Raw genomic sequence first — 72089 nt, 5'->3', positions numbered from 1 at the left:
CCTGGCAGAAATAGAGTCAGGAAAGCCGGGAAGGATGGATTCCCGGGCTCAGTGGGTGGGAAAGCCAGCTGACACTGGGGACCAGACCTGCTCAGAGCCTCCCGGGGCTCCCGGAACAGGCCAGAGGAAGAGATTTCGTCTATTTTTGAGCGCAATTTTCATCCGGTGGCTCCACGCTGAAATCGTAGCCCTCAGGGACACCGGGGGCGGCCGGCGGAAGTGAGACAAAAATCATCCATGTTTCCGAAACCCTCGAGCCCCAACCGCCTCTTGAAGCCTGCGTGTTTTCGCCGTAGTCGTCGCAAACAGACTAGGCCCTCCAGGTGAAAAACTAAAATGTCTTCAAGCCTGAGGTGAGAGGAGCGAGACGTCCGGGGGGATTTCGATCGGTTGAGAGGCGCCGGTCGCGGCTAGCCAGACGAGAGCAAAGATTTCCAGCCCGGCCGGCGGATCCAGCCTTGGGGATGCCCAGACTTCGGGAAGAGTTAAAACCTTTCTCGTGTTCGCTTCTGACAAGAGGCGTCTGGGAGATACAACGCTCTGTCGTGACATGCCCTTCGCTCCCCCTGGAAATGCTTGGATGCCTTAGACTCAGTTCCGAGCATTAGCTCGAACCCAATGGTGCAGACGCTAATTACTCATCTCCCGGCACCCCATCTGTCTCGTTTGCCCGTGTGGAAACGGGATTCGGGCTCTTCCGAGGGATGGTGGAAACCGAGGCGGAGAGCGGAGGGGTGAGGGGGCTTAGCGCTGGGGGTGGGAGAGGGCAGAGGGGACAGAAGTCTCCCCAACCGAAGGCTCGGCCCGGCCCTCACGCCATGACACGGTCAGGGAGAGACCGGGAATGAACACGTTGACGAGAGAACGCTGTACTGCCCGTCTCCCGGCCATCCGTTGGACGGGCGAAGCCGGGAAGCCAGGGAACGATTAAGGGATAATGAACAGAGAGGGAGGGAGGCAGGAAAAGAGGAAGGGCGGGAGAGGAATCCGCAACAATCACAAAGAAAACACCCGCTGCCCGGCGCACGTGTCGAGTGGTGGGCCCAAAATGATGACGATAAAAACAATAAAAATGGTATTTGTAAAGTGCTTACTGTGAGCCCCCCGTGGGACAACCTGATCACCTTGTAACCTCCACAGCGCTTAGAACAGTGCTTTGCACATAGTAAGCGCTTAATAAATGCCATCATTATTATTATTATTATTATTATTATTATTGTTATTATTATTATTATTATTACTAAGCAGCACGGCGTAGTTTATGGAGCACGGGCCTGGGAGTAAGAAGGTCATGGGTTCTTCTAGACTGTGAGCCCACTGTTGGGTAGGGACCGTCTCTATATGTTGCCAACTTGTACTTCCCAAGCGCTTAGTACAGTGCTCTGCACACAGTAAGCGCTCAATAAATACGATTGAATGAATGAATGAATGAAGGAATAATCCTGGCTTGGCCACTTGTCTGCTGTGCGACCTTGGGCAATCAATCAATCAATCAATCAATCAATCGTATTTATTGAGTGCTTACTGTGTGCAGAGCAACATACTAAGCGCTTGGGAAGTCCAAGTTGGCAACATATAGAGACAGTCCCTACCCAACAGTGGGCTTACAGTCTAAAAGGGCAAGTCACTTCAATTCACTTCACTTCACTTCTGGGCTTCAGTTACCTCATCTGCAAAATGGGGATTCATTCATTCAGTCATTCAATCGTACTTATCGAGTGTTTACTGTGTGCAGAGCAGTGTACTAAGCGCTTGGGAAGTACAAGTTGGCAACATATAGAGATGGTCCCTACCCAACAACGGGCTCACAGTCTAGAAGGGGGAGACAGACAACAAAACAAAACATGGAGACAGGTGTCAAAATCATCAGAATAAACAGAATTATAGATGAGAGCACTAAGGCCCAGAGAGTGAAGAGACTTGCCCAAGGTCACACACAGCAGACAAGTGGGAGTGGAACTCCGGTCCTTCGGACCTCCAAGCCTGAGCCTTAGCCACTATCCAAGCGGAGGGGGCCTTCTTCCCCAGATCAATCAATCAATCAATCAATCAATCAATCAATCGTATTTATTGAGCGCTTACTGTGTGCAGAGCACTGTACTAAGCGCTTGGGAAGTACAAGCTGGCAACATATAGAAAAAGATCAGGTCGGAGATGGTCTGTTCCCTATCTACTGCGAGCCCGTTGTTGGGTAGGGACCGTCTCTATTTGTTACCAAATTGTAATAATAATAATAATCATAATTTTGGTATTTCTTAAGTGCTTACTATGTGCAAAGCACTGTTCTAAGCACTGGGGAGGACACAAGGTGATCAGGTTGTCCCATGTGGGGCTCACAATTTTGCAGATGAGGTAACTGAGGCACAGAGCAGTGAAGTAGAAGTGGAAGCAGAAGTGGAGTAGAAGCAGCGTGGCTCAGTGGAAAGAGCCCGGGCTTTGGAGTCACAGGTCACGGGTTCAAATCCCTGCTCTGCCACTTGTCAGCTGTGTGACTTTAGGCAAGTCACTTCACTTCTCTGGCCCCCAGTTTCCTCATCTGTAAAATGGGGATGAAGACTGTGAGCCCCCCGTGGGACAGCCTTATCACCTTGTACCCTCCCCAGCTTTTAGAACAGTGCTTTGCACATAGTAAGCGCTTAATAAATGCCATCACTATTATTATTATTATTATTAAGTGACGTACCCAAAGTCACACAGCAGACAAGCGGCGGAGCCGGGATTTGAACCCATGACCTCTGATTCCTAAACCCGTGCTCTTTCCACTGAGCCACGCTGCTTCTCAATTGTACTTTCCAGTGCTCTGCACACAGTAAGCGCTCAATAAATATGATCGAATGAATGAATGAGCCTCTGGTTTAAGGGAGGGAAGAGGTAAAAGAATGCCCGCTGCAGCCATGTGCGGGTTAACTTGGGTGTGAAAAATGGAAAACCTGAGTGGTTTTACCAGCGTGGCCTAATGAATAGAGCCCGAGCCTGAGAATCATTCATTCATTCATTCAATCACACTTATTGAGCGCTTACTGTGTGCAGAGCACTGTGCTAAGCGCTTGGGAAGTCCAAGTTGGCAACATATAGAGACAGTCCCTACCCAAAAGTGGGCTCACAGTCTAGAAGATTAAGACTGTGAGCCCCCCGTGGGAAAACATGATCAAGTTGTAACCTCCCCAGCGCTCAGAACAGTGCTTTGCACATAGTAAGCACTTAATAAATGCCATCATTATTATTATTAACTTCCCTGTGCCTCAGTTACATCATCTGTAAAATGGGGAGTAAGACTGTGAGCCCCACGTGAGACAACCTCATTACCTTGTACCTTGTAAGCACATAGTAATTGCTTAATAATAATAATAATGATAATAATAATAATAATAATAATGAGGGTATTTATTACAGAGTACAGAGCACTGTACTAAGCGCTTGGGAAGTACAGGTTGTCAACATGTAGAGACGGTTCCTACCCAACAGCAAGCTCACAGTCTAGAAATGACAGCTAAGGACGCAAATACTGTGAGGCTGAGGGCCGGGGGCTAGAAAAGGTGATGATGATGATGATGATGGTATTTGTTAAGCACTTACTATGTGCAAAGCACTGTTCTAAGCGCTGGGGGGATACAAGGTGATCAGGTTGTCCCACGTGGGGCTCGCAGTCTTAATCCCCATTTTACAGATGAGGGAACTGAGGCCCAGAGAAGTGAAGTGACTTGCCCAAGGTCACACAGCTGACAAGCGGCGGAGCCTGGATTCGAACCCATGACCTCTGACTCCCAAGCCCGGGCTCTTTCCACTGAGCCGCGCTGCTTCTCTCCATGAATATCAAAGTGCAAGAGCGATGGGAGAAGGGGAAATGAGGAAAAAGAGAAGGCCTTGGATCCACACCAGTGGTTAAAACAGTGCTTGACACATAGTAAGCACTTAACAAGTACCATTATTATTAATAAAAATAATAATAATGGCATTTATTAAGCGCTTACTATGTGCAAAGCACTGTTCTAAGCGCTGAGGAGGTTCATTGTTCCACATAAAAATAATAATGGCATTTATTGAGCACTTACTCTGTGCAAAGCACTGTTCTAAGCACTGGGGAGGTTACAAGGTGATCAGGTCAGAAGTACCCGGCCCTAGAGAAGCGGCGGGACTTAGTGGAAAGAGCCCAGGCTTGGGAGTTAGAGGTTGTGGGTTCTAATTCTGACTCCGCCACTTGTTTAGCTGTGTGACTTTGGGCAAGTCACTTCACTCGCAGCGTGGCTCAGCGGAAAGAGCCCGGGCTCCGGAGTCGGAGGTCAGGGGTTCGAATCCCGGCTCCGCCACTTGTCAGCTGTGTGACTGTAGGCAAGTCACTTAACTTCTCTGTGCCTCAGTTACCTCATCTGGAAAATGGGGATTAATCAATCAATCAATCGTATTTATTGAGCGCTGACTGTGTGCAGATCACTGTACTAAGCGCTTGGGAAGTACAAGTTGGCAACATATAGAGACAGTCCCTACCCAACAGTGGGCTTACAGTCTAGAAGATTAAGACTGTGAGCCCCCCGTGGGACAACATGATCACGTTGTAACCTCCCCAGCGCTTAGAACAGTGCTTTGCACATAGTAAGCGCTTAAGAAATGCCATTATTATTATTATTATTATTAACTTCCCTGTGCCTCAGTTATATGATCTGTAAAATGGGGAGACTGTGAGCCCCACATGGGACAACCTCATTACCTTGTACCTTGTAAGCACATAGTAAGCGCTTAATAATAATAATAATAATAATGAGGGTATTTCTTAAGTGCTTACTATGTGACAAGCACTGTTCTAAGCGCTGGGGGGATACAAGGTAATCAGGTTGTCCCATATGGGGCTCACAGTCTTAATCCCCATTTTGCAGATGAGGGGACTGAGGCACAGAGGAGTGAAGTGACTTGCCCAAAGTTACTCAGCTGACAGGTGGAGGAGTCAGGATTAGAACCCATGACCTCTGACTCCCAAACCGATGCTCTTTCCATTGAGCCACGCTGATTCTCTACAAATACCATCATTATTATTATTGTTGTTATTACCTGGATTCTAATCCCGGCTCAGCCGCTTGTCTGCTGGGTGACCTTGGGCAAGTCAGTTCACTTCTGTGGCCCTCAGTTCCCTCATCTGTAAAACAGGGATTGAAACTGTGAGTCCCATGATAAAAAATAATTGCGGTATTTGTCAAGCGCTTACTATGGGTCAAGCACTGTGCTAAGCGCTGGATAAGATACGGGATGATCCTGTTGTCCCATATAGGGCTCACAATCTAAGTAGGAAGGAGAACAGGTATTGGATACCCATTTTCCAGATGAGATAAGTGCGGCCCAGGGAAGCGAAGTGACATGCTCAAGGTCAAACAGCAGACACGTGACGGAGGCGGGATTAGAACCCATGTCCTCTGACCCCCAGGCCTGTGTTCTTTCCACTAGGCCATGTGGCTTCCCAACCATTCATTCATTCATTCATTCAATTATATTTATTGAGCGCTTACCGTGTGCAGAGCACTGTACTAAGCGCTTGGGAAGTACAAGTTGGTAACATATAGAGATGGTCCCTACCCAATAGCGGGCTCACAGTCTAGAAGGGGGAGACAGACAACAAAACACATATTAACAAAATAAAGTAAATAGCATAGTAAATTCCCCTTCCCTCCCAGACTCCAGCCTGCCCTGGGAATCATCATCATCATCAATCGTATTTATTGAGCGCTTACTGTGTGCAGAGCACTGTACTAAGCGCTTGGGAAGTACAAATTGGCAACATAATGTGTCTATTTGTTGTTGCATTGTAATAATAATGGCATTTGTTAACTACTTACTGTGTGCCAGGCACTGTATTAAACCCTAGGGTGGAAGAGAAGCAGCGAGGCTCAGTGGAAGGAGCCCAGGCTTTGGAGTCAGAGGTCAGGGGTTCAAATCCCGGTCCCGCCAACTGTCGGCTGTGTGACTTTGGGCAAGTCGCTTAACTTCTCTGGGCCTCAGTTGCCTCATCTGTAAAATGGGGTTAAAACTGTGAGCCCCACGTGGGACAACCTGATCACCTTGTAACCTCCCCAGCGCTTAGAACAGTGCTTTGCACATAGTAAGCGCTTAACAAATACTATTATGATTATTATCATTAGAAGGGGGAGACAGACAACAAAACAACACATATTAACAAAATAAAGTAAATAGCATAGTAAACTCCCCTTCCCTCCCAGACTCCAGCCTGCCCTGGGAATGTGTCTGTTTGTTGTTGTATTGTAATAATAATGACATTTGTTAAGTACTTACTGTGTGCCAGGCACTGTATTAAACCCTGGGGTGGAGGAGAAGCAGTGTGGGTCAGTGGAAGGAGCCCGGGTTTTGGAGTCAGAGGTCAGGGGTTCAAATCCCGGCTCCGCCAACTGTCGACTGTGTGACTTTGGGCAAGTCGCTCAACTTCTCTGGGCCTCAGTTCCCTCATCTGGAAAATGGGGATGAAGACCGTGAGCCCCATGTGGGACAACCTGATCAACTTGTAACCTCCCCAGAGCTTAGAACAGTGCTTTGCACATAGTAAGCACTTAATAAAAACTTGTACTTCCCAAGCGCTTAGTACAGTGCTTTGCACACAGTAAGCACTCAATAAATACGATTGATGATGATGATGATGAATAAATGCCATTATTATTATTATTATTATATAAGCAAATCACAGACCCTGTCCCACATGGGGCTCACAGTCTCGATCCCCGTTTTACAGATGAGGTCACTGAGGCACAGAGAATAATAATGTTGGTATTTGTTAAGCACTTACTATGTGCCAAGCACAGTTCTAAGCGCTGGGGTAGTCACATAATAATAATAATAATAATAATAATAATAATAATAATAATAATAATAATAATAATAATAATAATAATAATCCAGGCTCACTAAATAAAAGGAAGGGAGAACAGGTATTTTAATCCGCATTTCACAAGTGAGGAAACTTTATTTTACCCTCTTTCTCCCCTGCTACATTGTAATTTCCTTGTGGAGCGGGATCGTGTCTTATCAACTCTGTTTTATTAAACTCTCCCATGTGCTTAGCGCAGTGCTCTGCTCACAGGAAGTGCTCCATAGCAACCACTGATTGATTGATTGATTGAAATTTAGAACTGGAATTCTAAATTAGAATTAGAATTAAGTTAGAATTAGAAATTTAGAATTCTTTTAGACTGTGAGCCCACTGTTGGGTAGGGACTGTCTCTTTATGTTGCCAACTTGGACTTCCCAAGCGCTTAGTACAGTGCTCTGCACACAGTAAGTGCTCAATAAATACGATTGATGATTGATTGATTGATTGATTGATTGAAATGAAGTGACTTTCCCAAGGTCACACGGCAGCCCTCCTGATTAATTAGAGTGGTTTGAGGGGTGGATCAGAAAGACGGGAACTTGAGCTCTCGGGCGACGTGGATGGGTAAAATGGTAGTTGTCGGATACAGAGTGGACAGCTTGGAGGGAGAAGGGAAAAACGGTAGGGGAATGATCGGGAATGATATTACTTACTTCTCTACATCCTTCATTTCACTGCATAATGCATGCCTCTCTGAGAGAATGCAATTGAAGATTCGAAAGGGAACGTCTTCCCTCCTGAGTTATTCATATATTCATAAAACAGCCCCAGCAATTTGTAAATTTGTTGTTCTCATGCCTTGGAACATACGGACGAATCACGTTCTGGGTTTAATAAATGTAATTTCCTTTAACGATTCATCCTCTAAAATCACCTTTATTTCCCAAGGATTATGCAAAGTTGTTGTGTCACAAGTGGAACGAATGCATTTGGAGATTCGATTTTGACCTGCCGTCAAAAAGCACCAGGTCTTTTTTAATTTTTTTTCTCTTATGGTGTTGGTTAAACTCGTATTATGGTCCAGGCACTGTATTACAGTCCTTGACACACAGTGAGCGCTTTACAAGTACCATAATTATCATTATTATTAGCTCTTAGTACGGTGCTCTGCACACAGTAAGCGCTCAATAAATACGATTGATTGATTATTACATACAAGGAAATCAAGTTGGACACAGTCCCTGTCCCACGTGGGGCTCACAGTCTTAATCCCCATTTTACAGACGAGAGAACTGAGGCACAGGGAAGAGAAGTGACTTGCCCAAGGTCACCCAGCAGATAAGCGGCAGAGCCGGGATTAGAACCCAAGTCCTCTGACTCCCGGTCCTGGGTTCTTCTCACTAGGCCGTGCTGCTTCCCAAATGACAGATTATCTGTGAGCCCGCTGTTGGGTAGGGACCGTCTCTATATGTTGCCAACTTGTACTTCCCAAGCGCTTAGTACAGTGCTCTGCACACAGTAAGCGCTCAATAAATACGATTGAATGAAATGAATGAATGAACATCGGTCTCCCCTTGTAGATTGTAAACCCGTTGCGGGCGGGGAACCTGTCTGCTAATTCTGTTGTTTTGTAGTCTCCAAAGTGCTTAGTACAGTTCTCTGCACACAGTAAGTGCTCAATAAATATGATTGAATGAATGAATGAATGGATGTAGTAAGTGCTCAATAAATACCATTGATTGATTGATTATACTACATCCACCAACTTTATTCTCATTTCCCTCCTTTCACCCTGCTGAGATTACACTCCCCTAGGTCTTCAATGACATCCGGAGAATAATAATGATGACATTTATTAAGCACTTACTATAACAATAATAATAATGGCATTTATTAAGCACTTACTATGTGCAAAGCACTGTTCTAAGCACTGGGGAGGTTACAAGGTATCAGGTTGTCCCACGGGGGGCTCACAGTCTTAATTCCCATTTTACAGATGAGGTAACAGGCACAGAGAAGTTAAGTGACTTTCCCAAAGTCACACAGCTGACAATTGGTGGAGCCGGGATTTGAATGCATGACCTCCGACTCCAAAACCCATGCTCTTTACACTGAGCCACTCTGCTATGTGCCAAGCACTGTTCTAAGTGCTGGATAATAATTTATTTTACTTGTACATATTTATTCTATTTATTTTATTTCGTTAATATGTTTTGTTTTGTTGTCTGTCTCCCCCTTCTAGACTGTGAGTCAGCTGTTGGGTAGGGACCGTCTCTCTATGTTGCCAACTTGTACTTCCCGAGCGCTTAGTACAGTGCTCTGGACACAGTAAGCGCTCAATAAGCAGCATGGCTCAGCGGAAAGAGCACGGGCTTTGGAGTCAGAGGTCGTGGGTTCAAATTGTCAGCTGTGTGACTTTGGGCAAGTCACAACTTCTCTGGGCCTCAGTTCCCTCATCTGTAAAATGGGGAGGAAGACTGTGCACCCCCTGTAGGACAACCTGATCACCTGGTAACCTCCCCAGCGCTTAGAACAGTGCTTTGCACATAGTAAGCGCTTAATAAATGCCGTCATTATTATTAATAAATACCATTGAATGAATGAAAAATAATAATTTTGGTATTTGCTAAGCACTTACTATGTGCCAAGCACGGTTCTAAGCACTGGGGGAGAGACAAGATAATCAGGCTGTCCCACATGGGGCTCACAGTCTTAATCCCCATTTTCCAGATGAGGTAACCGAGGCTCAGAGAAGTTAAGTGACTTGCCCAAAGTCACACAGCTGGCAGAGGCGGGATTAGAACCCACGACCTCCGACTCCCAAGCCAGGGTTCTTTCCACTGAGCCACACCGCTTCTCTGAGCAGAGTAACCTAGAAGAAAGAGAGCCAGGCTGGGAGGAAGGACACCTGGGTTCGAATTAGCTCACTGTAGACAGGGAATGTGTCTATTTATCAATCAATTGTATTTATTGAGCGCTTACTGTGTGCAGAGCACTGTACTAAGCGCTTGGGAAGTCCAAGTTGGCAACATATAGAGACGGTCCCTACCCACCAGTGGGCTCACAGTCTAGAAACACAGTCTGTTTATTGTTCTATTGTCCTCTCCCAAGCGCTTAGTACAGTGCTCTGCAAACAATAAGTGCCCAATAAATACGATCAAATGAATAATTCCGACTCCACCTCTTTGCTGCTGTGTGACCTTGGGCAAGTCGCTTCACTTCTAAGGGACTCAGTTTCCTCATCTGTGAAAGGGGAATTAAATACCTTTTCTCCCTCCTACTGAAACTGTGAACTTCATATAGAGCAGGGACTGTGGCCCAGTTGACTAATTACCTGATTAATCTACCCCAGAGCTTAGTACACTACTTGTTACATAGTAACCGCTTACCAAATGCCAAAATAATTATTATTTGGCCAGACTAATGGACTCCAAAGAGAGGTATTCTGAAGCATGCTATATTTTTAATGTCCCTAGTTGAAAATAAGAGACTATGCAATCTAAATAAATTAGATTATTTATTTGTACATTTGTTAATATAGTTCCCACCGTGGGGGTGATGGAGACAATGCTAAAATTAAATCTCGTCCAAGAGACCTTCTCCTACTAAGCCCTCATTCCCCCACTCTCTCTCCCTTCTATGTCATCAAGCGCTTAGTACAGTGCTCTGCACACAGTAAGCGCTCAATAAATACGATTGATTGATCTTTGCACCTGTATATATGTATATATGTTTGTACATATTTATTACTCTATTTATTTATTTATTTATTTTACTTGTACATATCTATTCTATTTATTTTATTTTGTTAGTATGTTTGGTTTTGTTCTCTGTCTCCCCCTTTTAGACTGTGAGCCCACTGTTGGGTAGGGACTGTCTCTATATGTTGCCAATTTGTACTTCCCAAGTGCTTAGTGCAGTGCTCTGCACATAGTAAGCGCTCAATAAATACGATGGATTGATTGATTGATTGGATTTGAACCCTTTATTCATCCCACCCTCAGTCCCACAGCATTTTCCCCATCCCCCCCGCCTTCCCTCCTTCCCCTCCCCACAGCACCTGTATATATGTTTGCACGTATTTATTACTCTATTTATTTATTTATTTTACTTGTACATATCTATTCTATTTATTTCATTTTGTTAATATGTTTTGTTTTGTTCTCTGTCTCCCCCTTCTAGATGTGAGCCCACTGTTGGGTAGGGACCATCTCTATATGTTGCCAACTTGGACTTCCCAAGCGCTTAGTACAGTGCTCTGCACACAGTAAGCGCTCAATAAATACGATCGAATGAATGAATGAAACTCCACCCTTACCTCTCCATCATCACAGATGACAAGTAATAATAACTGTGGCATTTGTTAAGCTCTTACTACATGCTAAGTGCTGTGCTAAGTACTGGGGAGAAGCAGCGTGGCTCAGTGGAAAGATTCTGGGCTTTGGAGTCAGAGGTCATGGATTCGAATCCCGGCTCCACCAATTGTCAGCTGTGTGACTTTGGGCAAGTCACTTCCTTCTCTGGGCCTCAGTTCCCTCATCTGTCAAATGGGGATGAGGACTGTGAGCCCCCCATGGGACAACCTGATCACCTTGAAACCTCCCCAGTGCTTAGAACATGCTTTGCACATAGTAAGTGCTTAATAAATGCCATCATTATTATTACTGGGGCCAACACAATTCATTCATTCAGTCAGTCAGTCGTATTTATTGAGCGCTTACTGTGTGCAGAGCACTGTACTAAGCGCTTGGGATGTACAAGTCGGCAGCTTTTAGAGACAGTCCCTATCCAACAACGGGCTCACAGTCTAGAAGGGGGAGACGGACAACAAAACAAAACATGTGGACAGGTGTCAAAATCGTCAGAATACATAGAATTATAGCTATAGGCACGTCATTAACAAAATAAATAGAATAATAAATATGTACAAGTAAAATAAACAGAGTAATAAATCTCTACAAATATATACAAGTGCTGTGGGGAGGGGAAGGAGGTAGGGATCTATTCTATTTATTTTATTTTGTTAATATGTTTTGTTTTGTTGTCTGTCTCCCCCTTCTAGACTGTGAGCCCACTGTTGGGTAGGGACCGTTTCTAGATGTTGCCAACTTGGACTTCCCAAGCGCTTAGTACAGTGCTCTGCACACAGTAAGCGTTCAATAAATGCGATTGATTGATTGATTGAAAAAGGGGGCTCAGTCTGGGAAGGCCTCCTGTGGCTTTGGGCAAGTCACTTCTCTGGGCCTCAGTTGCCCCTTTGGTAAAAAGGGGACTCGGACTGTGAGCCTTATGTGGGACAGGGACCGTGTCCCACCTGATTTGCTGCGTCTACCAACTCTGTCGCTTTGAACTCCCCCCCAAGCGCTTAGTACAGTGCTCTGCACACAGCAAGCGCTCAAAAAATATGACCGATGGATGACGTGGGTAATAATAATAGTAATGATGGTATTTGTTAAGCACTAGTCTAAGCGCTGGGGGAGAGCAATAAATACGATTGATGATGATACAAGGTAATCAGGTTGTCCCATGTGGAGCTCACAGTCTCACTCCCCATTTGACAGATGAGGTAACTGAGGCACAGAGAAGTGAAATGACTTGCCCAAAGTGGCGGAACCCACGACCTCTGCCTCCCAAGCCCCTGCTCTTTCCACTAATAATAATAATAATAGCATTTATTAAGCGCTTACTATGTGCAAAGCACTGTTCTAAGCGCTGGGGAGGTTCCAAGGTGATCAGGTTGTCCCACAGGGGGCTCACAGTCTTAATCCCCATTTTCCAGATGAGGTAACTGAGGCACAGAGAAGTTAAGTGACTCGTCCAAAGTGACACAGCTGACAACTGGTGGAGCCGGGATTTGAACCCATGACCTCTGACTCCAAAGCCCGGGCTTTTTCCACTCAGCCACGCCGCTTCTCAGGAGGGTCACGCCCTCCTCCTAGAACCCCAATTTATTGAGCGCCTAAAGGACTACAGTGCACTAGAGACCCATTGAAGTTCACCAAACGGAAGATTTAGCAGGGAAAACGCCGCACAAACATTTACTTCGGTTAGAATGGCAACTCAATTACCACTGGCGTCTCCTCAGCCACGCTAAACCGTCCTTCACTCGGATAAGTAATTTGAAATTAAATATTAAAGATTAATACATATATTGCAGGTAATGGATGACACGTGTAATTTAATTAAAAATAGATGGCGGATTTTACAGATGGGGGCTCTGCGTAAGGCAGTGTAATGGACTTGTTAGGCTAAATCGGTACGATCCTAAAACGGCAGGATCTCCTGGCAAGCTTAGCCCTGGTTCAGACTCATTAAAATTTTAAAATTAGCCATTTTAATTGTCAAGCGTTTGACAGACCGTTATAAAAACTTGACGCTTAAGTTTCAATTTTACAATCTGAATTTTTAATGAACACTTCCAGGGGCCGCTTCGTCCTCCGCCGTCCCGGGTAAGCAGCGTGGCTCGGTGGAAAGAGCCCGGGCTTTGGAGTCAGAGGTCATGGGTTCAAATCCCGGCTCTGCCAATTGTCACCTGTGTGACTCTGGGCAAGTCGCTTCACTTCTCTGGGCCTCAGTTACCTCATCTGGAAAATGGGGATTAAAGCTGTGAGCCCCCCGTGGGGCAACCCGATCACCTTGTAACCTCCCCAGCGCTTGGAACAGTGATTTGCACATAGTAAGTGCTTAATAAATACCATTATTATTATTACTACAAAATGAAAACGTCATTTCAAACTGAACCTGAAGAAACAAAGCTTGGGCCTTGGTGCTGAGGGAAAGGACCTCTTAGGCCCGGACAACCCCATCGAGGCAGCAACGGGATGGACGGGCGGAGGACAGAAGGACGTGGCCTTAGCTCTCCCTCCGTGTCACCGCTGCCCATCAGTCAATCAATCAATCAATCAATCAATCAATCAATCGTATTTATTGAGCACTTACTATGTGCAGAGCACTGTACTAAGCGCTTGGGAAGTACAAATTGGCATCACATAGAGACAGTCCCTACCCAACAGTGGGCTCACAGTCTAAAAGGGGGAGACAGAGAACAGAACCAAACATACCAACAAAATAAAATAAATAGGATAGAAATGTACAAGTAAAATAAATAAATAAATAAATAAATAAATAAATAAATAAATAGAGTAATAAATATGTACAACCATATATACATATATATATAGTCATCACTCAATCCTATTTATTGAACGCTCACTGTGTGCAGAGCACTGTACCAACCCCTTAGGAGGGCACAATATAGCCATAACAGACACATCCCCTGTCCACAACGGCCTTGTCACCGTGGGAGCGGATCCTGCCCTGTTTTTCTTTCAGTTTTTAAAAGTATTAGTTAAGCGCTTACTATGAAGCAAGCTAAATGGGTTGGACACATTTCCTGCCTCACACAATAATAATAATAATTGTGACATTTGTTAAGCGCTTACTATATGCCAGTGCTGAGGTGGATACGGGGAAATCGGGTTGGACACAGTTTCTGTCTCACATGGGTTGGTCACATTTCCAGGCCTCACACAATAATAATAATAATTGTGACATTTATTAAGCGTTTACTATATGCCAGTGCTGAGGTGGATACGGGGAAATCGGGTTGGACACAGTTTCTGTCACACATGGGTTGGACACATTTCCTGCCTCACACAATGATAATAATAATTGTGACATTTGTTAAGCGCTTACTATATGCCAGTGCTGAGCCCACTGTTGGGTAGGGACTGTCTCTATATGTTGCCAATTTGTACTTCCCAAGCGCTTAGTACAGTGCTCTGCACATAGTAAGCGCTCAATAAATACGATTGATGATGATGATGATACAGGGAAATCGGGTTGGACACAGTTTCTGTCTCACATGGGGATCAGGGTCTTCATCCCCATTTTCCAGATGAGGGAACTGAGGCCCAGAGAAGTGAAGTGACTTGCCCAAGGTCACACTGCAGACAAGTAGCGGAGCCAGGATTAGAACCCAGGTCCTTTTGACTCACGGGCCTATGATCGATCCACTAAGCCCTGTTGCTTCTTTAACTACAAAATGGGAATTGAGACTGTGAACCCCAGCGTGGCTCAGTGGAAAGAGCCCGGGCTTGGGAGTCAGAGGTCACGGGTTCTAATCCCGGCTCCGCCACGTATCTGCTGTGTGACCTTGGGCTAGTCACTTCCCTTCTCTGAGCCTCATTTCCCTCATCTGGAAAATGGGGATGAAGACTGTGAGCCCCCCATGGGACAACCCTGATCACCTTGTAACCTCCCCAGCGCTTCGAACCGTGCTTTGCACATAGTAAGCGCTTAATAAATGCCATCATTATTATTATTATTATTATTTAGAAGAGTGGTTGACACCTAATAAGCGCTTAGCAAATACCATTAAAAAATGAATTCATGAATATACAGCTCTGATGAGCCTCACTCCCAATCTAGAGGCCGCGTTCAGTAATCTGTGCAGTGTGGCTCAGTGGGAAAGAGCACGGGCTTTGGAGTCAGAGGTCATGAGTTCAAATTCCGGCTCCGCCAATTAGCTGTTTGACTTTGGGCAAGTCACTTAACTTCTCTGGGCCTCAGTTACCTCATCTGTAAAATGGGGATGAAGACTGTGAGCCCCCCTGTGGGACAACCTGATCATCTTGTAACCTCTCCAGCGCTTAGAACAGTGCTTTGCACATAGTAAGCGCTTAATAAATGCCATTATTATTATTATTATTATCTTCCGTCATTTAATGTCTGGAACATCACCCAGGCTGGGCCGCCCTTACCTGTCGGCAGAATCGAGATGGAAATGAAACCTTCGCTGCCCTTCCCAATCCTCAAGTAGAAAACAGATTATTTCTCCTTCCCATCTCCAACCCTCCTGGAAATGGGAGATTGGGGCGAAAATGTGGATTGGATTGCTTTGAGGCAATGAGATGCACGGGAAAATATAAGCCGCAAACTGCGGCACGCAATGAAGTAGGTGCCAAGGGGGGAGAAAAATTCCACCTACGGATAGTCAGAGAGCGAGAACATATTGAATTTCTAAGTAACAAGTTTCTGAAAAAGAAATTGAGCTCACGGGGATACAAACAGTCAGTCAATCACTGGTTTCTATTTAGTGCTTGGTCATTCATTCTTTCAATCCTATTTATTGAGCGCTCAATGTGCGCAGAACACCTTACTAAGCGCTTGGAACGTACAATTTGGCAACAGATAGAGACGGTCCCTACACAGCAATGGGCTCACAGTCTAGAAGAAGAGACACACGGCAAGACAAAACAAGAAGACAGGTGTCAATAGCATCAAGAAGCAGTGTGGCTCAGTAGAAAAGAGCCCGGGCTTTGGAATCAGAGGTCATGGGTTCAAATCCCCATTCTGCCAATTGTCAGCTGTGTGACTTTGGGCAAGTCACTTAACTTCTCTGGACCTCAGTTACCTCTTCTGTAAAATGGGGATTAAGACTGTGAGCCCCCCGTGGGACAACCTGATCACCTTGTAACCTCCCCAGCACTTAGAACAGTGCTTTGCACATAGTAATAGCTTAATAAATGCCATCATTATTATCAAAATAGAATTTTAGATATGCAATCATTAATAAAATAAATAGAATAATAAATATGTACAACTATACACAAATGTGGTGGGGAGGGGGATAGAGCAGAGGGAGGGAGTCGGGGTGATTGGGAGGGGAGGAGGAGCAGAGGAAAAGGGGGTTCTGTATAGATGCAGAGTATTGTTAGATGCAGAGGGCTGTACTAAGCGCCTGTGAGAGCACAATCAAGTTGTTAGTTTATATTCCGAGGCTGGGTGGGAGGAACAATAATAATAATAATAATAATGGCATTTATTAAGCGCTTACTATGTGCGAAGCACTGTCCTAAGCACTGGGGAGGTTGCAAGGTGATCAGGTTGTGAGCCCCACGGGGGGCTCACGGTCTTAATCCCCGTTTTACAGATGAGGGAACTGAGGCCCAGAGAAGCGAAGTGGCTTGCCCAAAGTCACACAGCTGACAATTGGCGGAGCTGGGATTTGAACCCATGACCTCTGACTCCAAAGCCCGAGCTCTTTCCACAGAGCCACACTGCTTCTCTAACAAATCCTTGTTAGAGAACCTTCTGTAAAATGGGGATTAAGACTGTGACCACCGCCCCCCACCCCCCAATAGGACAACCTGATAACCTTGTATCACCCCCAGTGCTTAGAACAGTGCTTGGCACATAGTAAGCGCTTAATAAAAATGCCTTTATTATTATTATTATTATTCTCTTTCCACTGAGCCACACTGCACATGATCCCTGCCGACAAAGAGCTTGTTGTGTCTAGTGGGGGAGACAGATACTCAAATGAATTACACATAGGGGAAATTAATTATAATAATCAATCAATCGTATTTATTGAGCACTTACTGTGTGCAGAGCACTGCACTAAGCTTTTGATAATAATAATGTTATTATTAATTAATTCTTAATTAATTCTTAATTATAATTAATTAATTATAATTATATAGCACAATGTTATATTAATTATATTATATATTATATATAATTATATTAATTACTTAATTATATAACATAATTATATAATATATGATTGTGTAATATTATATAATTGATTAATTATAATTATTAATTGATATTAATGTTGATGTTATTATTGTTGCACATTAGTAATGATAATGACAGTAATAATAATAATGGGACTTGTAAAGCACTTACTATGTGCCAACGCACCACATTACAGTGTCTGGAACATATTTCGAGCTTAACAAGCACAATAAGAAAAATAATTAAAAATACCTGGTGCTTTTCAACGGCAGATCAAAATCAAATCTCGAAATGTAGCCATTCCGCTTGGGACACAACTTGGCTTAATCCTTGGGAAACAAAGGTGATTTTATTTCAAGTCAGGGCGATGCAGAAGGGAGTGGGAGAAGAGGAAAGAGGGGGTGGGTGAGGGAAGGCCTCTTGGAAGAGGTGTGCTTTGAAGGCGGGGGTGCTCTGCACACATTAAGCGCTCAATAAATACAACTGATGATGATGATGATGATGATTGATTGTCTGTGGGATTTGAGAAGGGAAGGCATTCCAGGCCTGAGGCAGGATGTGAGCCAAGGATAAGTGGGGAGACAGGTGAGATTGAGACCCAGGGAGAAGGTTAGTGGCCTCAGAGGAGCGGAGTGTGTGGGCTGGGATGAAGAAGGAAAGAAGGGAGGTGAGGAAGGAGGAGGCTATGGGATGGATGGCTTTAAAAAATCAATGGTGAGAAGTTTTTGTTAGCATTTGACTGATAGCAGTAGTGGTAGTAGCAGTAGTAATAATAATAATGGTATTTATTAAGTGCTTACTTTGTGCAGAGCACTGTTCCAAGCACTCGGGAGGCCACAAGGTGATCAGGTTGTCCCACGGAGGGCTCACAGTCTTGCTCCCCATTTTACAGACGAGGTGACTGAGGCACAGAGAAGTGAGGTATGTTCTCTGTCTCCCCCTTCTAGACTGTGAGCCCACTGTTGGGTAGGGACCGTCTCTATATTTGCCAAATTGTACTTCCCAAGCGCTTAGTACAGCGCTCTGCACACAGTAAGCGCTCAATAAATACAATTGAATGAATGAATGAAGTGACTTGCCCAAAGTCACACAGCTGACAATTGGCAGAGCCGGGATTTGAACCCATGACCTCTGACTCCAAAGCCCGGCCTCTTTCCACTGAGCCACGATGCTTCTCAGTAGGAGTAGGAAATAGTGGTGATGGTATTTATTGAGTATCTAGTGGGTGCCATGCGCTGTATTAAGCTCTCTTGCATTTCAAGAGAAACACAAGACGTTCCCTGCCTGCAAGGAGATTGCCTTTTAACAGGAAGCATCATCATCATCATCAATCGTATTTATTGAGCGCTTACTGTGTGCAGAGCACCGTACTAAGCGCTTGGGAAGTACAAGTTGGCAACACATAGAGATGTCCCATGATGTCACCTGATGTCACAGAAGCGATGACACCTGTTTCCGCACCCTGAGCAGCAGCCCTGTGCCTCGATTTCCCATCTGTAAAATGGGGATTCAATAGTCCTTTTCCTTCCGAATTAGTCTGGGAGCTCCTGGTAGGATTGGAACTGTCTTATCCGTATCTTACATCTTATCCACCCCATTGCTTCTAGACTGTGAGCCCGTTGTTGGGTAGGGATCGTCTCTATCTGTTGCTGAATTGGACTTTCCAAGCGCTTAGTACAGTGATCTGCAGACGGTAAGCGCCCCCGTGGGGCAACCTGATCACCTTGTAAGCTCCCCAGTGCGTAGAACAGTGCTTTGTACATAGTAAGCGCTTAATAAATGCCATCATCTTTATTATCATTAATGAAAACGAATGAATGAACAAATATCACAATTATTATTATTACTATTACAGTGCTCTGCTCACTGTAAGTGCTCAACCTATACCTATGGGACACCATTCTAGGTTCTGACTTGTAGTTACTTATATATACTTATATACTTATATATATATATATATATATATATATATATAAAATGCATATATAATGTATATATATAATAATGTATATATAAGTATATATATACTTATACTTATATAAGTATATATACTTATATAAGTATATATATACTTATATAAGTATAAGTATATATACTTATATAAGTATATATATACTTACATAAGTATATATACTTATACTTATATAAGTATATATATACTTATATAAGTATATATACTTATACTTATATAAGTATATATATACTTATATAAGTATATATACTTATACTTATAAGAATGTATATATATGAGTATATATAATGTATTTATAATAATGTATATATATATATATAAGTATATATACATATATATATATATATAATGTACTCATCCTGGCTCTGCCAATTGCTTGCTGTGTGACCTTGGGTAAGTCACTTAAATTCTCTCTGCCTCACTTCTCCAGTTCTCCCTCCAGCTTAGACTGTGAGCCCCATGCAAGATAGGGACTGTGTCCAGCCTAATTAACTTGTACCTCTGCCGCGTATCAGCTGTGTGAGTTTGGGCAAGTCATTTCACTTCTCTGGGCCTCAGTGACCTCATCTGGAAAATGGGGATTAAGACTGTGAGTCCCACGTGGGACAACCTGATTACCTTGTATCTACCCCAGTGCTCAGAACAGTGCTTGGCACATAGTAAGTGCTTAACAAATACCAACATTATCATTATTCTTATTCTTATTATTATTATTATTACTACTACTACTATTATTATTATTATTTTATCTACCCCAGTGCTTAGAACAGTGCTTGGCACATAGTAAGCAGTTAACAAATGCCAGCATTATTATTATTATTATCATTATTATTATTATTATTATTATTATTTTATCTACCCCAGTGCTTAGAACAATGCTCGGCACCTAGTAAGTGCTCAACAAATACCACAATTATTATTATTATTACTACCCCAGTGCTTAGAACAGCATAATTCAGAGAACACATAAGAAGTGCTTAACAAATACCACTAAAATAAAATACCATTGACCAATTGATTGATTGATAGTAAATACCACCCGAACTGTAATGCTTTTAAATGGTTTATAATCCTGCCTTTAATAATAATGATGATGGCATTTATTAAGCGCTGACAAGATGCAAAGCACTGTCCTAAGCTCTGGGGAGGTTAAAAGGTGATCAGGTTGTCCGACGGGGGGCTCACAGTCTTAATCCCCATTTTACAGATGAGGTAACTGAGGCCCTGAGAAGTGAAGTGACTTGCCCACGGTCACACAGCTGACAATTGGTGGAGCTGAGATTTGAACCCATGACCTCTGACTCCAAAGCCCGGGCTCTTTCCATTGAACCACGCTGTTTCTCCTTTGGTTTGAAAATATCAAAACTGATGTCAAAAATGACTGAGGGTGGTAGGGAGACTGAGGGTCTGCTATCAGCCGGTTGCATAAGCAAAATTCTCAAAAATCAGGGATCGTCTTTTGCCAGGGAAGAGGTAAAGCTGGCGGTATTTCCCTCCGGAGTTTTAATCCATGGCACTCTTGTCTTGTGCAGTCGAGTCGTGTCTGACCCATAAAGACGCTATGGACCCATCTTGTCAGCTGTGTGACTTTGGGCAAGTCACTTAACCTCTCTGAGCCTCAGTTACCTCATCATCTGTAAAAATAATAATAATAATAATGGCATTTGTTAAGCACTTACTATGTGCAGAGCACTGTTCTAAGTGCTGGGGGGGTTACAAGGTGATCAGGTTGTCCCACCTGAGGCTCACAGTCTTCATCCCCATTTTACAGATGAGGTAACTGAGGCTCAGAGAAGTTAAGTGACTTGCCCAAGGTCACACAGCAGACATGTGGTGGAGTCGGGGGATTCGAACCCATGACCTCTGACTCCAAAGTCCGGGCTCTTTCCACTGAGCCACGCTGCTCCTCCTGTAAAATGGGGATGAAGACTGTGGGCCCCCCGGGGGACAACCTGATCACCTTGTAACCTCCGCAGAGCTTAGAACAGTGCTTTGCACATAGCCAACTTGTACTTCCCAAGCGCTTAGTACAGTGCTCTGCACACAGTAAGCGCTCAATAAATGCGAATGATTGATTGATTGATAGTAAGTGCTTAATAAATGTCATTATTTTATTATTATTATTATTATTATCTCTCCCAGAAGGCCCCACCGCCCTCTGCCATCGTTCTGGGAGTGGATCCACAGAGTTTTCTTGGGAAAAATCTGGAAGTGGTTGACCATCGCCGCCTTCCACACAGCAAACCTGAGTCCGCCCTCGGCCCGTGCCGCTGCTGCCCAGCACGGGGGAGTTTTGCCTTAGTAGCCAATTCCTGCCACTCGCTAGCCACTGGCCAAGCTAGGCATGGAATGGCCAGGCCTCTGCTTCACTCTCCCCCCGTAGTCGTGACTGGTATAGAGGACTGTGAGCCCACTGTTGGGTAGGGACTGTCTCTATGTGTTGCCAATTTGTACTTCCCAAGCGCTTAGTACAGTGCTCTGCACATAGTAAGCGCTCAATAAATACGATTGATTGATTGATTGATTGACTGGAAACTCTAGGTGCCATCCTGAGAGGGGTTCTGTGGCGGTAGTAGTAATACTTATTAAAGTAATAATACTCATTAGAGAAGCAGCGTGGTTCAGTGGAAAGAGCCCGGGCTTTGGAGTCAGAGGTCATGAGTTCAAATCTCAGCTCCGCCAATTGTCAGCCCGGTGACTCTGGGCAAGCCACTTCACTTCTCTGTGCCTCGGTTACCTCATCTGTAAAATGGGGATTAAGACTGTGAGCCCCCCGTGGGACAACCTGATCACCTTGTAACCTCCCAAGCGCTTAGAACAGTGCTTGGCACATAGTAAGCGCTTAACAAAAACCATTATTATTATTATAAAAAGTAGTAGTGATAAAATGGATAAAAAGGACTGTGAGCCCCATGTGGGACAACCTGATCCCCTTGTAACCTCCCCATTGCTTAGAACAGTGCTTTGCACATAGTAAGTGCTCAACAAATGCCATTATTATTATTATTATTACTATTATTATTATATTATTATTATTATTATTATTATTATTAAACACCTACTATCGGCAGAACACTATATTGAGCACGGGAACAGTTAGACACTATCCTTGGGCCTCAAGAAGCTCCCTGTCTAAATACAGGGAAGGGGACTGGTGACACACGTTTGAGTTAGGATAAAACACGAATCAATCAATTATATTTAATTAGAATTTATAATGAGCAGATCGCTGTTCTAAGCACTTGGGAGAGTACAATCCAAGAGAATTTGCCAATCCCCGCCTATAATGAGCTTCCAGTCTAGAGATGAGCTCAAGAACACAAATACAATGTAAAATATTGATTGTGATATTTGTTAAGCCCCGTGGAACAACCTGATCACCTTGTAACCTCCCCAGCGCTTAGAACAGTGCTTTGCACATAGTAAGCGCTTAATAAATGCCATTATTATTGTTATTATTATTATTATTAAGTGCTTACTACACACATTCATTCATTCAACTGCATTTACTGAGCACTTACTGTGTGCTCAATAAATCCTGCGTGCTCAGTAAATAAATAAGTACTGCGTGCTTCTAGACTGTGAGCCCACTGTTGGGAAGGGACCGTCTCTATATGTTGCCAACTTGTACTTCCCAAGCGCTTAGTACAGGGCTCTGCACACAGTAAGCGCTCAATAAATACGATTGAATGAATGAATGAATGAATGAATGTGCAGAGCACAGACTAAGTGCTTGGAAAGTCCAATTCAGCCATAGAGACAATCCCTGACCACAACGGGCTCAAAGAGGGGGACAGACAGCAAAACAAACAGGCATTCATAAAAATAGAATTATAGATATGATAAACAGAATTGGAGATATGATAAATAGAATGCACATCAAGTACTGTCCTAATGCTGGGGTAATAATAATAATAATAATAACAATGATGGCATTTGTTAAGCGCTTACTATGTGCAAAGCACTGTTCTAAGAGCTGGGGGGATACAAGGTGATCAGGTTGTCCCACGTGGGGCTCACAAACTTCATCCCCATTTTACGGATGAGGTAACTGAGGCTCAGAGAAGTGAAGTGACTTGCCCAAGGTCACACAGCAGACATGTGGCGGAGCTGGGATTCGAACCCATGACCTCTGACTCCAAAGCCCGGGCTCTTTCCACTGAGCCATGCTGCTTCTCGAGAACATAATCAGTCTGGACACAGTCCCTGTCCCAAATGGGGCTCACAATCTTCATCCCCATTTTACAGATGAGGTAACTGAGGCTCAGAGAAGTGAAGTGACTTGCCCAAGGTCACACCGCAGACATGTGGCGGAGCTGGGATTCGAACCCATGACCTCTGACTCCAAAGCCCGAGCTCTTTCCACTGAGCCACGCTGCTTCTCGAGAACATAATCAGTCTGGACACAGTCCCTGTCCCAAATGGGCCAAGTAAGAGAGAGAACTGAGAGCAAATCCCCATTTTACAGATGAGGTAACTGAAGGACAGTGACATTCCATGACTTTCCCAAGGTCACTCAGCAGGGAAGTGAGGAAAGGGGAATTTGAACCCAGATCCTTTGACTCCCGGGTCTGTGCTCTTTCCACTAGGCCACACTGCTTTTCCTTCTGGCCGACGAGCAAAGAAACCAAAGCGGTTAAGAACTAATTTGTCATAAGATTTTACTCCCCACACAGTCCCCTCCATCAACCTCACTGAATTCCAAATACGCTTGGGAAATCGAGAAGGCTTCCCAACCTCCTCCCCTGAAGGAGATGTTAAATAGCTTTAGAAAGACAGTCGACTCTTGATTTTTCACAGTAATGGGAAACAGAGACAGCATGGATAAATGAAATTCTCAGATAATCCAAACCCTCATTTTTAGTTGTTAGTTTCCAGATCCTTCCCACTAAATCAGGCTAACAAAGGCCGGATTAACTGATCCGAGTTTCATTTCCTTTTTCTGCTCCCTGTTCTTGGGAAATTTCCAGTGAAGGGTGGAAAAAGAAAAAGGTGGATGGCAGGAGGGGGAGGGAAGGAGGGAAGGTGGGCCGGGTCTGGCGGAGGGTCCGGAATGAAGTCGAGAAAGGGAATGACCAGCGCTTAGAATAATAATAATAATAATGGCACTTATTAAGCGCTTACTATGTGCAAAGCACTGTTCTAAGCGCTGGGGGGATACAAGGTGATGAGGTTGTCCCACGTGGGGCTCACAGTCTTCATCCCCATTTTACAGATGAGGGAACTGAGGCCCAGAGAAGTGACGTGACTTGCCCAAAGTCACACAGCTGACAAGCGGCGGAGCCGGGATTCAAACCCATGACCTCCGACTCCAAAGCCCGGGCTCTTTCCCACTGAGCCACGCTGCTTCTCAGAAGAGTGCCCAGTGTTTAGAACAGTGCTTCGCACATAGTAAGAGCTTAACAAACGCCATCATTATTAATGACCACCTTCTGGAGGCCAGAGTCTGGAAAAAAGACGCAGCCCTAGAAAATAGCTTGAAAAGAAGAGCCAGAGAATGATCCAAGGATTATCCACTCAACCTCCGGCTTTCAAAAAGAGGTAGCACACAGATGAATAATGATAATAATGATGATAGTATTTGTTAAGCACTTACTATGTGCTGAGCACTTTTCTAAGCACTGGTAAATATGTACAAATATACACAAGTGCTGTGGGACGGGGAAGGGGGTAGAGCAGAGGGAGGGAGGAAGAGCGAAGGGAAGGGGAGGAAGAGTGCTGTTCTAAGCGCTGGGGTAGATACAAGGTAATCAGGTTGTCCCACGTGGGGCTCCCAGACTTAATTCCCATTTTCAGCTGAGGTAACTGAGGCACAGAGAAGTTAAGTGGCTTGCCCAAGGTCACACAGCAGACAATAATAAGAATAATGATGGCATTTATGAAGTGCTTACTATGTGCAAAGCACTGTTCTAAGCGCTGGGGAGGTTACAAGGTGATCAGGTTATCCCATGGGGGGCTCATAGTCTTAATCCCCATTTTCCAGATGAGGTAACTGAGGCCCAGAGAAGTGAAGTGACTTGCCCAAAGTCACACAGCTGACAATTGGAGTCAGGATTTGAACCCTTGACCTCTGACTCCAAAGCCCGGGCTCTTTCCACTGAGCCATGCGGCGGAGCTGGGAGTAGAACCCATGGACGGTCTGACTCAATCAATCAATCAATCAATCAATCAATCAATCAATCAATCATATTTATTGAGCGCTTACTGTGTGCAGAGCACTGTACTAAGCGCTTGGGAAGTACAAGTTGGCAACATATAGAGACAGTCCCTACCCAACAGTGGGCTCACAGTCTAGAAGGGGGAGACAGAGAACAAAACCAAACATACTAAGAAAATAAAATTAACAGAATAGATATGTACAAGTAAAATAAATAAATAAATAGAGTAATAAATATGTACAAACATATATACATGTATATACAGGTATGTATATACTTGCCTGACTTCCAGGCAAGTGCTCTAACCATTATGGACAATAGCCATCCATAATGTTGCCAATAATAATAATAATAACGGCATTTATCAAGTGCTTACTATGTGCGAAGCACTGTTCTAAGCACTGGGGAGGTTACAAGGTGATCAGGTTGTCCCATGGGGGGCTCACAGTCAATCGCCATTTTCCAGATGAGGTAACTGAGACACAGAGAAGTGAAGTGACTTGCCCAAAGTCACACAGCTGACAATTGGAGGAGCTGGGATTTGAACCCATGACCACTGACTCCAAAGCCTGTGCTCTTTCCACTGAGCCATGCTGCTTCCATTTACGGATGTTTCTGGGGTCCAGAAAGGCTTCAGAGAGAACAGGGTATAGGGAAAGCTGAGAAGCAGCATGGTCCAGTGGCTAGAGCCCAGGCCTGGGAATCGGAAGGACCTGGGTTGTTAATAATAATAATAATAATAATAATAATAATAATAATAATAATAATAATAATAATATCATCTATATGCCTAGCACTGTTCATTCATTCATTCATTCATTCAATTGTATTTATTGAGCACTTACTGTGTGCAGAGCACTGTCCTAAACGCTTGGGAAGTACAAGTTGGCAACACATAGAGACGGTCCCTACCCAACAGTGGGCTCACAGTCTAGAAGGGGGAGACGGAGAACAAAACAAAACATATTAACAAAATAAAATAAGTAGAATAAATATGTACAAGTAAAATAAATAGAGTAATAAAGCGCTAGGGGGGTCCAAGGTAATCAGGTTGTCTCACATGGGGCTCACAGTCTTAATTCCCATTTTACAGATGAGGTAACCGAGGCACAGAGAAGTGAAGTGACTTGCCTAAAGTCACTCAGCTGACAAGTGACAGAGCCGGGATTAGAACCCATGACCTCTGACTCCCAAACCTGGGCTCTTTCCACTGAGCCACGCTGGTTCTAATCCCGGCTCTGCCACTTGTCTGTTGTGTGACATTGGACGAGTGACTTCACTTCTCTGGGCCTCAGTTCCCTCATCTGTAAAATGGGGATGAAGACTTTGAGCCCCATGTGAAACACGGACTGCGTCCAATCAGATTAACTTGTATGAGCCCCAGTGCTTAGTTCAATGCCTGTTACATAGTAAGCACTTAACAAATACCATAAAAAATTAAAAAAAAAACCCTTCAGTCGTGATTCTCCATATCCCTATGTGAGTGTGGAGTCTGGAAAAAGAATTCCAGAGCACCAGGATGCCTGGAAGAGGAGGGGCCTGGAAGTATGAGAAGCAGAATTGCTCAGCGGAAAGAGCCCGGTCTTGGGAGTCAGAGGTCATGGGTTCTAGTCCCAGCAATGCCACGTGTCTGCTGTGTGACCTTGGGCAAGTCATTTCACTTCTCTGAGCCTCAGTGACCTCATCTGTAAAATGGGGATTAAGACTGTGAGCCCCACGTGGGACAGTCTGATCACCTTGGATTCCCCCAGTGCTTAGAACAGTGCTTCACACATAGTAAGCTCTTAACAAATGCCTTCATTATTATTATTGTTATTATTATTGTGAGGAAATCTCACTTAGGAAGCAGGGGTACAGTTTCAGCAAACAGTGGGGAGTGGGGAGAGCCTGGGCCTGGGAATCAGAAGGTCTTGTGTTCTAATCCTGGCTCCGCCCCTTGTCTGCTGTTCATTCAATCGTATTTATTGAGTGCTTACTGTGTGCAGATAACTGTACTAAGCGCTTGGGAAGTCCAAGTTGGCAACATATGGAGACGGTCCCTAACCAACAACGGGCTCACAGTCTAGAAGTGCTGTGTGGCCTTGTACAAATCACTTCACTTCTCCGGGCCTCAGTTTCCTCATCTGTAAAATGGGGATTAAGATTATGAGCCCCATGTGGGACAGGGACTGTGTCCAACCCAATTTGCTTGTATCCACTCCAGCTCTTAGTAAAGTGCCTGGCACATAGCAAGCACTAAAATACCATTATTATTATCATTATTATTATTACAAACAGTTCCATTCAACAACTCCTCAGTAAATATCCCTTATAATAATAAGAATAATAATAAGAAGAATAATAATAATGATGATGGTATTTGTCAAGTGCTTACTATGGGCCAAGGACTGTTCTCGGCACAAGACTGTAAACTCACTGTGGACAGGGAATGTGTCTACCAACTCTCTCGTATTGGACTTTCATTCATTCATTCATTCAATCGTTTTTATTGAGCGCTTACTGTGTGCAGAGCACTGTACTAAGCGCTTGGGAAGTCCAAGTTGGTAACATCTAGAGACGGTCCCTACCCAACAGCGGGCTCACAGTCTAGAAGGGGGAGACAGACAACAAAACAAAACATATTAACAAAATAAAATAAATAGAATAAGTATGTACAAATAAAATAAATAAATAGAGTAATAAAATATACAGGTTTTCCCAAGTGCTTAGTACAGTGCCGTATACACAGTAAGCATTAAATAAATACCACTGCCATTGATGATGATAATGATGTGCGTTTCCAATTGTCCAGCCTATATTAAACCAACCCTCACTCTCAGTATCCATACCGCTGATGTCCATGTGTTATTATTCTCTTTATTTTATTAGTGTACATATCTATAATTCTATTTATTTATTTTGATGCTATTGATGCCTGTGTGCTCTGTTTTGTTGTCCGTCTCCCCCTTCTAGACTTTGAGCCTGTTGTTGGGTAGGGATTATCTCTATCTGTTGCCGAACTGTACTTTCCAAGCGCTTAGCACCAGTGCTCTGCACACAGTAAGCACTCAATAAATACGATTGAATGAATCAATTAATCAATCAGTCCCATTCAATGAGCACTTACTGCATGCAGAGCACTGTACTAAGTGCTTGGGAGAGCACAATATGGACTTGGTAGATGCATTCCCTTCCTCTCCCCCTTCCCCCTCTCTCCATCCCCCCCACTTTAGTTCCTTCCCCTCCCCACATCACCTGTATATATGTATATATGTTTGTATGTATTTATTACTCTATTTATTTATTTATTTTATTTGTACATATTTATTCTATTTATTTTATTTTGTTAACATGTTTTGGTTTGTTGTCTGTCTCCCCCTTCTAGACTGTGAGCCCGCTGTTGGGTAGGGCCAATCTCTATATGTTGCCAACTTGGACTTCCCAAGCACTTAGTACAGTGCTCTGCTCACAGGTTAAACGCTCAATAAATACGACTGAGTGAATGAAAATTCCCTCCACACATCGAGTTTACAGTCTAGCATCTATTAATTGTCCATCTGATGATTCATTCTGCCGGGCCATTATTTTTACTGCTTCCTGCTGCGCTTTCTGTCATTTTACAAAAATGGGTGCCCGGCCCCTCTAAATCTGTGAGCAGGGAACAGGTCTCCCAAACACTTAGCACAGTGCTCTGCACACAGTAAGTGCTGAACAAATACCACTGATTAACTGTCTGTCTCCTCCTCTTAGTAAGGGAACAGGTCTCCCAAACACTTAGCACAGTGCTCTGCACACAGTAAGTGCTGAACAAATACCACTGATTAACTGTCTGTCTCCCCCTCTTAGATAGTAAAAAGTCGAGGGCAGGAAATGGATGTTTCCTCCAATCTCCCCCCTTCGATTAATAAAAAGTTGAGGGCGGGAAATGGATGTTTCCTCCAATCTTCCCCCTTCAATAGTAAAAAGTCGAGGGTGGGAAATGGATGTTTCCTCCAATCTCCCGTCTTAGATAGTAAAAAGTCTAGGGTGGGAAATGGATGTTTCCTCCAATCTCCCCCCTTAGATAGTAAAAAGTCGAGGGCGAGAAATAGATGCTTCCTCCAATCAGCAGAATTTACTCCTGCTTTCTCCCAGGTGCTTTGCACAGTGCTTAGCACCAAGTAGCTGCTCAATAACTATCAGTGACGGATCAAGGTTTTTTTCCTATCACTTGGCTTTCTAATCTAGAAGCAGTGTGGCCTAGTGGAAAGAACACATGCCTGGGAGTCAGAAGGACTTGGGTTGCAATCCTTGCTCTTATTTATTTATTTATTTTTATTTATTTTACTTTATTTATTTATTTAGTTTACTTTATTCATTTATTTATTTAACTTTATTCATTTATTTTATTCATTTATTTATTTTATTCATTTATTTATTTTACTTTATTCATTTATTTATTTTACTTTATTCATTTATTTATTTCACTTTATTTATTTATTTATTTTATTTACTTATTTATTTTGCTTTATTTATTTATTTTACCTTATTTATTTATTTTACTTTATTTATTTTACTTTATCTATTTTGCTTTATTTATTTATTTTACCTTATTTATTTATTTTACTTTATTTATTCATTTTATTTATTTATTTATTTTACTTTATTTATTTTGCTTTATTTATTTATTTCACTTTATTTATTTTATTCATTTATTTATTTTACTTAATTTATTTATTTTATTTATTTATTATTTTGCTTTATTTATTTATTTTATTTATTTATTTTACTTTATTTATTCATTTATTTTACTTGTACATATCTATTCTATTTATTTTATTTTGTTAGTATGTTTGGTTTTGTTCTCTGTCTCCCCCTTCTAGACTGTGAGCCCACTGTTGGGTAGGGACTGTCTCTATATGTTGCCAACTTGTACTTCCCAAGCGCTTAGTACAGTGCCTTGCACACTGTAAGCACTCAATAAATATGATTGATTGATTGATTGATTGCTCCGCCATTTGCCTGCTCTGTGACCTTGGGCAAGTCACTTCACTTCCTTGGGCCTCAGTTCCCTCATCAAAATAGGGCTTGAGACTGTGAGCCCCACAGGGGACATAGACTGTGTCCATCTCAATTTGCACGTATCCACCCCAGCGCTTACTACAGTGCCTGGTACACAGTAAGCGCTTAATAAATACCATCATTTTTAATACACTAAACTAGGAATGCCCACAGTATAGGCTCTAAACTTTGCTAGACTGTAAACTCCCTAAACTGTAAGATGCTCAAGGGAAGAGATGGTATCCAACACTGCTATTATACTCTCCCAGATGCTTATTACATAGGGACTGTCTCTATATGTTGCCAATTTGTACTTCCCAAGCGCTTAGTACAGTGCTCTGCACATAGTAAGCGCTCAATAAATGCGATTGATGATGATGATGATGATTACAATGCTCCGCGTGCTTTAAACATTCAATAAATACCGTCAATTGTTAGACTGACTGATAACCCGGGCCCTGAAACACAAAACAGCTGGAGCAAAATCTGGTCAAATTGACAGATTAAAAACCTTTTGTAAAACCCACGAGAGACGAGCAGCTGGCTTTCTTATTTATTTATTTTAATGGCTCACAATGAATCCGTTCACCCCATTTCTCCCCAAGAAGCACACAGCAAAGAACTGGGAATAGAATGAATGTTCTTCATTAGAACGCTCAGTGGAAATTGAAAACCCTGGACTAGTTTCAATACATCTGAAAAATCTACCCAACCAAGTGAACTACACACAGAATTGTTGATAACATAGTGTTTTTCGGGTAATAGTTACCATTCTAGTGTCTCTTAGTCAATCTTCCGAAGACAGTGGTCTTCTTCTGGGCAGTGATTGCGTATAACCATTCTATTGTATTGTACTCTCCTAATCAATCAATGGTATTTATTCATTCATTCAGTTGTATTTACTGAGCGCTTACTGTGTGCAGAGCACTGTACTAAGTGCTTATAAAGTGCAATTTGGCAATAGAGACAATCCCTACCCAACAACAGGCTCACAGTCTAGAACGGGGGAGACAGACATCAAAACAAGTAAACGGGAATCAATATAAATAAATAGAATTATAGATATATTCATTCATTCAATCGTATTTATTGAGTGCTTACTGTGTGCTGTACTAAGCGCTTGGGAAGTACAAGTTGGCAACATATAGAGACGGTCCGTACCCAACAGCGGACTCACAGTCTAGAAGGGGGAGACAGACAACAAAACAAAACATATTAACAAAAGAAAATAAATAGAATAGTAAATAGTAAATGATGTATACACATTATAAATGAAATAAATAGAATAGTAAATGTGTACATATATTCACAAGTGCTGTGGGGCTGGCAGAGCACGTGGTGACAGACAACAAAACAAAACATATTAACGAAAGAAAATAAATAGAATAGTAAATAGTAAATGATGTATACACATTATTAATGAAATAAATAGAATAGTAAATGTGTACATATATACACAAGTGCTGTGGGGCTGGCAGAGCAGAGGGAGGGAGTTGGGACGATGGGGAGGGGAGGAGGAGCAGAGGAAAAGGGGGGCTTAATCTGAGAAGGCCTCGTGGAGGAGGTGAGCTTTCAGTAGGGCTTTGAAGGCGGGGAAGGGTGCTAGTTTGGCTAGTTTTGCCAGTTCAGTATTTACTGAGCACTTACTATGTACAGAGCACTGTACTAAGTGCTTGGTAGAGTAAAATACAGCAAAATCAGAAGACACGTTCCCTGGCCATAGCGAATTCACAGCCCTAAATAATAATGATGGCATTTATTAAGTGCTTACTATGTGCAAAGCACTGTTTTAAGCACTGGATGCTTAATATGGGGCTCTGCAAACAGGGATTAAGACTGTGAGCCTCATATGGGACAGGAACTGTGTCCAACTCGACTATCTTCTATCTACCCCTGTGCTTAGAACAGTGCCTGGCACGTAGTAAGCACTTAATCAATCAGTCAATCAATCATATTTATTGAGAGCTTACTGTGTGCAGAGCACTGTACTAAGCGCTTGGGAAGTACAAGTTGGCAACATATAGAGACGGTCCCTACCCAACAGTGGGCTCACAGTCTAGAAGGGGGAAACAGAGAACAAAACCAAACATATTAACAAAATAACATAGAATAGATATGTACAAGTAAAATAAATAGAGTAATAAATATGTACAAACATATATACACTTAACACATACTATAATTATTATTCTTATTGGCGGTCTAAGCATTCCCATTTTGCAGTTTATTCTGATTACTCAGAAAGTATTTCTGTTTGCCTCCCCCTTCAGATCGTGGGCTGGAAATGGGCCTCTGGTAGATTTTGTATTTTTCAAGGTTTGAAGGTGGCATCAGGAATTCAATGAACGCTCAGTAAACGTTACCGCTACTGAGAGAGAAAATCTCCGCAGGTAGCTGGAAGCTCTTTTACAAGGTTTTTTTTAAGGGTTTACTATGTGCCAGTACAAAAAACAAATAAATGGATAAATGAAAACCATGTGGTCTTTAGAAGGCCAAATGACTTGACGTAGATTTCTAGACTGTAAGCCTGTTGTGGGCAGAGATTGTCTCTGTTGATGAATTGTACTTTCTAAGCTCTTAGTACAGTGCTCTGCACACAGTAAGCGCTCAATAAATATGACTGAATGAATGAATTAGCATATTTGGGGGTACATCATAAGGAGGACTAATTCTCTGGAGAATTCTCTCCCCCTTTTAGACTGCGAGCCCACTGTTGGGTAGGGACTGTCTCTATATGCTGCCAACTTGTACTTCCCAAGTGCTTAGTACAGTGCTCTGCACACAGTAAGCGCTCAATAAATACGATTGATGATGATGATGATGATGATGAAGACACGAATGCTAGGAAAAGCCTAAGGAAGGCCTTCCCAGACTGAGCCCCCCTTTTTCCTCTCCTCCTCCCCATCGCCCCCGAGCCCTACCTCCTTCCCCTCCCCACAGCACTTGTATATATTTGTACATATTTATTACTTTATTTTACTTTTACATATTTACTACTCTATTTTATTAATGATGCGCATATAGCTATAATTCTATTCATTCTGATGGTTTTGACACCTGTCTGTTTTGGTTTGTTGTCTGTCTCCCTCTTCTAGACTGTGAGCCCGTTGTTGGGTAGGGACCGACTCTGTGTATTGCTGACTTGTACTTCCCAAGCGCTTAGTCCAGTGCTCTGCACATAGTAAGCGCTCAATAAATGTGATTGAATGAATGAATGAAAGAGGCAGACCAGCAGCTGGATGGATGGAAATTATAACAATGATAGCGGAAGAGTAATTAACAAGGTTACAGATTATATAGCCCCAGATAGGACGTTCTTTCATTCATTTGGTCATTCAATCATATTTATTGAGTGCTTACTGTGTGCAGAGCACTGTACTAAGTGCTGGGAAAAGTACAAATCGGCGACATTCATTCAACCATATTTATTGAGCGCTTACTGTGTTCAGAGCACTGTACTAAGTGCAACAGACAGAGACAGTCCCTACCCAACAATGGGCTCACAGTCTAGAAGGGGGAGACAGACAACAAAACAAGTAGACAGGTGTCAATACCATCGGAATAAACAGAATTATAGTTATATACACATCATTAATAAAATAAATATAGTATGTATGTACAAATAAAAATTAATAGAGCAATAAATATGTAGAAATATATACAAATGCTGAGGGTAGAGGAAGGGGGGCTCAGCCTGGGAAGGCCTCCTGGAGGAGGTGAAGGTCTCCTGGAGAAAATACGTCCACATAGTCACTGTAAATAGGAAACGACTTGATGGCATTTGAGAGAGAGAAGATGATGATGGCATTTATTAAGTGCTTACTATGTGCAAAGCACTGTTCTAAGCACTGAGGAGGTTACAAGGTGATCAGGTTGTCCCACGGGGGGCTCACACTTAATCCCCATTGCACAGATGAGGGAACTGAGGCCCAGAGAATTTAAGTGACTTGCTCAGTCACACAGCTGACAATTGGAGGAGCTAGAATTTGAACCCATGACCTCTGACTCCAAAGCCCATGCTCTTTCCACTGAGCCATGCTGCTTCTCTATAATAATAATGGCATTTATTAAGCACTTTACTATGTGCAAAGCACTGTTCTAAGCGCTGGGGAGGTTACAAGGTGATCAGGTTGTCCCATGGGGCCTCACAATCTTAATCCCCATTTTACAAATGAGGTAACAGACACAGAGAATAATAATAATGATGGCATTTGTTAAGTGCTTACTATGTGCAAAGCACTGTTCTAAGCGCTGGGGAGGTTACAAGGTGATCAGGTTGTCCCACGGGGGGCTCACAGTCTTAATTCCCATTTTACAGATGAGGTAACTGAGGCACAGAGAAGTGAAGTGACTTGCCCAAAATCACACAGCTGACAATAGGCGGAGCCAGGGTTTGAACCCATGACCTCTGATTCCACAGCCGGTGCTCTTTCCACTGAGCTTCGCTGCTTCTATGTGCCCAGCACTGTGCTAAGCACTGAGGTAGAAACAAGCTAATCCGATGGGACGCAGTCCCTGCCCCACATGGGGCTCACAGTCTAAATCGGAGGGAGAAGGATTTAATCCCCATTTTACCAGATGATGGCATAGCTACAAATTAATCAGACACAGTCTCTGTCCCACAGGGGACTCACAGGCCCGATTGGAGGGAAAAGGAAGCAGCGTGGCTCAGTGGAAAGAGCCCGGGCTTTGGAGTCAGAGGCCGTGGGTTCAAATCCCGGCTCCGCCACTTGTCAGCTGTGTGACTTCGGGCGAGTCACTTCACTTCTCTGGGCCTCAGTTCCCTCCTCTGTAAAATGGGGATGAAGACTGTGAGTCCCTCGTGGGACCTTGTATCCACCCCAGCGCTTAGAACAGTGCTTTGCACATAGTAAGCGCTTAGCAAATACCAACATTATTCAAGGCCCTACTGAGAGCTCACCTCCTCCAGGAGGCCTTCCCAGACTGAGCCCCTTCCTTCCTCTCCCCCTCGTCCCCCTCTCCATCCCCCCATCTTACCTCCTTCCCTTCCCCACAGCACCTGTATATATGTATATATGTTTGTACATATTTATTACTCTATTTATTTATTATTTTACTTGTACATATCTATTCTATTTATTTTATTTTGTTAGTATGTTTGGTTATGTTCTCTGTCTCCCCCTTTTAGACTGTGAGCCTGCTGTTGGGTAGGGACTGTCTCTTTATGTTACCAACTTGTACTTCCCAAGCGCTTAGTACAGTGCTCTGCACACAGTAAGCGCTCAATAAATACGATTGATGGTGATGATGATGATGATTTAGTCCCCATTTTACAGATGTAGTAACTGAGGCACAGAGAAATTAAATCACTTGCCCAAGGTTATGTAGCAAGCAATTGGCAGAGTGGGATTAGAATCCAGGCCCACTGACTCCCAGGGACGGTGCTTTGTCCACTAAGCTGCACTACTCCTGTATGATAATTCTTAACAAAATCAATCTTCGTATGATCCATATACTGGAGAACATATACTGTACATCCTGTATATATGGAGTACATATAATGTATATATGTATATATGTTTGTACATATTTGTTACTCTATTTATTTATTTATTTGTTTTACTTGTACATATCTATTCTATTTATTTTATTTTGTTAGTATGTTTGGTTTTGTTCTCTGTCTCCCCCTTTTAGACTGTGAGCCCACTGTCGGGTAGGGACTGTCTCTATATGTTGCCAACTTGGACTTCCCAAGCGCTTAGTACAGTGCTCTGCACACAGTAAGCGCTCAATAAATACGATTGATGACGATGATGATGATGATCCTTTCATCTCATGAGAAAATAACACTTTGAACTCATGTAACGCCCTTTGATTCTTAAGAACTTTCCCTTCAGTTACCTCATTTTTAGTCTCAGAAAAGCCCTGTGAAATCAAGAGGAGGAGCAGGTCCAGGAAGGTTAAATCAGTCGATCAGAAAATCAATCGTATTAATTGAGGACTCGCTTTCTGCAGAACACTATACTAAGCACTTGGGAGAGCCCAACAGAAGAGAATTAGCCGATACACTACCTGCCCACAACAAGCTTACAGTCTACAGGGGGAGATACACAATGATAGAAATAAATGATGTACGTGTACTACTAATAATAATAATAGTGGTATTTATTATACTACTACTAATAATAGTGGTATTTATTAAGTGCTTACTATGTGCCATGCACTGTTCTAAGCCCTGGGGTAGATACAAGGTAATCAGGTTGTCCCACGTGGGGCTCACAGTCTTCATCCCCATTTTACTGATGAGGTCACTGAGGCACAGAGAAGTGACTTGCCCAAAGTCACACAGCTGACAATTGGGAGAGCTGGGATTTGAACCCGTGACCATTGACTCCAAAGCCCGGGCTCTTTCACTAAGCCACGCTGCTTCTCTAAAGTTCTGTGAGAAGTGACTTGCCCAAGGTCACACAGCAGGCCAGGGAGTAATAGTAACAATAATAATAATGGTGTCTAAGTACTTACTACGCTCCGAGAAGCAGCGTGGCTCAGTGGAAAGAGCCCGGGCTTGGGAGTTGGAGGTCAGGGGTTCAAATCCCAGCTCTGCCGATTGTCAGCTGTGTGACTTTGGGCAAGTCGCTTCACTTCTCTGGGCCTCAGTTACCTCATCTGTAAAATGGGGATGAAGACTGTGAGCCCCACGTGGGACAACCTCATCACCCAGCGCATAGAACAGTGCTCTGCACATAGTAAGCGCTTAACAAATGCCATCATTATTATTCTTCTAGACTGTGAGCCTGTTGTTGGGTAGGGACTGTCGCTATACGTTGCCGACTTGTGCTTCCCAAGTGCTTAGTCCAGTGCTCTGCACACAGTAAGTGCTCAATAAATACGATTGAATGAATGACTGAAAAGTGGCAGAGCCGGGTTTAGAACCCATGGCCTTCTGACTCCCTAAGCCCACGTCCCATGTTTCTACAGACCCCACAAAGCTCAGCATCTTCTTGAAGAACTAGCTGCTTCCAAAGTGCTTAGTACAGTGCTCTGCACACAGTAAGTGCTCAATAAATGCGACTGAATGACCGAATGAGTACAAGGGTGATCCCAGGCATATTTGTTTTCATCTTTTGGAGGAAGGAGAGTGTTCTTTGTTCAGTTTTGTCTATGGGATTGTAAATGGCGTAGCATGGTGTCCTTATCAATACTCTCACTCTGGTCCCCGGATGACCGGAATCCGGAACCAGTAGGAATCAACAAAGGAAGTAGGAATATCTTGCATGTATTTAGTATTCTATTTATTTTATTTTGTTAATATGTTTTGTTGTCCGTCTCCCCCTTCTAGACTGTGAACCTGTTGTTGGGTAGGACCGTGTCTATGTTGCCAACTTGTACTTCCCAAGTGCTTAGTACAGTGCTCTGCGCACAGTAAGCGCTCAATAAATATGACTGACTGAATGAATGAAAGAATGAGCAAAGGGAACGACATAAAAACGTGTCATCGATTCGTTAGCAAACGAGACAAAGAAATCCAGGCAATTCCCTGTCTTGCTCCCTCTGTTCTTTCCCTGCTTCCAGGCCCACAGCACCTGCGTAGGAGAAGCAGTGTGGCTCAGTGGAAAGAGCCCGGGCTCGGGAGTCTAAGGACATGGGTTCTAATCCTGCCTCCGCCACTTAGCTGTGTGACCTTGGGCATGCCACTTGACTTCTCTGTGCCTCCGTTCTCTCATCTGTAAAATGGGGATGAAGCCTGTGAGCCCCACGTAAGACAATCTGATTACATTGTATCTACCCCAGCGCTTAGAACCGTGCCAGGCACATAGTAAGTTCTTAATGAATACCATCATTATTATTATTATTATATATATGTCCATTTTTTTCATATGGTGTTTCTCCACCCCTCTAGCCTGTCAGCTCACTGTGGGCAGGGAAAGTATCTGTTTATTGCTGCATTGTCCTCTCCCAAGTGCTTATTTAATAATAATAATAATGTCGGCATTTGTTAAGCGCTTACTATGTGCAAAGCACTGTTCTAAGCGCTGGGGTAGATACAACCTAATCAGATTGTCCCATGAGGGGCTCACAGTCTTCATCCCCATTTTCCAGATGAGGGAACTGAGGCCCAGAGAAGTGAAGTGACTTGCCCAAAGTCACCCAGCTGACAAGTGGCGGAGCCGGGATTTGAACCCATGACCTCTGACTCCAAAGCCCGGGCTCTTTCCACTGAACCATGCTGCTTCCCCACTGCTTATTTCAGTGCTCTGTACACACTAAGCGCTCAATAAATACGATCGAATGAATGAAATGTGGCCACCAAGATTCTTGGTGAAAAAGGGAATGATTTGACCCATGAAAGGCCCAGTAGCCGACTGGAAGGAACCCAGGGCTGGGAGTCAGAGGACCTGGGCTCCGCCACTGACCTGCTGGGTGACCTTATGCAAGTCACTGCACTTAACTGGGCCTCAGTTTCCTCCTCTGGAAAATGGGGTTTCGATTACTTTTCTTCTTCCTACATAGTTGTGAGCCCGATGTGGGTCAGATATTCTGTCCTCTCTGATGATAGAACTTGACTGTAAGCTCACTGTGGGCAGGGAATGAATCTGTTTATTGGTATATTGTACTCTTCCAAGTGTTTAATACAGTGCTCTGCACACAGTAAGCGCTTGATAAAAACAATTGACTGACTTTCCATCGCCCCCATCTTACCTCCTTCCCTTCCCCACAGCACCTGTATATATGTATATATGGTTGTACATATTTATTACTCTATTTATTTCTTTATTTTACTTGTACATATCTATTCTATTTATTTTATTTTGTTAGCATGTTTGGTTTTGTTCTCTGTCTCCCCCTTCTAGACTGTGAGCCCACTGTTGGGTAGGGACTGTCTCTATATGTTGCCGGCTTGTACTTCCCAAGCGCTTAGTACAGTGCTCTGCACAAAGTAAGTGCACAATAAATACGACTGATTGATTGATTGACTGATGATCTTGTACTTCCCCCAGCACTTTGCACAGTGCTTAGAACTATTAAGCACCTGATGAACACCTATTCAGTGCCATAACTAATATTCATTCCATTCAGCGCTTAGAACAGTGCTTTGCACATAGTAAGCACTTAATAAATGCTATTATTAGTAGAAGAGCTGGTAAAATCCTCACCCTTCAACTGACATTCCCCCACACCTCCCTCCCCAGAAATGGAGCAGATCTTTTTTTAACTATTATTATTATTTTCTCCATCAACGGCATTTTTCCTTTTTAAAAACTTAAATCACTGGTGTCAAGAGCAGCTGTTGTGTGAAATGACATGGCCAAGCGAGGCTGTAAAATTTTTTCAATAAAACAACTCCAGTAGCTCAGTGTTTAAAAACAGATCATCGCGGAGAGGTCTCAGTGGAAACAGGAGATCTGGTCAGGAAGGAATCACCATGGAAGCATTTGGCTGTCATCCAGATGGACTGAATTTCCCGGCACTGATTCAGGAAGGTATTATTGTACTTAATTAGCACGTTCTAATTATTTTCGGAATCCATCTCTTTGTTCCACCAACTTCTGCCCCTCGCCTTTTGGAGTTGGAGCCCTATTGAGCCGACTGGTTCTAATTCAGTCATGTACAGATCCCCATGTAGGACTTGGACTTCCCAAGCGCTTAGTACAGTGCTCTGCACACAGTAAGCACTCAATACAGAAGCAGCGGGGCTCAGTGACAAGTACTCAGGCTTGAGAGTCAAAGGTTATGGGTTCTAATCCCACTTTGCCGCTTGTCTGCTGTGTGACCTTCGGCAAGTCACTGAACTGCTCTGAGCCACAGTTACCTCATCTGTAAAATGGGGATTAAGACTGTGAGCCCCACGTGGGACAACTTGATCACCTTGTATTCCCCTCCAGCGCTTAGAACAGAGCTTTACACATAGTAAGTGCATAACAAATGCCATTATTATTATTATTATTAATAATAATAATAAATACGATTGAATGAATGAATGAATGAACAGGATATGATGGGGCTCAAACAATCTCCCACTGGATTTCTGTCCCCAAAGTAAGCTTTGGGATTTGAGGATTTTCCTTTTAGACTGTGAGCCCACTGTTGGGTAGGGACTGTCTCTATATGTTGCCAACTTGTACTTCCCAAGCGCTCAGTACAGTGCTCTGCACACAGTAAGTGCTCAATAAATACGATTGATGATGATGATGATGAGAGGGTTGGTTCAAATTCAGTCATGAACAGATTCGGTCATGGACAGAGAAGCGGTGTGGCTCAGTGGAAAGAGCCCGGGCTTGGGAGTCAAAGGTTGTGGGTTCTAATCCCCGTTCCACCACTTATCAGCTGTGTGACTTTGGGCAAGTCACTTAATTTCTCTGGGCTTCAATGACCTCATCTGTAAAATGGGGATGATGACTGTGAGCCCCATGTGGGACAACCTGATAATCTTGTATCTCCCCCAGCGCTTAGAACAGTGCTGGGCACATAGTAAGCGCTTAACAAATACCATCATTATTATTACTCCCGGGTAGAAAAGCATGTGATGGGGATGAAACAATAATCTCCCACAGGATTTCTGTCCCCAACAAAGCTTTGGGGTTTGAGGATTCTCTACACAAAGCAAGTGGTTTTGTTTGTGGTTCCATGGAAAGAGCCCGGGCTTAGGAACCAGAGGTCATGGGTTCCAATCTCGGTCCCACCGCTTGTCAGCTGTGTGACTTTGGGTAAGTCACTTAACTTCTCTGTGCCTCCGTTACCTCATCTGCAAAATTCATTCATTCATTCATTTAATCGTATTTATTGAGCGCAACGTGGCTCAGTGGAAAGAGCACGGGCTTGGGAGTCAGAGGTCATGGGTTCAAATCCCGGCTCTGCCAATTGTCAGCTGTGTGACTTTGGGTAAGTCACTTCACTTCTCAGTGCCTCAGTTACCTCATCTGTAAAATGGGAATTAAGACTGTGAGCCCCTCCTGGGACATCCTGATCACCATGGAACCTCTCCAGTGCTTGGAACAGTGCTTTGCACATAGCAAACGCTTAATAAATGCCATCATCATTATAATTATTATTACTGTGTGCAGAACACTGTACTAAGTGCTTGGGAAGTACAAGTTGGCAACATATAGAGATGGTCCCTACCCAACAACGGGCTCACAGTCTAGAAGGGGGAGACAGACAACAAAACAAAACATGTGGGCAGGTGTCAAGTCATCAGAATAAATAGAAGTAAAGCTAGAGGCACATCATTAACAAAATAAATAGAATAGTAAATGAGGATTAAGACTGAGCTCCACGTGGGACAACTTGATTACCTTGTATTCATTCATTCAATCAAATTTATTTAAGAACTTACTATGTGCAGAGCACTGTACTAAACACTTGGGAAGTACAAATTGGCAACATATAGAGATGGTCCCTACCCAACAATGGGCTCACAGTCTGTGAGCTCAGTGGTTAGAATAGTGCTTGGCACTTAGTAAGTGCTTAACAAATACCAGCGTTATTATTCAAATTCAGTCATGAACAGTTCCCCATGTAGAACAGGGTCTGATGGGGTTCAAACAATCTCCCACTGGATTTCTGTCCCTGAATAAATCTTTGGGATTTGAGGATTCTCCCCAGAGAAAGAGCAGTTGGTCCAAATTAAGTCATGAACAGATTCCCAAGCAGATCGAGATCCAAGGGGGCTTGAAAATCTCCCACAGGATTTCTGTACCCAGCAAAGCTTTGGGGTTTCAGGGTTCTCCCCTCGGGACAATGATGATGATGATGATGGTATTTGTTAAGCGCTTACTATGTGCCAAGAACTGTTAAGCGGATTGCTTCAAATTCAATTACCAATAGATTCCCACTCGGAACAAAGTCTGATGGGACTCAAACAATCTCCCATAGCATTTTTGTCCCTGAAGTTCAGGAGTTTGAGGAATCTCCCCACAGAATTTTCCTGCATTCCCTCTCTCCCCCACACGCCTCCTCCAGAAGGCCTTCCTCAGTGAGTTTTTCTTTCCCCAAGGTCATATCCACTCAACCATCACTTTAGGTTCCTAGAGTGAACAATAATGATAATAATAATGGTGTTTGTTAAGAATTTATAGCAGGCCAAACACTGCTTTTAGGTTCTGGTGGTGATACAAAATAATCAGGTTCTTATAGGAGCTCACAGTCTAAGTAGGAAGGGCAATGGATATTGAATCACTGCTGCATATGAGGGAACTGAGGCACAGAGAAGTAAAGCAAGTTGCCCAGGAACACATAGCAGGTAAATGGCTGAGCTGGGATTAGAACCCAGAGCCTCTGACTCCCAAGCCCAATCAATCAATCAATTGTATTTATTGAGCGCTTACTGTGTGCAAGAGCACTGTACTAAGTGCTTAAAAGGTATTTCACTATGCCACTTGGCTTCATATGGATGGTGAATCTATCACTTCTTCGTTCACCTAGTAGAGTGCACTGCACCAAGTGGGAACTCATAATAATAATAATATATGATATTATTAATATATTAATTGATATAATAATATTAATATATTAGTATTATTATATCTGTTAAGCATTTACTATGTGCCAGGCACCATACTAAACGCTGGGGCAGATACAAGCAAATTGGGTGGGACACAATTCCTGTCCCATTTGGGGCTCACGGTCTCAATCCCCATTTAACAGAAGAGGGAACTGAGGCCCAGAGAAGTGAAGTTACTCACCCAAGGTTACACAGCAGACCAGTAGCAGAGCTGGGATTAGAACCCAGGTCCTTCTGACTTTCAGGCCCCTACTCCATTCATTCAATCATATTTATTGAGCACCTACTGTGTGCAGAACACTGTACTAAGCGCTTGGGAAGTACAAATCAGCAATAGAGACGGTCCCTACCCAACAACAGGCTCCTGCACTCATCATCATCATCATCATCATCAATCGCATTTATTGAGTGCTTACTATGTGCAGAGCACTGTACTAAGCGCTTGGGAAGTACAAATTGGCAACATATACAGACAGTCCCTACCCAACAGTGGGCTCACACCCCACCATGCTGCTTCTCTACACTGGGAATGTCAGCCTAACTGGCCTTTAGAGAAGCAGCGTGACTCAGTGGAAAGAGACCGGGCTTGGGAGTCAGAGGTCATGGGTTCTAATCCTGGCTCCGCCACTTGTTTGCTGTGTGACCCTGGGCAAGTCACTTCACTTCTCTGTGCCTCAATTACTTCATCTGTTAAATGGGGATGAGGACTGTGTGCCCCATGCGGGACAACCTGATGATCTTTAATCTACTCCAGTGCTTAGAACAGTGCTTGGCATAGTAAATGCTTAACAAATACAATAATTATTAATTATTATTATTACAGTAAGCACTGAACAAGTACCAGAGTTAATATTATTGTACAGAGCTCTGGACACAGTAAGCGCTCAAAAAATATAATTGAATGAATTATTAGAGAGGGGATTTGTCCCAACACAAACCCACACACAAAACATATCAGCAGAAAGATGGCTATTGTCAGGCAAAGGAGAAGTGCCTTCCCCATCCCCCCAGCCCGACTTCCTTCCCTTCCCCACAGCACCTGTATATATGTTGGTACAGATTTGTTACTCTATTTATTTTACTTGTACATATTCACTATTCTATTTTTTTTATTTTGTCAATATGTTTTGTTTTGTTGTCTGTCTCCCCCTTCTAGACTGTGAGCCCGCTGTTGGGCAGGGACCGTCTCTATATGTTGTCAACTTGTACTTCCCAAGCGCTTAGTACACACAGTAAGTGCTCAATAAATACGTAAAATGTGAGGGGGAGATAGACAACAAAACAAAACAAGTAGACCGGCATCAATAGCATCAAAATAGATGGAATTATAGATATATACTTATCATTTTAGACTGTGAGCCCACTGTTGGGTAGGGACTGTCTCTATGTGTTGCCAACTTGTACTTCCCAAGCGCTTAGTACAGTGCTCTGCACACAGTAAGCGCTCAATAAATGCGATTGATGATGATGATTAATTAAATGAATAGAATAATAAATCTGTACAACTGTACACAAGTGCTGTGAGGAGGGGAAAGGGGTAGGGCAGAGGGAGGGAGTCGGGGCGATGGGGAGGGGAGGAGGTAGGGACTGTCTCTATATGTTGCCAACTTGTACTTCCCAAGCGCTTCGTACAGTGCTCTGCACACAGTAAGTGCTCAATTAATATGATTGAATGAATGAATGAGGAGCAGAGGAAAACAGGGGCTCAGTTTGGGAAGGCATCCTGGAGGAGGTGAGTGCTCTGTAGGGCTTTGAATGGGGGAAGAGAGCTAATCCTAGCTCCGCAACTTGTCTGCTCTGTGACCTTGGGCTAATCACTTAATTTCTCTGGGCCTCATTTCCCTCATCTGTAAAATGGGGATTAAGACCTTGAGCCCCATGTGGGACAGGGACTGTGTCCAATCTGATCAACTTGTTTCTACCCTAAAGCTTAGTAGAGTGCCTGGCACACAGTAAGCGCTTAACAAATACCATAAAAAAAGCAATCTTATCTTCTGTTAGCAAGGCTGTCGGAGCACTCAAAAGCCAAATCCCAACAACATAGATATTCTTTGGAGAAATCCATTATTTTCTAAGCTTTAAAAAATCAATAAAAACTATCCCAACACCACAATGGATTGACCCAATAAAAAATATTTATGGGACAGAAACCGACTGCCAAAAAGAAAAAAATCACTGCATACAGTAATGAGAAATCATGCATCTTCAGTCAGTCTGCAATTCTCAAAAATGCTAGTATATGGATAAATATACCCAGAACCTCATCCAAAGTGCCCTGATGAAAGTCCGTTAAGCAAGCAAGCAATCGTATTTATAGAGCGCTTATTGTGCATAGCACAGTGTACTGAGCTCTTGGGAGAGTACAATACAGAGTTGCCTTGCCTACAGTGAGTTTAGAGGGGGAGACCGACATTAATTTAAATTAATGAATTATGGACATTGACATAAGTGGTGTGGGGCTGAGGAAGGGCTGCATAAGAGGTGCAAACCCAAATGTAAGCATGACATAGAAGGGAGTGAGAGAAGAGGAAATGAGATTCTAATCTGGGAAGGCTTCTTGACTTTCTGTTATCTCATTCAATCATATTTACTGAGCGCTTACTGTGGGCACTGTATTAAGCACTTGAAAAGTACAATTCAACAACAGAGACAATCCCTGCCCACAATGGGCTCACAGTCTAGAAGGCTAACAATTTAATCTGTTACTCATTCAATCGTATTTGAGCACTTACCGTGTGCAGAGCACTGTTCTAAGTGCTTGGAAAGTACAATTTGGCAACAAAAAAGAGACAATCCCTACTCAACAACAGGCTCACAGTCTAGAAGGGGGAGTTATCTTACACACTAAAACCTGGGGCATTGCTGCAACATTCAACATGAATTTTAGAACAATTTCCAAGATCTTTTCTTTTAAAACCAGTTTCTCCAAAATTATAATAATAATGATAATAATAATAATAATAATAATAATAGTAATAATAATGGTATTTGTTAAGTGCTTAACTTTGTGCCAGGCACTGTACTTAAGCACTGGGGTGGATACAAGTAGATTGGGTTGGACACAGTCCCTGCCCCACATGGGGCTCACAGGCTCAATCCCCATTTTACAGATGAGGTAACTGAGGCCCAGAGACGTGAAGGGACTTGCCTGAGGCCACACAGCAGACAAGTGGCAGAGCTGGAATTACAACCCATGATCTTCTGACTCCCAGACTTGTGTCTATCTACTATTCCATGCTGCCTCTGTAAAATGAGCTTACAGATACTCACAGGCCTTTGCCTAACTGTGCCAATTCAGATCCCAGAACTTTTCAACACTGGAATAAAAGGGCCACAGGCAAGTGAGCTTCCAAAAAGTATGGATCAGTAGTATTTACTGAGCACTTATTGCGTGCAGGGTACTGTATTAAGTGCTTAGGAGAGTACAATTCAACAGAGCTAGAGAAGCAGCATGGCCTAATGGCCACGCTACATAACTCCTACGACGTAACTCTAAGTCACTTCACCTCTCTGTGCCTCAGTTCCCTCACCTGCAAAATGGGGATTCAATACCTGTCCTCTCTATGAGCCCCATGTGGGACTTGATTGAATGAATAATAATGACAATAATGGTATTTGTACTTCCCAAGCGCTTAGTACACACAGTAAGTGCTCAATAAATATGTAAAATGTAAGGGGGAGATAGACAACAAAACAAAACAAGTAGACAGGCATCAATAGCATCAAAATAGATAGAATTATAGATATATACTTATTAATTAAATAAATAGAATAATAAGTCTGTACAACTATACACAAGTGCTGTGGGAAGGCGAAGGGGGTAGGGCAGAGGGAGCAGAGAAGCAGCGTGGCTCAGTGGAAAGAGCATGGGCTTTGGAGTCAGAGGTCATGGGTTCGAATCCTGACTCCACCACATGTCTGCTGTGTGACCTTGGGCAAGTCACTTAACTTCTCTGACCCTCAGTTACCTCATCTGTAAAATGGGGATTAAGACTGTGAGCCCCACGTGGGGCAACTTGATCACCTTGTATCCCCCCAGCGCTTAGAACAGTGCTCTGCACATAGTAAGCGCTTAATAAATGCCATCATTATTATTATTATTATAGGGAGGGAGTCGGGGCGATGGGGATTAAGCACTTACTATGTGCAAAGCACTGTTCTAAGCGCTGGGGGGATACAAGGTGATCAGGTTGTCCCACACGGGGCTCACAGTCTTAATCCCCATTTTACAGATGAGGGAACTGAGGGACAGAGAAGTTAAGCGACTTGCCCAACACTACCCCAGCACATATCAAAGTGTCCTCCCTCCTCACATCTGCCAAACTAGCTCTCTTCCCCTCTTCAAAGCCCTACTGAGAGCTCACCTCCTCCAGGAGGCCTTCCCAGACTGAGCCCCCCTTTTCCTCTGCTCCTCCTCCCCTCCCCATCTCCCCGACTCCCTCCCTCTGCTCTTCCCCCTTCCCCACCCCACAACACTGGTGTATATTTGTACATATTACTCTATTTTATTAATGATGTATATATAGATATAATTCTATTCATCTATTTTAATGGTTTTGATGCCTGTCTACTTGTTTTGTTTTGTTGCCTGTCTCCCCCTTCTAGTCTGCGAGCCCGTTTCAGGCAGGGATTGTCTCTATCTGTTGCCGAATTGTACTTTCCAAACGCTTAGTCCAGTGCTCTGCACACAGTAAGCGCTCAATAAATAATACGATTGATTGAATGAAAGTCCTTAAAAACCGGAGTTGGTAATCACATTCCCTGCCCATAAAGAGATTACAGTTTAGACAGTTGACAGTCTAAAGAGCTTAAAGTCTAGATGCTCTAATGCTTAGGACAGTACTCTGAAAGAGTAAACGCTCGCTCTAGACTGTAAGCTCACTGTGGGCAGGGGATGTTTCTGCTGTTGTCGTCTTATTCATTCATTCAATCGTATTTATTGAGCGCTTACTGTGTGCAGGGCACTGTACTAAGTGCTTGGGAAGTACAAGTTGGCAACATATAGAGGCGGTCCCTACCCAACGGGGGTCTTAGGCCGTTGAGTCGTGTCCGATCCATAGCGATGCCACGGACACATCTCCCCCAGAAGGCCTCATCTCCATCTGCCGTCGTTCTGGTGGTGGATCCACAGAGTTTTCTTGGGAACAATTCGGAAGCGGTTGACCATCTCCGCCTTCTGCGTGGTAAACTTGAGTCTCTGCCCTCCCCTCTCTGCCGTGCCGCTGCTCCCCAGCACAGGGGAGTTTTGTCTTGTAGTAGATGGCCTGCCCCTCACTAGCCACCGGGCAAGCTGGAATAACAATATTATTATTATTATTATTAATAATAATAATAATAACAATAATAACAATAATTGGAATAACAATTGGCATAATAATAATATATTATTATTATTATATTATATATTATATTATTATAATATATTATATTATTATATTATATATTACTATAATTATAGTTAATAATAATAAAATTGGAATAACAATAATAATAATAATAATAATGGCATTGATTAAGCGCTTACTATGTGCAAAGCACTGTTCTAAGCGCTGGAGGAGATACAAGGTAATCAAGTTGTCCCACGTGGGGCTCACAGTCTTCATATATGTCTGTACATATTTATTACTCTGTTTATTTATTTATTTATTTTACTTGTACATACCTATTCTATTTATTCCATTCTGTTAGTATGTTTGGTTTTGTTCTCCGTCTCCCCCTTTTAGAATGTGAGCCCACTGTTGGGTAGGGGCCGTCTCCATATGCCGCCATCCCGTACTTCCCAAGCGCCTAGCACAGTGCTCCGCACACAGTAAGCGCTCAACAAATACGATCGATTGATTGATTCATCCCCATTTTACAGATGATGGAACTGAGGCCCAGAGAAGTGAAGTGACTCGCCCAAGGTCCCACAGCAGACACGTGGTGGAGTCGGGATTCGGACCCATGACCTCCGACTCCAAAGCCCCTGCTCTTTTCCACTGAGCCACGCTGCTTCTCACGCCTTCGCGCGCAGGCCCCCCTCCGGCCTCCTTTCATTTATTCATTCAATCGCATTTATTGAGCGCTCCCTGTGTGCAGAGCACTGCACTAGACGCCTGGGAAGTACAAGTTGGCAACATCTAGAGACGGTCCCTACCCAACAGCGGAATGGAATGGACGGGCCGCTGTTTCACTCTCCCTCCTGTAGCTGAGACTGGTAGACGGCTGGAATCTCTCCAGGTGCCACCCTGGGAGGTGTGTACTTCCCAAGCGCTTAGTACAGTGCTCTGCACATAGTAAGCGCTCAATAAATACGATTGATGATGATGATGATGATGATGTGTGTCTGCTTACTGTTGCATTATCTTTTAAGCTGCAGGGGAGGGGCAGGTCAGGGCTGGTCTCTGGCTGAGCGACAATCCCTCCTAACCATTTACCATTACCATCTGTGGGAGCAGCGTGGCTCAGTGGAAAGAGCCCGGGCTTTGGAGTCAGAGATCATGGGTTCAAATCCTGGCTCCGCCACTTGTCAGCTGTGGGACTTTGGGCAAGTCACTTCAATCAATCAATCAGTTATTTTTATTGAGCGCTTACTGTGTGCAGAGCACTGTACTAAGCACTTGGGAAGTACAAGTTGGCAACATATAGAGACAGTCCCTACCCAACAGTGGGCTCACAGTCTAAGCACTTGGGAAGTACAAGTTGGCAACATATAGAGACAGTCCCTACCCAACAGTGGACTCACAGTCTAAAAGGGGGACTTTTAGAGACTTCACTTCTCTGTGCCTCAGTTACCTCATCTGAAGATGGGGATTAAGACTGTGAGCCTCATATGGGACAACCTGATCACCTTGTAACTTCCCCAGCACTTAGAACCGTGCTTTGCACATAGTAAGTGCTTAATAAATGCCATTATTATTATTATTATTAACCAAGCACATGCTGGGCACAGAAGACTATTCCCAATGCTTGGGAGAGTTCAGTTAGTAATAATAATAATTCTCGTATTAAGTGCTTACTGGGTGCCAGGCACTATACTAATGCTGGGGTGGATACAAGCAAATTTATTACAGAGAAGCAGCCTGGCTCAGTGGAAAGAGCATGGGCTTTGGAGTCAGAGGTCATGGGTTCAAATCCCCACTCAGCCAATTGTCAGCGGTGTGACTTTGGGCATGTCACTTAACTTCTCTGTGCCTCAATTCCCTCATCTGTAAAATGAGGATTAAGACTGTGAGCCCCATGTGGGACAACCTGATCACCTTATATCCCCCCAGTGCTTAGAACAGTGCTTTGCACATAGTTAGTGCTTAACAAATACCATCATTATTATTATTATTATTCATTCAATCATATTTACTGAGAGCTTATTGTGTGTAGAACACTGTACTAAGTGCTTGGGAAAGAACAATACAGCAATAAAGAGAGAATCTGCCTACAACAAGTTCATAGTCTGGGTGGCGGGGAGTGGCGGGGAGGGGAGACAGACATCAGTACAAGTAAACAGACATTGATATAAATAAATAAAATGACAGATATATTCATAAGTGCTGTTGGGCAATGGTGCGGGGGTTGGGAAGGAGCAAAGAGAATAAGTCAGAGTGATGCAGAAGGGATGGGGGAGATGAGGAAAAGTGGGGCTTTGTCTGGGAAGGCCTCTTGGAGGAGATGGGCCTTCAGTAAGGCTTTGAAGTCATTGTCTGTCAGATGTGAGATCGTCATCATCATCAATCGTATTCATTGAGCGCTTACTGTGTGCAGAGCACTGTACTAAGCGCTTGGGAAGTACAAGTTGGCAACGTATAGAGACAGTTCCTACCCAACAGTGGGCTCACAGTCTAAAAGAGATGTGAGATGTGAGGAGGGAGGGCGATCCAAAGGTTGTCAGTGAGACAGGCGAGATGGAGGCCCAGTGAGAACGTTAGTGGCTCCAGAAGAGTGGAGTGTGTGGGCTGGGTTATAGAAGGAGAGAAGTGACGTGAGGTAGGAGGGGGCGAGGAGATGGACAGCTTTAAAGCCAATGGCGAGAAGCTTTTCTTTGATGCGGAGGAGGAGAGGTCATCACTGGAGTTTTTTGAGGAAGGGAGTGACATGCCCTGAATGTTTCTGTAGAAAGATAATCCGGGCAGCGGAGTGAAGTACAGGCTGAAGTGGGGAGAGGTTGGAGGTTGGGAGGTCAACAGGGAGGCTGATGCAGTAATCTCGGCGGGACAGGATAAGTGATTGTACAAAAGTGGTAGCAGTTTGGATGGAGAGGAAAGGGCGGATTTTAGCAATGTTGTGAAGGTGAGACCGACAGGATTTGGTGACGGATTGGATGTGTAGGTTGGATGAGAGAGTGGAGTCGTGGATTATGTCAAAGTTATGGGCTTCTGTAATGGGAAGGATGGTGGAGCCATCTACAGTGACGGAAGAGTCCAGGAGAGGACAGAGTTTGGGTGGGAAGATACTATTCTACCTCTGGCCACTGGAGAAGCAGCGTGGCTCAGTGGAAAGAGCCCGGGCTTTGGAGTCAGAGGTCACGGGTTCAAATCCCAGCTCCACCAATTGTCAGCTGTGTCACTTTGGGCAAGTCACTTCACTTCTCTGGGCCTCAGTTACCTCATCTGTAAAATGGGGATGAAGACTTTGAGCCCCCTGTGGGACAACCTGATCACCTTGTAACCTCCCCAGCACTTAGAATAGTGCTTTGCACATAGTAAGTGCTTAATAAATGCCATCATCATTATTTTGTTAATGATGTGCATATAGCTATAATTCTATTTGTTCTGATGATTTTGACACCTGTCTACATGCTTTGTTGTCTGTCTCCCCCTTCTAGACTGTGAGCCCATTGTTGGGTAGGGACTGTCCTCTTTATGTTGCCGATTTGTACTTCCCAAGTGCTTAGTACAGTGCTCTGCACACAGAAAGCACTCAATAAATATGATGAATGAATAATTGGACACGGTCCCTGTCCCACATGGGGCTCACAGTCTTAATCCCCATTCTCCAGATGAGGAAAGTGAGGCTCAGAGAAGTGAAGTAACTTGCCCAAGGTCACACGGCAGACAAGTGGCAGAGGCAGGATTAGAACCCACAACCTTCCGACTCCAAGGCCTGTGCTCTATCCACTAAGCCAGGCTGCTTTCACAGTAATCGATCAACAGCATTTACTGAACGCCTACCGGATGCAGAGTACTGGACAGAAAACGACAGGAATGAAAGACCTAATCCCCATCTCTGAAGGACTTAAGTAATTATTCTACATGTTGCAAACTCAGCTGGGTTCATTATAAAAGACAGATCAAACTCGTTCAACCTCCTAGTTTAAAAAACAACACAATTCAGTCATCACCCCCAAAACACCAGGGACAGCTCATCTTGGGCTTTCAAAGGAAAAAAACTTGAACTATTGCATCTCACCCGTGTCTCCGACTTTCCCTCTCACTTATGGGGGCATGAGAATCTCCCAAGAATCAATCCACACTGCTTAAGAACCCTTTCCAGTGAGCAATGAAATTTGAATAGATGAAACTGGTTCCCTTTGAAATGCTAATGGTGAACCAGTAAGAGTTGCCACACCAATCAATCAATCAATCAATCAATCGTCTTTATTGAGCGCTTACTATGTGCAGAGCACTGTACTAAGCGCTTGGGAAGTACAAATTGGCATCACATAGAGACAGTCCCTACCCAACAGTGGGCTCACAGTCTAAAAGGGGGAGACAGAGAACAGAACCAAACATACCAACAAAATAAAATAAGTAGGATAGAAATGTACAAGTAAAATAAATAAATAGAGTAATAACTATGTACAACCATATATACATATATACAGGTGCTGTGGGGAAGGGAAGGAGGTAAGACGGGGGGATGGAGAGGGGGACGAGGGGGAGAGGAAAGAAGCCACCATCCCATCATGGCTTGACGCAATTCATTCATTCATTCAATCGTTTTTATTGAGCCCTTACAGTGTGCAGAGTATTGGACTAAGAGCTTGGGAAGTATAAATCGGCAACATATAGAGATGGTCCCTAACCAACAACGGGCTCACAATCTATAAGGGGGAGGCAAACCAAAAAACAAAACAAATACACAGGCATCATCATCTCTGCAATTTTGCTGGTAGAGTCCATCCCCGGCAACTTTAGGCAGACAAGGGTCCTCTTTTCTCCCTTAATAATAATAATAATAATAATGTTGGTATTTGTTAAACACTTACTATGTGCAAAGCACTGTTCTAAGCGCTGGGGAGGTTACAAGGTGATCAGGTTGTCCCACGAGGGGCTCACAGTCTTCATCCCCATTTTACAGATGAGGGAACTGAGGCCCAGAGAAGTGAAGTGACTTGCCCAAAGTCACCCAGCTGATAAGTGACGGAGCCAGAATTTGAACCCACGGCCTCTGACTCCAAAGCCCGGGCTCTTTCCACTGAGCCACGTTATTCACTCAATCATATTCATTGAGCGCTTACTGTGTTGAGGGTACTGTACTAAGCGCTTGGAAAGTACAATTTGGCAACAGATAGAGACAATCCCTAACCAACAACGGGCTCATAGTCTAGAAGGGGGAGACATACAGGAAAACAAAACAAGTAGACAGACATCACCATCTCTGCCAACTGCTTTCTGTGTGACCTTGGGCAAGTTATGCCCTCCACATTCTATCTCCCTTGCATTCATTCAATCGTATTTATTGAGCGCTTACTGTGTGCAGAGCACTGTACTAAGCGCTTGGGAAGTACATGATCATAAAGACACCCACTCTAGCCAAAAGGAATTCCTTCGAGACACCCTCACCTATTTCTCTCCGCCCGGACCTGTTTCCATTTTCTCTCTCCAGCCGACCTAAGGACACTCAACAGCTCATTATAGCTTAGAACAAACTCTGCTTTTTTTTTTTCCAGGAGAACATCTCTGCCGGCTAACTCTCAATCAATCAATCAATCAATCAATCGTATTTATTGAGCGCTTACTATGTGCAGAGCACTGTACAAAGCGCTTGGGAAGTACAAATTGGAAACATATAGAGACAGTCCCTACCCAACAGTGGGCTCACGGTCTAAAAGGGGGAGACGGAGAACAAAACCAAACATACTAACGAAATAAAATGAATAGGATAGATATGTACAAGTAAAATAAATAAATAAATAGAGTAATAATTATGTACAAATATATATACATATATACAGGTGCTGTGGGGAAGGGAAGGAGGTAAGATGGGGGGGATGGAGAGGGAGACGAGGGGGAGAACACAACTCTCCTCAAGGCTAAGTGGAAATGGCAGAAACAGGAAGTTTTCGACCCAATCTGTTGGTTTTCTTTTTTCCCAGGTGGTCCTGGCTCATTCAAGGCCAGCTGGACCTCCCCTCAACACCCACAGCATTTCCACCTGTCCTTCTCCTCAGCCCCTGAGTTAACAATAATAATAATAATAATAATAATAATAATAATGGCATTTGTTAAGCACTTACTATGTGCAAAGCACTGTTCTAAGCCCTGGGGGGGATACAAGGTGATCAGGTTGTCCCACGTGGGGCTCACAGTCAATCCCCATTTCACAGATGAGGTAATTGAGGCTCAGAGAAGTTAAGTGACTTGCCCAAGGTCACACAGCAGATGTGGCGGAGCAGGGATTCAAACCCATGACCTCTGACTCCAAAGCCCATGCTCTTTCTGCTGAGCCACGCTGCTTCTCATAGTTACAGATACATTTATCCCACACACAAGTCAGTGGCATTCACTTCCCTGAGCCCTGTTCTAAATGCCATAATAAAGAGCATGGAGAGTATTAATAATAATAATTGTGGTATTTGCTAAGCACATACTATTTGCCAGCATATGAGAAGCAGCGTGGCTCAGTGGAAAGAGCGCAGGCTTTGGAGTCAGAGGTCATGGGTTCAAATCCGGCTCTGCCAATTGTCAGCTGTGCGACTTTGGGCAAGTCACTTCTCTGGGCCTCAGTTCCCTCATCTGTAAAATGGGGATGAAGACTATGAGTCCCCCGTGGGACAGCCTGATCACTTTGAAACCTCCCCAGCGCTTAGAACAGTGCTTTGCACATAGTAAGCGCTTAATAAAATACCATCATTACCAAGCACTGTACTAGGCCACTTGGAGAAATAGCATGGCTTAGCAGCTAGAGAGTCAGAACTGGGAGTCAGAAGGTCAGGGGTTCTAATCCTGACTCTGCCACTGGTCTGCTGTGTGACCTTGGACAAGTCGCTTCACGTCTCTGGGCCTCAGTTTCCTCATCTGTAAAATTTGATTAAGAGTGTGAGCTCTATATGGGACAGGAACTGTGACCATTCATTGAGCGCTTATTGTGTGCAGAGCACCGTACTAAGTGCTTGGGAAGTACAAGTTGGCAACATATAGAGACGGTCCCTACCCGACAACGGGCTCACAGTCAAGCGCTTAGTACAGTGTTCTGCACACAGTAAGTGCACAATAAATACGATTGAATGAATAGAAGGGGGAGACAGACAACAAAACTAAACATGTGGACAGGTGTCAGGTCATCAGAATAAATAGAAGTAAAGCTAGATGCACATCATTAACAAAATCAATAGACTAGTCAATATGGACAAGTAAAATAGAGTAATAAATCTGTACAAACATATATACAGGTGCTGTGGGGAGGGGAAGGAGGTAGGGTGGGGGGGGATGCGGAGGAGGAGAGGAAAAAAGGGGCTCAATCTACCTCAACGCTTAGAACAGGGCTTGACACATAGTAAGCATTTAAATACCATCATTATTATTATTATTAGGCCACGCTTTCTGCCAGGTTTGTAATCACTTGATGACACTCCATCACTTGAATGCCACAGACTCCCTCGTGGACCCTTCCCCAGCTGCCTGTGGCACTTCTGTCCATAATGATAATAATAATAATAATAATAATAATAATAATAATAAATTTGTTAAGCACTTACTATGTGCAAAGTACTGTTCTAAGCACTGGGGGGTTACAAGGTGATCAGGTTGTCCCATGTGGGGCTCACAGTCTGCATCCCCATTTTCCAGATGAGGTAACTGAAGCCCAGAGAAGTGAAGTGACTTACCCAAGGTCACACAGCAGACAAGTGGTGGAGCAGGGATTGGAACGCAGGACCTTCCAATTCCCAAGCCTGTACTCTGGCCTCTAGGCTGTGAGCCCCACGTGGGACAACCTGATAACCTTATATCTACCCCAGTGCTTAGAACAGTGTTTGGCACATAGTGAGCGCTTAACAAATACCATAGAAATAATAAAAATTAGGCCACGCTTCTCCTCACACTGGGCAGTTGCCAAAGCCCAGCAGATCCAGTGCTTAGAACAGTACCCGTCACATAGTAATAATAATAATAATAATAATGATAATTATGATATTTGTTAAGTGCTTATTATGTGCCAAGCACTGGGGTAGATACAGGGTAATCAGGTTTTCCCACGTGGGGCTCACCCATTTAATCCCCATTTTCCAAATGAGGGAACTGAGGCACAGAGAATTAAAGTGATCTGACTAAGGTCACACAGCAGACAAGGGGTGGAGCCGGGATTAGAACCCACGACCTCTGGCTCCCAAGCCCGGGCTCTTTCCACTCAGCCACGCTGCTTAAGCACTTAACAAATACCATGAGAAGCAACGTGGCTGAGTGAAAAGAGCCCGGGCTTGGGAGCCAGAGGTCGTGGGTTCAAATCCTTACTCTGCCAATTGTCAGCTGTGTGACTTTGGGCAAGTCACTTCACTTCTCTGGGACTCAGTTCCCTCATCTGTAAAATGGGGATTAAGACTGTGAGCCCCCCGTGGGACAACCTGATCACTTTGTAACCTCCCCAGCGCTTAGAACACTGCTTTGCACCTAGTAAGCGCTTAATAAATGCCATTATTATTCCCCCTCTCCATCCCCCCGCCCCTTACCTCCTTCCCTTCCCCACAGCACATGTATATATGTTTGTACGGGTTTATTACTCTATTTATTTATTTTATTTGTACATGTTTATTCTATTTATTTTATTTTGTTAATATGTTTTGATTTGTTCTCTGTCTCCCCCTTCTAGACTGTGAGCTCGCTGTTGGGTAGGGACCGTCTCTAGATGTTGCCAACTTGGACTTCCCAGGCGCTTAGTACAGTGCTCTGCACACAGTAAGCACTCAATAAATACAATTGATTGATTGACTGTACTTCCCAAGCGCTTAGTACAGTGCTCTGCACACAGTAAGTGTTCAATAATTACGATTGAATGAATGAATGAATGAATGAATGAATGAATGTCACTTAACTTCTCTGGGCCTCAGTTCCCTCATCTGTAAAATGGGGATTAAGACTGGGAGCCCCCCGTGGGACAACCTGATCACCCTGTACCCTCCCCAGCACTTAGAACAGTACTTTGCACATAGTAAGCGCTTAATAAATACCATTATTATCATTATTATTATTAAGCACTTTGATACTCCAGCCCCAGAGCACTTCTGCAAATCTTTTTATATTCCACTTCTTCCCTTAATAATAATAATTTTGGTATTTGTTAAGCGCTTACTATGTGCCAAGCACTGTTCTAAGCGCTGGGGTAGATACAAGGTAATCATGTTGTCCCACATGGGGCTCACAGTCTTCATCCCCATTTTACAGATGAGGGAACTGAGGCCCATTCATTCATTCATTCATTCAATCGTATTTATTGAGCACTTACTGTGTGCAGAGCACTGTACTAAGCGCTTGGGAAGTACAAGTTGACAACATATAGAGATGGTCAGAAAAGTTAAGTGACTTACCCAAGGTCACACAGCTCCTAATCTACTTTAATGTCCAATTTGTACTTCCCAAGAGCTTAGTACAGTGCTCTGCACATAGTAAGCGCTCAATAAATGCAATTGAATGAATGAATGAATGAATGTCTGCCTCCAGTTCTCCCAGATCTACCAATTTGGTTGTACTGGACTGTCCCAAGTGCTTTGCACAGGTGTCTCTCCCTTTTAGACTGTGAGCCCACTGTTGGGTAGGGACTGTCTCTATATGTTGCCAATTTGTACTTCCCAAGCGCTTAGTACAGTGCTCTGCATGCAGTAAGCGCTCAATAAATACGATTGATGATGATGATGATGACCTCCCAGCCTCCCGTCTCTCCCCACTCTGCTGCCGGGATAGTTTTTATACAGAATATTTAGTTCATGTCTGAACGTTCAGGCCATGTTTCCACCCTCCCCAAGACCCTCCAGTGGTTGCCCTTCCACCTCCGCATCAAACTGACACTTCCCTCACCATCGGCTTTTTAAACCGTCCATCCCCTCACCCCCTCATTCATTCAATCGTATTTACTGAGCGCTTACTGTGTGCGGAGCACTGTACTAAATGCTTGGGAAGTACAAGTTGGCAACATACAGAGACAGTCCCTACCCAACAGTGGGCTCACAGTCTAGAAGACTGCTCCTACCTCACCTCCCTTTTCTCCACACACTTCACTCATCTAAGGCCAACCTTCTCACCGTCCCTCGACCTGATCTATCTCTGTTTTTTTTTTTATAGCATTTATTAAGCGCTTACTATGTGCAAAGCAATGTTCTAAGCGCTGGGGAAGTACAAGGTGATCTGGTGGCCCCACGGGGGGGCTCACAGTCTGCATCCCCATTTTACAAATGAAATAACTGAGGCCCAGAGAAAAGAAGTGACTTGCCCAAAGTCACACAGCTGACAATTGGCAGAGCCGGGATTTGAACCCATGGCCTCTGACTCCAAAGGCTGGGCTCTTTCCACTGAGCCACACTGCTTCTCACTACTGACGTCTCACCCACATCCTTCCCCTGTCCTGAAACTCCCTCCCCCTTAATAATAATAATAATAATAATAATAATAATAATAATAATAGCATTTATTAAGTGCTTACAATGTGCAAAGCACTGTTCTAAGCGCTTGGGAGGTTACAAGGTGATCAGGCTATCCCGGGGGGGGGGCTCACAGCCTTAATCCCCATTCTCCAGATGAGGGAACTGAGGCCCAGAGAAGTGAAGTGACTTGCCCAAAGTCACCCAGCTGACAATTGGTGGAGCCGGGATTTGAACCCATGACCTCTGACTCCAAAGCCCTGGCTCTTTCCACCGTGCCACACTGCTTCTCCAATGATGGCAATAATAATGATGATGATGGCATTTGTTAAGCGCTTACTAGGTGCGAAGCACTGTTCTAAGCACTGGGGGAATACAAGGTGATCAGGTTGTCCCACGGGGGGCTTACAGTCTTAACCCCCATTTTACAGATGAGGGAACTGAGGCTCAGAGAAGTTAAGCGACTTGCCCGAGGTCACACAGCAGACATGTGATTAGAACCCATGACCTCTGACTCTCTTGCCACCGAGCTGGCGTGGTATGCTGAATAGAGCCCGGGCGTGGGAGGCAGAAGTTCATAGTTTCTAATCCCGGCGTGGCCACTTGTCTGCTGTTTGACCTTGGGCAAGTCACGTCGCTTCTCCGGGCCTCATTTACCTCACCTGTAAAATGGGGATTGAGACTGTGAGCCCCACGTGGGACAGGGACTGTGTCCAACTCGATCTGCTTGTATCCACCCCACTGCTGATTACAGTGCCTGGAACATAGTAGGCGCTTAACAAATATCATTATTATTATCCAACAGACAATCACCCTCCCCACTTTCAGAACCTTATTAATAATAATAATGATGGCATTTATTAAGCACTTACTATGTGCAAAGCTCTGTTCTAAGCCCTGGGAAGGTTATAAGGTGATCAGGTTGTCCCACATGGGGCCCATTTTACAGATGAGGGAACTGAGGCACAGAGAAGTTGAGTGACTTGCCCAAGTCACCCAGCTGACAATTGGCGGAGCTGGGATTTGAATCCATGACCTCTGACTCCAAAGCCCGGGCTCTTTGCACTGAGCCACACTGCTTCTCAATTATATTAATATCCCATCTCCTCCAGGAGGGCTTCCCTGACTAAGCCCTCTTGTGCCCTTTATTCACCCCGCCCTCAGCCCCACAGCACTTATGTCTATATCAGTCACTGTGCCTCAGTTTCCTCATCTGTAAAATGGGGATTAAGACTGTGAGCCCCCCGTGGGACAACCTGATCACCTTGTAACCTCCCCAGTGCTTAGAACAGTGCTTTGCACATAGTAAGTGCTTAATAAATGTCATTATTATTATTATTACTATATGTTACTATACTGTTATTATTTTTATTATTTATTTTACTATATTATTATTAATCGTCATATATTGATATAATTATATTATTTATATCATTATATATTCATAAAATAATAATATAATATAATAATTTAATGATAAGAATATAATGATTACAGTAATTATTACTGTATGTTGCTGTACTATATTATTAATTTTATTATTTATTTTACTATATTATTATTATTACTATATTATTATATTACTATAATTACTATTATTTCAATGTCTTTCTCCCCGCCTAGAACGTGAGCTCGTGCGACTTCGGAACTTATCTACCAGCTCCATTGTACTGGACTCTCCCAAGCGCTTAGTACAGTTCTCTGCTCATGGTGAGCACTCAATGAATGTGATTGATAGTAAGCGCTTATTAAATGTCATTATTATTATTATTACTGTATGTTACTATACTATATTATTATTTTTATTATTTATTTTACTATATTTATTATTATTATTACTATATTATTACTATATTATTATATTACTATAATTACTGTTATTTCAATGTCTTTCCCCCCGCCTAGCCTGTGAGCTCGTGCGACTTCGGAACTTATCTACCAGCTCCATTGTACTGGACTCTCCCAAGTGCTTAGTACAGTTCTCTGCTCATAGTAAGCACTCAGTGAATATGATTGATAGTAAGCGCTTATTAAATGTCACTATTATTATTATTATTATTATTACTGTATGTTACTATACTATATTATTATTTTTATTATTTATTTTACTATATTTATTATTATTATTACTATATTATTACTATATTATTATATTACTATAATTACTATTATTTCAATGCCTTTCCCCCCACCTAGACTGTGAGCTCGTGTGACTTCGGAACTTATCTACCAGCTCCATTGTACTGGACTCTCCCAAGCGCTTAGTACAGGTCTCTGCTCATGGTGAGCACTCAATGAATATGATTGATAGTAAGCTCTTATTAAATGTCATTATTATTATTATTATTACTGTATGTTACTATACTATATTATTATTTTTACTATTTTACAATATTTATTATTATGATTATTACTATATTATTATATTACTATAATTACTATTATTTCAATGCCTTCCTCCCCACCTAGACTGTGAGCTCGTGCGAGTTCAGAATTTATCTACCAGCTCCATTGTAATGGACTCTCCCAAGCGCTTAGTACAGTTCTCTGCTCATGGTGAGCACTCAATGAATATGATTGACAGTAAGCGCTTATTAAATGTCATTATTATTATTATTATTACTGTATTTTACTATACTATATTATTATTTTTATTATTTATTTTGCTATATTTATTATTATTATTACTATATTATTATATTACTATAATTACTATTATTTCAATGTCTTTTTCCCCGCCTAGACTGTGAGCTCGTGTGAGTTCGGAACTTATCTACCAGCTCCATTGTACTGGACTCTCCCAAGTGCTCATGGTGAGCACTCAATGAATATGATTGATCAATCAATCAATCAATCAATCAGTTGTATTTATTGAGCGCTTACTGTGTGCAGAGCACTGTACTAAGCGCTTGGGAAGTACAGGTTGGCAACATATGGAGACGGTCCCTACCCAACAGTGGGCTCACAGTCCAGAAAGGGGAGACGGAGAACAAAACAAAACATATTAACAAAATAAAATAAATAGGATACGTACAAGTAAAATAAATGAATGAATAAATAGAGTAATAAATGCGTACAAACATATATACATACAGACAGGTGCTGTGGGGAAGGGAAATCTCAGGATTGATAGTATGCACTTAAAAAATGCGCTTACGTCACAGGTTAACACGAGAAATTCCAGAAAAATAGCCAGCTATGAGAATGAAAGAGGATATTTAAAAAACCACAACAGAGTAGCTTTAAAACTTTCACCGTTCTTCCGTATCTTAAGACTCAGCAGGAGGGGAAAAACCAGAAGGAGACAGCCCATAAAGAGCAGGTAGGACCACAGATACATAAAACAATCCAAATCAATCCGCCACTTACTATATTTACATCTCTGCCCCTCCGACGCTGGCAGGCTGAGTTATAAATCCGATCGGGACGGCAGGAAGGCGGCGGGCGCAGGGAACAAATCCTGAGATTTCCACCATAAATACAGAGTTGACGAAGGGGGACAACCTCCCACCAAATCGCCCCCGTGCCCAGCCATGATAAATTATTACGTCTTCGTAACATAAGGCCCAACTCGGCGGCTCCAACCTGGCGTTTGGATCATTTCTGACTTGTGGGAGGAAAAGACATCAGTCACGTATTTCCTAGAAAGCGGCCCACCTGTCTTTATAAGGAGCTAGATTGTCACTGATGACGCTCAAGAGTTTTTTCCATTTCGGCCGTAAACAATGGATCTCGGAATTGGTGTGTTTTTTTGGGGGGGAGAGTGGTTCACCCTTCATTTGGGTTCCAGTAAGAGGGGGCACAAGCCAGAGGACCACAGTCTTCTAGACTGTGAGCCCACTGTTGGGTAGGGACCGTCTCTATTTGTTGACAACTTGTACTTCCCAAGCGCTTAGTACAGGGCTCTGCACACAGTAAGCGCTCAATAAATACAATTTGATTGATTGATTGACCAGAATTCTTCCCTTCAGTTTCCAGGTGCCACTATCCGGCATATTTTAGGGAAGCAGGAATGAAGGAAAAATCCTGGGCCTGGGTGTCAGAAGGCCAAGGTTCTCCTCATTCAGCCATATTTATTATTATTATTATTATTATTATTCTTATTATTGTTGTTATTATATTAATATTATTTTTATTATATTAATGTTTATTATTATTAAGAATAATAATGACATTTGTAATGCGCTTACTATGTGCCAAGCACTGTTCTAAGTGCTGGGGTTTACAAGGTAATTGGGTTGTCCCACATGGGGCTCACACTTTTAATCCCCTTTTTACAGATGAGGGAATTGAGGCACAGAGAAGTGAAGTGACTTGCCCAAAGCCGCACAGCTGACAAGTGGTGGAGCTGGGATTAGAACCCACAGCCTCTGACTCCCAAGCCCGGGCTCTTTTCCCTGAGCCACGCTTGAGTGCTTACTGTGTGCAGAGCACTGTACTAAGCGCTTAATGAATGAATGAGTGAACAACGGGCTCCCAGTCTAGAAGGGGGAGCATTAATAATAATAATGATGGCATTTATTAAGCGCTTACTATGTGCAAAGCACTGTTCTAAGTGCTGGGGAGGTTACAAGGTGATCAAGTTGTCTCACGGGGACCTGAAAGCCTTAATCCCCATTTTACAGATGAGGTCACTGAGGCACTGAGAAGTGAAGTGACTTGCCCAAAGTCACACAGCAGACAAGTGATGGAGGTGGGATAGGAAAATAGGGACTGAATGGTTTTTTTATACATATATATAAATGATATATTCATGATATATATGATATATGCATGATATATATATATGAGATATATGCATGATATATATATATGATATATATTTATTTTATTTTGTTAATATGTTTGGTTTTGTTCTCTGTCTCCCCCTTTTAGACTGTGAGCCCACTGCTGGGTAGGGACTGTCTCTATATGTTGCCAACTTGTACTTCCCAAGCGCTTAGTACAATGCTCTGCACACAGTAAGTGCTCAATAAATATGATTGATGATGATGATGATTATATATATGATATATATCTATATATTATTTATATATTATATATATTTTATATATATATATTTTATATATATATATAAATGATCCGGGCAGCAGAGTGAAGTACAGACTGAAGTTGGGAGAGACGGGAGTCGGGGAAGTCAATGAGAAGACTGGTGATGACAATAATAACTTGTAATAATAACTAAAAGAAGCATCATGGTCTAGTGGAAAGGTGGAAAGAGCCCAGGTTTGGAAGTCCGAAGACCTGGGTTTTAATTTAGGCTCTTCCACTTGCCTGTTGTGAGACCTTGAACAAGTCATTTAGCACAACGGTTTGCAGACACATTCCCTGCCCCCAGTGAGCTTACAATCTAGAGGGGGACACAGACGTTCATATAAATAAATAATTTAAAATATATAATTTAAAGCTGTGTGCACAGGTGCTGTAAATATAAATATAAATATAAATAAATATAAATATGTACATACATATTTATTACTCTATTTATTTATTTATTTATTTTACTTATACATTTCTATCCTACTTATTTTATTTTGTTGGTATGTTTGGTTCTGTTCTCTGTCTCCCCCTTTTAGACTGTGAGCCCACTGTTGGGTAGGGACTGTCTCTATGTGATGCCAATTTGTACTTCCCAAGCGCTTAGTACAGTGCTCTGCACATAGTAAGCGCTCAATAAATACGATTGATTGATTGATTGATTGTAGGTCTGAGGGTAGGGTGAATACCGACTGGCTCCCTCTGCTCTACCTCCCTCCCCACCCAGCAATGATTGTGAATGTATGTATGGATCTGTGGTTCTATTTATTTTATTAATGATGTGTATATATCTATAATTCTACTTATTTATACTGATGCTTTTGATGCCTGTTTATTTGTTTTGATGTCTCCCCTTTTCTAGACTGTGAGCCCATTCTTGGGCAGGGATTGTCTCTGTTGCTGAGTTGTACTTTCCAAGCACTTTCATTCATTCATTCATTCATTCATTCAATCATATTTATTGAGCGCTTACTGTGTGCAGAGCACTGAACTAAGTGCTTGGGAAGTACAAGTTGGCAACATATGGAGACGGCCACTACCCAACAGTGGGCTCACAGTCTAGAAGCACTTAGAACAGTGCTCTGCCCACAGTAAGTGCTCAATGAGTATGATTGAATGAATGAATGAATTAACCTCTCTGTGCCTCACCAGTACAGCGGCTGGGACACAGTAAGCACTTAACAAATGCCACAGTGAATTTCCTCATCTGTAAAATGGGGATAAAATCTTCGGTATCCCTCCCTCTTAGACTGTGAACCCCATGGGGCACAGGGATTGTGTCTGCTCATCCTCCATCTCCCCAGAACAGTGCTTGGCACATAGTAAGAGCTCACAAATATCCCAATTATTATTTTGCCGAGCCCTTTTACTTCTCCATAATACTTTTCCATTACTCTTCACATTTTATCTTCACAACCTCTCTGTGAGATAGGGAGAGGGGGGAATTCTTGTCCCCATTTGAATGTTGAGGAAACTGAGGCCCAGGGATTAAGTAAATTACCCAAGATCACAGAGCAAGTCAGTGGTGGAGCTTGGACTAGAACCCAGGTCTCACGACCCCCAGAAATGATCTCTTACCTTGGGCAAGCTGCTAGACTTCTCTGTGCCTCAGTTACCTCATCTGTAAAATGGGGAATAAGACTGTAAGCCCCATGGAGGACAACGTGATTATCTTGTATCAACCCCAACGCTTAGAACAGACTCTGAGCCCCACGTGGGACATGGATTGAGTCCAACTTGTTTAGTTTGTATCTAAGGAGATGACTCGACGGCATAAGACAGGACAAGATAAGAGCACAGTGCTTAGCACCGTGCCTGACACATAGAAAGCACATAATACATACCAGAAAAATAAGAGACGGAGAGGGAGAGAGAGACAAAGAAAGGAGCATTGACAGATGCAGAGAGATAGAGGAAAAGAGAAAGGGAGAGTCAGGGCGGTAGAGGGAGAAAGAAAAAAGAAAGAGAGAATGAAAGGAGATGAGAGGTCAATCAATCAATCAATCGTATTTATTGAGTGCTTACTGTGTGCAGATCACTGTACTAAGCGCTTGGGAAGTACAGGTTGGCAACATCTAGAGACGGTCCCTACCCAACAGCGGGCTCACAGTCTAGAAGGGGGAGACAGACAGCAAAACAAAACATAATTAACAAATAAAATAAATAGAGTAGATATGTACAAGTAAAATAAATAAATAGAGTAATAAATCCGTACAAACATATATACATATATGCAGGTGCTGTGGGGAAGGGAATGAGGTAAGGCTGGGGTGGGGGGGGGAGGGAGGTAGATGGAAAGAGAGGAAAAGAAAGCATAAGGATGGAATGAGAGGGATAGAAATGCAGAGGAGAAAGAGATAGAAAAGAAAGGGAGAGGAAGGGAGAGAGAGGGAGAAAGAGGAAAAGAAAGTGTGAGGAGGGAGTGTGAGGGAAAGAAATGCCAAGGAGAGAGAGATGGAAAAGAGAAAAAGGGAGAGGAAGGGAGATAGAGGGAGAAAGAGAACAAGAATGGAAAGAGAGGAGGAGAGAGATGGAAAGAGAAAGGAAAAGAAAGCGCGGGAGCAAGAGGGAGAGACATAGAGAGGGGAGTGCAAGATAATGAGAATCAATCAATCAATCAATCAATCGCATTTATTGAGCGCTTACTGTGTGCAGAGCACTGTACTAAGCGCTTGGGAAGTACAAGTTGGCAACATATAGAGACAGTCCCTACCCAACAGTGGGCTCACAGTCTAAAAGGGGGAGACAGAGAACAAAACCAAACATACTAACAAAATAAAATTAATAGAATAGATATGTACAAGTAAAATCAATCAATAAATAGAGTAATAAATATGCACAAACATATATACATATATACAGGTGCTGTGGGGAAGGGAAGGAGGTAAGATGAGGGGGATGGAGAGGGGGACGAGGGGGAGAGGAAGGAAGGGGCTCAGTCTGGGAAGGCCTCCTGGAGGAGGTGAGCTCTCAGTAGGGCCTTGAAGAAAAGAAAAGAGGGAAGGAGAGAAAGGGAAGAGCAAAGTAGAAGAAGGGAGAAAGGAGAGAAAAAGAGAATCTATGCTGGCTCTGCTTCAGGACGCATGCAGATTTCTCCTCTGGTCCAAAGTGTGATGGCTTTTATACTGCTAATAATAATAATGATAACAATAATAATAATAATAGTATTTGTTCAGCATTTACTTCATGCCAGACACTATACTAAGCTCCAGGGAGGATATAAGCAAATCAGGCTGGACACAGTCCCAGTCCCATGTGGGGCTCATTGTCTTAATCTCCATTTTACAGATGAGATAATAATAATGATAATAATAATAATAATAATAATAATAATAATAATAATGGCATTTATTAAGCACTTACAATGTGCAAAGCACTGTTCTAAGCGCTGGGGAGGCTACAAGGTGATCAGGTTATCCCATAGGGGGTTCACAGTCTTAATCCCCATTGTACAGATGAGGGACCTGAGGCACAAGAATTTAAATGAGTTACCCAAAGTCACACAGCTGACAATTGGCAGAGCCAGGATTGGAACCCATGACCTCTGACTCCAAAGCCCGGGCTCTTTCCACTGAGCCATGCTGCTTCTCTAATGGAGGCACAGAGAAATGAAGTGACTTGCCCAAGGTCACACAGCAGACAAGTGGTGGAGGTAGGATTATAACCCATGACCTTCTGACTCCCAGGCTCTTGCTCTATCCACTGTGCTTATATCTACCCCGATGCTTATTACAGTCCCTGGCACATAGTAATAATAATAATAATAATGGTGGCATTTATTAAGTGCCTCCTATGTGCAAAGCACTGTTCTAAGCACTGGGGAGGTTACAAGGTGATCAGGTTGTCCCAGGGGGGACTCACAGTTTTAATCCCCATTTTACAGATGAGGTAACTGAGGCACAGAGAAGTTAAGTGACTTGCCCGAAGTCACACAGCTGACAACTGGCGGAGCCCGGATTTGAACCCATGACCTCTGACTCCAAAGCCCACGCTCTTTCCATTGAGCAATGCTGCTTCTCCTGGTAAACACTCAACAAATGCCATTTTAAAAATGTCACATCTCTCTTCTCTCTCTTACAGTCTCTCCCTCTAGGGATATTCATTTATTCATTCAATCATATTTATTGAGTGCTTACTGTGTGCAGAGCACTGTACTAAGCGCTTGGGAAGGACAGGTTGGCAACATATAGAGACGGTCCTTACCCAATGGTGGGCTCACAGTCTAGAAGAGGGAGACGGAGAGCAAAACAAAACATATCAGCAAAATAAAATAAATGGAGTAAATACGTACAAATAAAATAGAGTAATAAATCCATACAAACGTATATACATATATACAGGTGGCTGTGGAGAGGGGAAGGAGGTAAGGGGGGGGAGGGGGAGGGGGAGAGGAAGGAGGGGGCTCAGTGTGGGAAGGCCTCCTGGAGGAGGTGAGCTCTCAGTAGGGCTTTGAAGGGATATAATAATGATGGCATTTATTAAGCACTTACTATGTGCAAAGCACTGTTCTAAGCGCTGGGGAGTTTACAAGGTGATCAGGTTGTCCCACCTCAGTCAGAGCTGAGTCCCAGGGATGGCCAACGTAACCAGAAACCCATCTGAAAGCAGGGAACCCCGGGAGTCATTCATTCATTTAATCATATTTATTAAGTGCTTACTGTAGTAAGCGCTTGGGAAAGTACAATACAACAACAAACGGACACATTCCCTACCCAATGCGAGCTCACAGTCTAGATCGATCTGTCATCATCATCATCATCAATCGTATTTATTGAGCGCTTACTCTGTGCAGAGCACTGTACTAAGCGCTTGGGAAGTCCAAGTTGGCAACATATAGAGACAGTCCCTACCCAACTGGACTGGAGTGGAGAGAGGCAGGAGGCTGGGATTTCAGCGAGAAGCCTGATGCAGTCATCCAGGAGGGACAGGATGAATGATTGCATTAATGTGGTGGCGGTTTGGATAGAGAGGAAAAGGGGGATATTAGCGATCAATCAATCGTATTTATAGAGTACTTACTGTGTGCAGAGCACTATACTAAGCGCTTGGGAAGTCCAAGTTGGCAACATATAGAGACGGTCCCTACCCAACAGTGGGCTCACAGTCTAGAAGGGGGAGACAGAGAACAAAACCAAACATACTAACAAAATAAAATTAATAGAATAGATATGTACAAGTAAAATCAATCAATAAATAGAGTAACAAATATGTGCAAACATATATACACATATACAGGTGCTCTGGGGAAGGGAAGGAGGTAAGATGGAGGGGGATGGAGAGGGGGACGAGTGTTAAACAGTAGCACTTATTGAGCCCTTACTGTGAAGTGATCGGGAGACTATAATAGAGAACCCGGGCCTGGGAATCAAAAGGACCCGAGTTCTAATACCTGTCCACATGTTGTGTTTTGTTGTCTGTCCCCCCATTTCTAGACTGTGAGTCCGTTGTTGGGCAGGGATTGTCTCTATCTGCGGCCGAACTGGACTTCCCAAGCGCTTAGTCCACTGCTTTGCACGCAGCAAGCGCTCAATAAATACGATTGAATGAATGGATGAATGACTCTGCCGCTTGTCTGCCGTGTAACCTCGAGCAAGTCACTTCAATTCTTTGTGCCTCAGTGACCTCATCGGTAAAATGGGGACTGAGACTGTCCACGTGGGACAGGGACCATATCAAACGCGATTATTTATTTATTTTCCTTGTACCTATCTATTCTATTTATTTTATTTTGTTAGTACGTTTGGTTTTGTTCTCTGCCTCCCCCTTTTAGACTGTGAGCCTGCTGTTGGGTAGGGACTGTCTCTATATGTTGCCAACTTGGACTTCCCAAGCGCTTAGTACGGTGCTCCGCACACAGTAAGCGCTCAATAAATACGATTGATGGTGATGATGATGATTAGCTTGTGTCCAGTGCTTAAAGCAGTGCCCGGTACAAGTGCTTCACAACTTCCATCATTATTATCATTTTATTATTACTGAAGCCGAGCTTGTTAGCGAAGGTGAGGGCCGGGCGCCTGCTCATTCCCGGGAAAGACTAGGAGTCGGGGGCCCGGAGGGTCTGTGGAGAGCTTCTTTGAAGAAGCGGGAAGGCCCACGTTGGGGAGGGATGTGTGCGGGAGGGCGGGGAGGGGGACCAGGAGGCAGGGGTCCACCTGGGCCCCCCGTGAGGCGGAGACGGCGGCTCAGAGCCGTGGGCAGCTCCCATCGATCGGCTCTAATGAGGTCCCGAGGAGCGTCCAGCCACGGTCCGGAGCGGGGATTAATCTACCCCAGGGGGTTGGCGGGGGCCGGCCTGCGTTGGACCCTCAGGGCACTGATGCGATGGAGAGGTCAGAGGTCACCGCGCCAACTAACAGGAGGGATCATCGGGCAGGGCCCTGCTCAGACCGGGCAGCTCCCAAAAATCCCCGCCACGCTCTGCCTTCCGGGCCACGGCTGGCTAATTCGGCGGCCCGACTCTCCCCCTCTTCAAAGGCCCATCTCCTTCAAGAGGCCTTCCCCGACTAAGCCCTCCTTCTCCCATTCCCTTCTGCGTCACCCTCACTTACGCCCTTTATCCATCCCCCACAGCGCTTATGTCGATATCCGTCGTTTATTTAATAATAATAATAATGATGGTGGCATTTATTAAGCGCCTACTAGGTGCAAAGCACTGCTCTAAGTGCTAGGGAGGTTACAATCAATCAATCAATCAATCAATCAATCGTATTTATTGAGCGCTTACTGTGTGCAGAGCACTGGACTAAGCGCTTGGGAAGTCCAAGTTGGCAACATATAGAGACAGTCCCTACCCAACAGTGGGCTCACAGTCTAAAAGGGGGAGACAGAGAACAGAACCAAACATACTAACAAAATAAAATAAATAGAATAGATATGTACAAGTAAAATAAATAAATAAATAGAGTAATAAATAGGTACAAACATATATACATGGTGATCAGGTTGTCCCACGGGGAGGCTCACAGTCTTAATCCCCATTTTCCAGATGAGGTAACTGAGGCCCAGAGAAGTGAAGTGACTTGCCCAAAGTCACACAGCTGACAATTGGCGGAGCTGGGATTTGAACCCATAACCTGCAGTCTTTCCACTGAGCCACGCTGCATTTATTTATATTAATGTCAGTCTCCCCATCTAGATTTAAAGCTCGGGCAGAGAATGCATCTGTTATACTCTCCTAATGATAATAATAATAATAATAATAATAATAATGGTATTTGTTAAGCACTTACTATGTGCAAAGCACTGTTCTAAGCGCTGGGGGATACAAGGTGATCAGGTTGCCCCACGTGGGGCTCACCAGCTTAATCCCCATTTTACAGATGAGGTAACTGAGCATTTAGTACGGTGTTCTGCACTCAGTAAGTGCTCAGTAAATATGATTGACCAACTGACTGACCAGGGCCACGGCTCTGGCACGTTCTCTCAACTTGGGGAGCAGACGGGGCGGCCAGAAAGTAGATGCTAAGAGAAGCAGTGTGGCTCAGTGGAAAGAGCCCGGGCTTGGGAGTCAGAGGGCGTGGGTTCTAATCTCGGCTCCACCACGTAGCTGTGGGACTTTGGGCAAGTCACTTAACTTCTCTGTGCCTCAGTGACCTCATCTGTAAAATGGGGATTAAGACTGTGAGCCCCATGTGGGACAACCTGATTACCTTGTATCTCTCCCAGCACTTGGAACAGTGCTTGGCACGTATTAAGTGCTTAACAAATGCCATTATTATCGTTATTATTATGCCCATGCAGTGAGGACCCTGTTACAGGGCTTGTCCGCTGCCCCGTGGTCTGCTTCACTTGGCCATCCACTCCCCCTTGGTCTGGACAGAAGGACCAAGGTGGTCAGGGTGGGCATCATTCAATTCATCCAATTGTATTTATTGAGCACTTACCCTGTGCAGAACACTGTACTAAGCTTTTGGGAGATTTCAATACAACAATAAACACATTCCTTGCCCACAGCAAGTTTGCAAAGCAAGAAACTCCTCACCCTCGGCCTCAAGGCTGTCCATCCATCCCCTCACCCCCTCCTCCCTCACCTCCCTTCTGTCCTTCTCCAGCCCAGCCCGCACCCTCCGCTCCTCTGCCGCTGATCTCCTCACCGTTAGGCCTCGTTCTCGCCCGTCCCGCCATCGACTCCCGGCCCACGTCATCCCCCGGGTCTGGAATGCCCTCCCTCTGCCCATCCACCAAGCTAGCTCTCTTCCTCCCTTCAAGGACCTACTGAGAGCTCACCTCCTCCAGGAGGCCTTCCCAGACTGAGCCCCTTCCTTCCTCTCCCCCTCGTCCCCCTCTCCATCCCCCCGTCTTAACTCCTTCCCTTCCCCACAGCACCTGTATATATGTATATATGTTTG

Source organism: Tachyglossus aculeatus, chromosome 3 (assembly GCF_015852505.1).
Source record: "Tachyglossus aculeatus isolate mTacAcu1 chromosome 3, mTacAcu1.pri, whole genome shotgun sequence".
NCBI classification, from domain to species: Eukaryota; Metazoa; Chordata; class Mammalia; order Monotremata; family Tachyglossidae; genus Tachyglossus; species Tachyglossus aculeatus.
This window is presented reverse-complemented; position numbering follows the sequence as displayed.